General features: G+C 33.7%; 1 non-coding gene across 1 annotated transcript; it reads left to right on the top strand.

Annotated features, from left to right (window-relative positions):
• The first annotated feature begins 39727 nt into the window (after positions 1 to 39727).
• On the top strand, positions 39728 to 39799 carry TRNAY-AUA (transfer RNA tyrosine (anticodon AUA)). The gene has a single exon. It is a non-coding gene; the product is annotated as a tRNA-Tyr (tRNA).
• The last annotated feature ends 32290 nt before the right edge of the window (positions 39800 to 72089 follow it).

Genomic DNA, 72089 nt, shown 5'->3' with positions numbered 1-72089 from the left:
TGATATAATTCTTTCCATATATTATTTGCGTTATACTGCTTGTATCGTTATTAAAAATACGGAAACAATTACATCAGTAGATATATCTAGCAAAGAGTTAATATTAGTTAAAATAAATATTTGTGTGTTCTATTACGTTTCGTGAAATTAAATAATAATTCATGCTTCAATTTGTTAATATTCTGGCGTGAGAGACGTGGCAATATGTTAAGCAGGCAGTACTCTGCACAAACCTGGGTAGACCAGCTGAGTTAAGCTCTCTGTCCACAGGTCTACTGCCGGGCGGATAGCAGTTTAGTACGGTATTTGATAAACGGCTTACAATATCATTCACAGTTCAGGAATATCATGATATGTTATTAAGTTATGGTGAAAGTCTTCGTAATTCAAGTACGGCAAGAAAGATGTACCGTTAAGGTTTTCCGAAAAGAAGAATACGTAATCGGCAAACTTTTGTAGTAATTTCTCAACGATTATTACAAACTGGGAGTCTCTTACCCCGTTTCGGAAGTCACACAACCAGAAATTTCTTTAAAAATGATACTGCTTTACGGATGCGGGAGAGATTAAAATTTTGCAGTAGAAAAAACGTTTGTGTTATTTTCTGCAGTAAACTATTATTGTTTATTTTTAGCTGTAAAATAAACAAATGGAGCAATATTTTAAACAAAATGTAAATTTCCATAATGCTGTATTAATGAGATTAAAAGTTTGTATTTGCTGCTCGTTTTATGTAAACAACAGTTGTTCTGGTCCTCCCCTGCATTAGAACAGATTGTCTGCTTTGTACCGGTATGTTTGTACCCGCTTGAGGTGTACCGTGTACTTGTAAATTCCTTCCTCCCCATTCAGCAACATTGTCAAAAGTCCAATATTGTAAACTTTAATAATTAGTTAAATATTGCAATTAGAGAAAAATCGTGAGAACAAGTTTTCTTGCTTATGACATAAATAATCATCAGTTAAAATAATAGCTCTTATACCCCTTACATCCTATATATTTGAACTTGTTTATGAGTTCAAAAATAGCCCTCCGTCTTCTTCACCACATAAAAATTGCTTTTAAAGATATAAAATGAAATGCAGAAACCCCACATCTAGGTATATAATTTGACCTGGTAATGGAAATTATTGGAAAACGGCTGAACGGATTTTAATAAATGGCCCATCATTTTGAAGCTTGGAACCCAACGTTTTTCGGAAAAATAGTAGTTTTCAGTGAAATGTCAATTTTCCTACATAAGTTTACTATTTTCCAAAATCCATCTGTCGTCAGTTTTGAGAACTAACTAATTGCATTCAGGAGAAGCGAAGCGAACATCAAGTCGGCCGTGTTGCATTTCAGAATAAAACAAAACACATACTACAGTAAACAATATTACACGAAGACCATGATCTGCAAGAATGCTGACATATTTAAGCTCAAATTAAATTGGTTATATTAAAAACTTAACTTACTAAAAATAATTTACATGTTCGATTCTGTGGTGTGTAATTTTCCGGGTACAGCTGTGTATTGCATATTAAAAACTACAAAACTTGAGATGGTTTGATGATATTATTACCATTAGAAATGAAATATTATTGTAGTTAATGCCGTGATGCGACTATTTTTCATTAATTATACATATTAATGCTGTATTGATGATATGAAAGTGAAACGTTTTGGGGTTATATAAGTAGATGTAGAGAATAACTTAAATTAGATTTTGATTTCTATATTTTACTGAGTGGCGGCTATATAGTATATATAGTATATGTTACTGAAAGCTATAAAACTTACGTAAGATAATATTATTAAAAATCAAATATTTTTATAGTTATTTATCAAGTGGGGTTGGGTCTTTTTCATATATTTAATGGCTGTGTGGTGTAGATATTTATATGCGTGGTTCTCTTCAGTACTGGCTCGAGAGAGAGTATGTTTCATTATTATGGAAGCAAATAACTTTGAGAATGTCTGGTATTCTTCATTGAAAATAAATCTGAAAAATGTTTATTTGAACGTCTAATGAACTTAGTTTGCAGCATTTGCTGCACAAGCCACTAGTGTCCATATAATTCAGATTTTTTCCAGAAAATACTAAAGAGAAATATTAATGTTCACTTATGTCACTCACTAGAATTTATTATTAATTCATTTATAGTGTTCTGCCCAAGGGCAGGTCTTTCACTGCAAACCGAGCATTCTCCAGTCTTTCCTATTTTCCGCCTTTCTCTTTGTCTCCTCATATGATCGATATATCTTAATGTCGTCTATCATTTCATATCTTCTTCTGTCCCGAACCCTTCTCCCATTCACCATTCCTACCATTTCATCCTTTAATAGGCAGTTTCTTCTCAGTCATTGACCCAGCCAATTCCTTTTCCTCTTTCTGATCAGTTTGAGCATCATTCTTTCTTCACCCACTGTTTCCAACACAGGTTCGTTTCTTATTCTGTCTGTTCATTTCACACGTTCCATTCTTCTCCATATCTACATTTCAAATGCCTCTAGTCAATTCTCTTCACTTCGTCGTAATGTAAATGTTTCTGCCCCATATAATGCTACACTCCATACGAAGCACTTCACTAGTCTCTTCCTTAGTTCTTTCTCCAGAGGTCCGCAGAATATGTTCCTTTTTCTATTATTAGCTTCGGAGAAACTACACCTAATGTCCCGCAAGAAATTTTTAAAGTAGAATGATGTGATACTGCGCATGCGCAACACACAGATAAGTAAAGGAGCTACCATCCCATGAATAATGCTAGTGACTAACATTGTCATGTACTTACTCCACTTTACAACGTATATTTCGCAGTAGCTGAACATACCAAATGGCGGCAGTTATGATGCAAACGTTTATTGTTTTATCTATGGAATCTTTGACGACGCAGCCTGACCAGATTTCGAGAGGGGAATGAGACAGTATTTCCTGAGTTCGAGCACAGTAATTTTATTATTCTTTATAATAATGGCGAAGGAATTCCTTGTAAAATTCTAGTGAAATGGGTTCAAACTGTGTATTGATTTAACAGAGAAGGTTCATTATGTATACAAGTTTTTAGATATTTCCTTTTTTATACCTATAATGATGAATTATATATTTTCGGTGCTCGAACTCGGCGTTATTAGGTTCCTATGTTGGCGGTTCCATAGATTAACTTTCCCTACATCAAACACAATCTTTCGAATAGGACAGTAGTCTTTTATACTCTTCGTGCGTTTTGTACTCTTTGTTGGACCTGAAGTGGATTTTTATCGAGAGGAAAATTGGCATAAGTAATAACTTTTGACACAGTGGGGGCAAATGACTTAAGGTTGGTAGCGCAAAATGCGGAAGAAGTATGTTGGCACTCCTTCCTGCAGTTGAGCCGAAGATTCCTTTGCCATTCCTATTCTCCTTTGAAATTTATTATGTTTAAAATAATAGCCACTTCAAAATACCAAATGCTGTTGCCTTAAATAAACTTTTATTCCATATGGATAAATTCACAAACGCCGTCATCCCCTCGGACTCAAAAGCAGCCATTTTGTCCATAAATAAAACTGACCACCCCTACACAGAACAAATCAATAATTGTCAAAAAAGACTTGCAACTTTAAAAGAACGTGGCAAAACAGTTGTGTTACAGTGGATCCCAGGACGTTGTAATCTACATGGGAATGAACAGGCTGACACATTAGCTAAGAAGGGTGTCAATCTCAAAGTAAACCCACGGAAACATTTGTCATTTAGCTCAGTAAAACAATATATCAAGCAACTACAAAAAATAATCACCAACAAGAACAGGACATAAACATTTCGCAACAACGTAGGAAATTACTGAAGACTAGCAGTTGCAAGCTTTCGTATTAACACTGAACATGACATCCTGGTTAAACACCTCAATCTTCTTGGCATCCTTCCATCAGCATCCTGCATTTTGTGCCATCAACAGGAAGACATGGATAGACAACATCTTGCAAAATGTCCTGCTCTTTAATCCTCCAAGGAAGTCGGCCGCTACTGGGAAGCCAGAGCCCGGATGTATTTAATTACTTAATTCGTAGTTTTGTCCACGACTTTCTTCTTTTTCCCTCAGTCAATGATAGTAAATATTGTGCCGTTTTGTTTCGGCACACTTGGTTAATTTCTTTTCTTTTCCTTTCTTTATTTCTTTCTTTCTTTCTTTTCTATTCGTATTATATCCTTTTTAGTATTAGTTTACTTCATCTTTTCATAGATGGCTTTATTTCTCCTTCATTTTTAGTCTTTCTTTCTCCTTTAGATAGCTTGTTTCATTTCTTCCATTCTTGCTCTATTATTCCTCACGTACAAGGAGCGAACATTGTGATCACGTGACTTGAGATTGGTATGTCATTGGCCATTTTGCTTTTGGCGTCGGTTTTGGGGAGCATTACCATACAGTTTGAGTTTTGGGGAGAATTCCGATTTGAGTTTAGTGTGAGGGAGACACTCAAGGAGGAAGGTTGGACGACAGCTGTGGAGAGCTGTGCGTGTGGCATCTATCTGCGATGTAATCGCATATAACCCAGCGAGGGCAGGGGCGTGAACTGGTGTAGCCGGGTCGCGAACGGGGTTCGCGACTCACTATAGGCAGTAACGTAGTCGAGCTGGGATGCAGTGTGTTGTGTTATTTGGGAAGGCGTGAAAGTTGAATAGAGACCATTGTTATGTTGGTTTCGAGACTGGCCTACCAGGAACCATTACTGGTTTTTATATGTCAGTTATGTTAAGTTTGGTTGTGATTAGTAGAAAGATTTTGATTTCATATGGAATATGAAAGAATAAGCTGGCATTCGTCAAAGGTTTAAACATTGGTTGTGTTTGGTTGTGTAAAAGTGATTGCTAACATATCAGACAAGTTGGGACTTGTCTAGCAAGCTACTAATGATTACAAACTATGAGTACAGATGGCATTACTAGTCGGTGTAATGGCGAATGCCAGTTCAGTGAACTGCAATAACAATCCAAGTTAGTTGGAGTGGTGAATTATCAGTGATTTTACTTTATTGGAGACCTTGGTTCATTTTCTTTTTTGAGAGTGTGATTAATAAATGTGAACAGAGTGAGTTGATGATTTACATGAAGTATTTTCTTTGTACCACCTTACTAAAGAGACAGTCGACCCTATCATAGCTTTCTACGGCAGGGTAATACTTTATTGTTGTAATATTGTTTACTCAATACTTTTATCAACTATATAAAATACAGAGAGCCCGACCGTTGCAATATCATGTACTAGTCATTAGACAAATAAATAATAAATACCAAATGCTTTTGAAGAATATCAGATTTTTGTGCCTCCTGAAAAATTTTCTCAAGTGCACATGTGGGGATTTTGCAATTCACGATTCGCCTAGCTCCGCCTTAACTATCTTTTTACACGAGAATAAAATGACTTTGATTAAAGAAGAATATTTACATCCGCGATTGCTGTATTACATCCCTATCATAAAGTCATGCTCCCTAACGAGTCTTTGTATTTGAAAAAGGAAGCTTAAAAAATATACAGCTTGAACATATATAAAATAGCCTTCATGCAATTGAAACATATGCAGGCAGACTCGCCTTATGGCGTTCAATTTGCTGTGCGGTGACCGTAAAGCAATGAGTGCATATACAGTCGTTCGGGCTCCTGCAGTGATTTGCGGCAAATTAACGAAGCCTCGTTCCGGGGAAGAGGAGAATGTAATCGGGGGCTCTCGAATGCACAGCGGGGCACATCCACTACGCAATGACAATGTCCCACACTGGAGGAGATTGTTCAGTTCGTCGCACGAATTGAGTTGGTTGTTAGTATTACATTACGCGGCTTGCTTAGAACTAATGGAGAACGGAGTGTAGGCGCATGTCAACGTGTATACCACAAATATGAGCAGCTAATAATAATAGTGACAATGATGATAGTGATGATGACAAACATAAAAATAATACAGTACAGAAGAGCGTCTCATTTAGGCACAGTGAAAACGTAAACAAAGTGCAGTAGCGTGCGGGGGGAGAACGAGCCGTACGATAAACAAGAGGGATGTGCAAGGCTTTAGTTACAACATTAATATAATATGGGGGAGTATTAATTAATTTATTAATTTATTTATTTATTTTGCTAGTAATTGTAACATAAAATATAATATAAACAGAAAAGCTTTAGCTCACCCCTGAAAGAGTGCAACTCGTGCTCAGTGGCGGATTGCTGAATTGAAATTAAGAAGTATATAATACAATTTGTCTTATGTCTACTACGCAATATGAATATATACATTTAAATTTCTATATTTTAAATATTTTCTTCTGTAATAAATAATTTACTTGAAGCAAGTAAAGCGGTCGGTTTGGAAGTAAATCCCGAAAAGACAAAGTATATGATTATGTCTCGTGACCAGAATATTGTACGAAATGGAAATATAAAAATTGGAGATTTATCCTTTGAAGAGGTGGAAAAATTCAGATATCTTGGAGCAACAGTAACAAATATAAATGGCACTCGGGAGGAAATTAAACGCAGAATAAATATGGGAAATGCGTGTTATTATTCGGTTGAGAAGCTCTTATCATCCAGTCTGCTGTCCAAAAATCTGAAAGCTAGAATTTATAAAACAGTTATATTACCGGTTCTTCTGTATGGTTGTGAAACTTGGACTCTCACTCTGAGAGAGGAACATAGGTTAAGGGTGTTTGAGAATAAGGTGCTTAGGAAAATATTTGGGGCTAAGCGGGATGAAGTTACAGGAGAATGGAGAAAGTTACACAACACAGAACTGCACGCATTGTATTGTTCACCTGACATAATTAGGAACATTAAATCCAGACGTTTGAGATGGGCAGGGCATGTAGTACGTATGGGCGAATCCAGAAATGCATATAGAGTATTAGTTGGGAGACCGGAGGGAAAAAGACCTTTAGGGAGGCCGAGACGTAGATGGGAGAATAATATTAAAATGGATTTGAGTGAGGTGGGATAAGATGATAGAGACTGGATTAATCTTGTACAGGATAGAGACCGCTCGCGGGCTTATGTGAGGGAGGCAATGAACCTTCGGGTTCCTTAAACGCCATTTGTAAGTAAGTAAGGAAGTAATAAATAAAGTGCAATAAATTGGATTTAAATAAGTTACTCCATCCTCTAATTTAATACATAATTACCGATTTAAATACAGTTAAGTATATTGTGCGTAATAATTGAAATTATATTTTCCAAAAACACACAAAACAAAAGAACACAAATTGCATAACGTTGTCATATACACATTTTAACAAACAAGAAATTGTAACGTTGAAATAATTCAATATAAAAAATCAAATTTTGCTACTTATATGATGTTGCTTTCAAGCAGCATTTTTTACGGTCATGAATTTCATTCTCTGTATGACTAATATAATATTACAGTCTTCTATGGCCGAATTAACAAAACTACAGTAGGCCTATATTGGTCTGTAGTGACAACACTGTTTCCTAAACGTAATTATCCCTTCTCAAATTCAATTTATTCAGGCACTGTACCTGATCACTGTACTATCATTGAAGGAGTTCAGATTTGTAAGAATCCAACAATTTTTATTTTGAATATTTTCATCAAAATTCTCTCGAAAATCTCTTTTTAAGGGAAGTAATTCATATTCTGTAAGTGTGAAACATTATTTGTCTCTGGTTGCGTTTTCTCTTCCGAAGATACATTTTCCTGCTTTTAAGGGGTTAAGTACAGCTTACAGCAGTAAAATTTTGGAAATATTCAACATTTTTTCTCTCCATTACTGTGTCGTGTACAATAATGAAAATTGGTATGTGTAAAACACTGTCCTTCTCCTCTATAAAAATATTTTACGGTTAAAAAAATATATGTACATTTTTTTAAATTCAGTTCACTGTGTAGTGATGAAGCGTTTACCACATAACTCAAAAACTATCCAACATTCTGTGATGAAATTTTTATGTGTATTTATGTATGTCAAGATTACTTCTCTACTTTTGATAGATTGTTTGATAAAAATAAATTCATTTTTAAAAATGGTCAAATACCATTATTTTCTTCTAACAAAAAATAAAAATATATATATTATTTATTAAGGAATGTAAACATGAGTTTTAGCAATAAAATAAAAGAGGTACGACATGAAAAAGTTTCAAGTTTATGAGTTATGAGGGAAACGCTTCACCACTTCACAGTAAACTGCCATAATTTTGAATTTTGAAAAAAAAGATTTCTTTTAAATCGTAAAAATATTTTTTTCATAAAGCAGAAGGATCGAGGATACGGCCTCCAGATATGGAGGGTAGCTGTGAATATACTGAATAAACAGTCGCGGACAGCCGATGAGGGGTGGTCCTCCAGCTTGGGGGTTGGGCGAAGGGCTAAGAACCCATCACCGTAAAAAACAGCTTGTTACGAAACCTTCAAATAAGCTTAGGAATTGAACTGATTCTCTGGCACGAGCACAGCAAAGGAATAAAGTTTTGAGATTTAGTATTTGGAATTTACAAATAGGTTAAGGGTGTTTGAGAATAAGGTGCTTAGGAAAATATTTGGGGCTAAGAGGGATGAAGTTACAGGAGAATGGAGAAAGTTACTCAACACAGAACTTTATTCATTGTATTCTTCACCTGACACAATAACAATAAGTAAAGAGATAGGTTTGGAAGTAAATTCCCGAAAAGACAGAGTATGTGATTTTGCTTCGTGACCAGAATATTTTACGAAATGGAAATATAAAAATTGTAAGTTTATCCTTTCAAGAGTTGGAAAAATTCAAACACCTGGGAGCAACAGTAACAAATATAAATTATACTCGGAAGAAAACTAAACATAGACTACATATGGGAAATGCGTGTTATTATTCGGTTGAGAAGCTTTTGTCATTTAGTCTGCTTTCAAAATCTGAAAGTTAGAATTTATAAAACAGTAAATATTACCGGTTGTTCTTTATGGTTGTGAAACTTGGACTCTTATTTTGAGAGAGGAACAGAGATTAACAGTGTTTGAGTATAAGGTGCTTAGGAAAATATTTGGGGCCAAGATGGATGAAGTTACAGGTGAATGGAGAAAGTTGCACAACGCAGAACTGCACGCATTGTATTCTTCACCTGATACAATTATGAACATTAAATCCAGACGTTTGAGATGGGCAGGGCATGTAGCACGTATGGGCGAATCCAGAAATGCATATAGAGTGTTAGTCGGGAGGCCGGAGGGAAAAGGACCTTTGGGGATGCCGAGACGTAGATGGGAAGATAATGTTAAAATGGATTTGAGGGAGGTGGGATACGATGATAGAGACTGGATTAGTCTTTCTGAGGATAGGGACCAATGGCGGGCTTATGTGAGGGCGGCAATGGACCTCCGGGTTCCTTAAGAGCTAGTAAGTAAGTAAGTAAGTAAATGAGTAAATAGTAATTAAGTAAGCAAAAGGACAGTTTTTATACCAATTTTCATTATTGTACAAGATACAGTAATGGGGGGAAAAATGTTGAAAATTTCCAAACATTTTACTGCAGTAAGCTGTACCTAACCCCTTAATATCATGAGAGGAGAAATCTGCACTCACTTTCTCGCCTATATCGAATTATGCACACTTCATCCCCCTATCATTTATTCGCTCGATTTCATACTCTCTCTCGCTATCATAATATTAATACTCGATCACAACGCGATAACAAGCTAGAAATTCCACTTCACACATCATCTCTGTATTCCTCATCTTCCACTGTTGCTACCTCTCGTCACTGGAACTCCCTGCCGCCTGAAGTCAAGGGCTGCCGAACATTGAAATCTTTCAAATCCAAGTTAGAAAATTATCTTATGACGAGTTGCCAAACTAACTTACTATTATGACAAGTGTTGTATTGCATGTTTCCACGTATTCACATTTTTTTTTATGTTCTAGTGACATTTAACTTATTTTATATTTTTGTTTTCATATTTTCCGATAATGGTATATCTCTAATGTGATAAGTTGAGCTATATATAAACATAATTTTCCTTACTGTGTATACTTAAAAATATTGTATTCATTGTATGCTTTGTACTGCACTATTTTATTACTACTATTAGTATTATTATTACTATTAGGCCTGTTATTATTATTATTTTATTATTAATTATTATTATTATCATTACTATTCTTATTTATTATTATTATTATTATTATTATTATTATTATTATCATCATCATCATCATCAATAATTGTCTTATTTTTTTATACTATGTAGGCCTCATTTATTTTTGACCTGCTGTTCACATTTTATTATGATTTTTTCTTTCCTTCTCTATGTTATATATTATGTCTGATTTCTTCTTACTTGTTGTTTACATTTTATTATTATTATCTTATTCAGTTTTGTGTGTACTTTGTAAATTTGTAGTGTTTCTGTAAAGCAGTTTTTATTCCTGGTTGAGTGTTAGAGAAGGCCGTATGGCCTTAACTCTGCCAGGTTAAATAAATCATTATTATTATTATTATTATTATTATTATTATTATTAATATCCATAGTCTTGTGGCCGGTTTGAATCCACGATCATCAGATCAAATTCAAGAACAGTAACAACTAGATTACCTAAGAAGACTGGTGGTACTTTGAGGAAAGCTTCGATTCCCTTGGAGAGAAGACATCAGGTTGCTAACAGATTTGTGATTAGGACGGGAAGCGAAGTCTCAACTGCTGCTTACTTAAAGGAGTTTCCGGTATGACTAAGTAAGGCTTTGGGGAGCGCATGAGATTTCCGAATTAACCAGATCCGCGCCGACCTGACATGCTGCCAGGAGTCGAGAGGACAGATGGACAGGCACTTAATAACAGCAGTTATCGCCCTGACAGCCTGACAGCCGTACAAAGAAGCCGTGGATAGCAAAGCAAATAGCTAGAGCAAGCAAAGTATTTATGAGAGAGCCCGTTCACTGCGTGGGGAGGGAAGAATGTAATCCAGTAGCTGTTATACAACTTACGTAACACGCAGACACGTGACCCATATTCAGACATGTGATTTCGGGAGCATGATTACTGTCACATAAATCAAGTGATTCACGCCACGTTGAAATCGCTGCTTCCTCGTTGTTCTCTTCTTATTTCCTATACCAGGCATGGGCACTATGTTCCCTCAGGGCACTGTATACACCACCCCTTCATTCCTCCCTCCTCAAATATTCTACCTGTCTGCGTGTACGTACACCAAGCAGAGGTTGAACTCAGACTATAGTATTCTAATCAGGGGTGTGCAAGATCTGTGGCGCCAGCTTTTGGAAAACATTGGGTGGGCTCAAACACGAGTTATGAGTTAAAATAAATATATCTCATAAATAATAATACTAATAATAATAATAATAATAATAATAATAATAATAATAATAATGACTGCCTCCATGGTCTGTTGGTCAGCATGCTGGGTTCGATTCCCGGGTTCAGCTCTCGGTGAATTTTTTTTGAAGAATAATAATTCCCTGGGTGTCTAGAGTCTGGAAATTTGTATGATTGTGAGTGTGCCGGGTTAATATTAATTAACCAATCATCACAAATATAAAATAATACATCAGGACTGTCGCTGGGCAGTAACCTGAACACACGTTTCAGCGTCACATTGTTGACAAAGTAACTCAATCTGTTAGCACAACCATAAAGCATCAAATAGATGCTATAGAGTTACCAACAACGAAAAAAAATAATAATGGTTTAATTATACCGGAAATCTCTTGCAATCATAAACAGACACTGACAAATACAAAGTCTAAAGTTAAGTTTATGGGGGAAATTTCAGGACCTTTGGAAGTAAGAACAGGAGTAAAACAGGAAGATGGACTCTCGCCATAAATTTTCAACAATGTACTAGAATAAAATAATACAAGAGTGGCGTAAACAAATTATAAACTTAAGCTTATGGGGGAAATTTTAGAATCTTTGGAAGTATAAACAGGAGCAAGAAAAGAAGATGGACTCTTTTCATTAGGGGAGAGTCGGGTAGTATCGGACATCGGGTAGTATCGGTCAGTGCGTTTCTTTCATCTACCACTATATGGTAGTACCCGAATAACATGGTTACGTTTCTCTATGCGACATCACAGAAACGTAACCATGTCAGTCAGGTACTATCATCGTGTGGTAGATGAAAGAAGCTCACTGTCCGATATTACCCGATGTCCGATACTACCCGACTCTCCCCTACATTTCAACAATGTAGGCTACTTGAAAACGTAATACAGGAGTGGCGTAAACAAAGTCTAAAGTTAGGCTTATGGGAGACATTTCAGAACCTCTCGAAGTAAAAAGAGGAGTAAGACAAGAAGATGGACTCTTTTCATTACATTTGAACAACGTACTTGAAAACTTAATACAGGAGTGGCGTAAACGAATTATAAAGTTAAGCTTATGGGGGAAATTACAAGACCTTTAGAAGTAAAAATGGCAGTAATACAAGAAGATGGACTCTTTTCATTACATTTCAACAATGTACTTGTAAACGTAATACAGGAGTGGCGTAAACGAAGTCTAAGATTAAGCTTATGGGGGAAATTACAGAACCTTTGGAAGTAAAAACAGGAGTAAGACAAGAAGATGGACTTCTTTCATTACTTTTCAACAATGTACTTGAAAAAGTAATACAGGAGTGGCGTAAACAAAGTCTAAAGTTAAGCTTATGGGGCAAAATTCAGAACCATTCAAAGCAAAAACCGGAGTAAGACAAGAAGATGGACTCTTTTCATTACTTTTCAACAATGTACTTGAAAACGTAATACGGGAGTGACGTAAACAAAGTCTAAAGTTAAGTTTATGGGGGAAATTTCAGAACATTTGAAAGTAAAAACAGCAGTAAGACAAGAAGATGGACTCTTTTCATTATTTTTCAACAATTACTTGAAAAAGTAATACAAGATTGGCGTAAACGAAGTCTAAAGTTAAGTTTATGGGGAAAATTTTAGAATCTTTGGAAGTAAAAACAGGAGTAAGACAAGAAGATGGACTCTTTTCATTACTTTTCAACAATGTACTTGAAAAAATAATACAAGAGTGGCGTAAACAAATTCTAAAGTTAAGCTTATGGGGAAAATTTTAGAACCTTTGAAAGTAAAAACAGGAGTAAGACAAGAAGATGGACTCTCTTCATTACTTTTCAACAATGTACTTGAAAGCGTAATACAGGAGTGGCGTAAACGATGTCTAAAGTTAAGCTTATGGGGGAAATTTCAGGACCTTTGTAAGTAAAAATAGGAGGAAGACAAGAAGATGGACTCTTTTCATTACTTTTCAACAATGTACTTGAAAACGTAATACAAGAGTGGCGTAAACAAAAAATAATCCTCAAAATTAACGAATCAATCACATTAGACAGAGGAAAATGAAAGATAAATTGCCTAGCATTTGCAGATGTTTAGCAATTTCACCTCATGAGTTAATAATAGCTGAAAAACAGATTGAGCTGTTAAATGAAAAAAAAAGTAAAAAAGAAAAAAAGAAAATGCCAAAAAAGTAATCGCGGAGAAAATCGGTCTCCAGATATCCTTCGAAAAAAAAAACAGAATACGTTACCTGAAAGCACCAAAGTATATGGTAACCAAATATGGTAAAATTAAACGAGTCGAACAATGTAAATATCTTGGCGAAATGATTAGGAAAATGGAGTTGAAACAAAAGCGAAAGAAATTATATTCCGAAAAATTGGAGACAACATTTAGGCTCACTGAAAATATTTACAATAAAACGTGCATATCAAAACATACAAAATTAAGACATCATAAACACGTTATGAAACCTTAATGTCTCTTGAAACGTTAATGTTGAATAGAAAAGCAGATGTCGAAAACATTGAGAAAAAAGAATGTAAAATCTGAAGGAAAATTTTTGGGCCCAAAAGTCATAGCTGAACAATACAGACTGAAAAGTAAACAAGAGAAAGAAACACAGATTCATAGCGACATGTGAAAAAAAAGGTTAAAATTTTACGGACATGTGAAAAGAATGAACCGGGACAAACTCACAAAACAAATAGTTGAATGTTATGAAAATAAGAGTGAAGCACAAACAGATACTATAAAATGGATTGCCGAAATAAAAAAATGACTTAAAATAGCAGGAATTATACAAGAAGACATCTTAAAAAGAGAGATCTTTGGAATCAAAGTTCATAAAATGGCAAGTTTACAAAGACGAAAAACCGACGAAAAAGACTGGAACAACGTGGACTGAAGACAGAAAAGAAGCCCACAGCCAAAGACTGAGAGAACTACAGTATGGGCAAAGAAACGCCTGTAAGTACTTTGCGTAGTGCTAAATGGGTTTATTTGTAACTAAAATAATAATAATAATAATAATAATAATAATAATACGACAAATTATTATTATAAATAGTGTGATGAAACTATCCTTCGTTCAAAAACACACCCGCATACGACTCTACAACACATTGGCACAACCGATGCTCAGCTATGGCAGCGAAGTATGGACACTGAGGAAAGCAGATAAAAGCAGAATAACGGCTTGTGAAATGCGATTCATGCGAAGAACAGCGGGCTATTCTAAATGGAATCTGAAAAGAATTTGTGGAATTTTAAAGGAAGTAAAAACTCAACCAGTTTCAGATTACATTGTTCAATATTAGTCTAATTGGAAACATCATTAGGAAAGAATGAGTAATAGTAGACTCCCAAAGGCAATTTGTAACTATGTACCACATGGCCAAAGATCTGTGGGTCGTCCTGGTAAGAGATGGCGTGAAAATTTTATGTGAGACCGTAACAGGCCTTGTGGCCTAATACTTATCAGGCAGAAGAAGAAGAAGAAGAAGATTATTGGGTGGGCTTGGCCCTCGGGCCCATATAAGTTGGCGCCACTGTGTAACATAGTGGAATATGGCAAATAAATTTTTGGTTTCGTTTTAATTTCCAAGAAACATAGAAACTAGATTATTTTGTTATTATGAATAAAGGTATAATAATTCAACGTCTCAATGTTCCGTTGAGATTTATATAAAACATTATATCAGAGAGCATTTCGATCTTGAACGTAAGAAGGATTTTGGCGAACATAAACTTATAGACATTAATTTAAAATATAATTGTTAAAATGGTTTATATTAATAAAATAGTTGTTACATACGATAAACCAATGTGTTATTTTTAATTTAATTTGTTGAGGAGATTGAAATAGTGAGAAAGTTTTCAAGAATCTACAAGAATAATTTGTTAATGGAAAAACCAACTCAGAGTCATTACTATAGTGACATCAAAAACTTTTTCCTTGCATTTTTAACTATGTTCTTGTAGCGAATTTAGTTTATAGACATATCTGTAGTCCCCTAAAATGTTTAGCAAATACGAACAAAGATGGTTAATTAAAATTCAGATTCCAATAGACAAGAATGCCTCTCATAATACTTTAATTCAAATGTTGGCATTAATTTTCGAGTGACCTATATATCACAAAATAAATTGTATTTAGTATTTATTTATTTAACCTGGTAGAGACAAGGCCATCAGGCCTTCTCTGCCCCTCTACCAGGGGATTACAACTGTAATATGAAGAATAAAATTACAATTGTGTGAAATAATATTTTAACAAGGATTAATTTAAATCCGTTCTAAAAAGATATTAACAAAATCAGTTGTCAAATAGCTGCATAATTATAATACGTAGATCATCGACTTTCGCTCCTTTCTTCGTATGACATCACCACGAAAATTGAACATGTCATCGACTTGAAATCTATTATTAGGTCTGAGATAAATGGTCTGTTGCTCAAGGAGTTGTGCAAATAATATAATTCTAAAATTGTTCTTTACATTAAGCAGCATTATGCATTTTTTCTGCACTAGAAATAGAAAGGCAATAACATTTTTGGACTTATAAAACAGTGAAATGTAATGGGTTAGTTCACAGTGCTAATATCTCACATTATTTTCAGACTCGCAGATACAAGACTCAATACAAGTAGTCCAACAAGATAAAGGGAATTTATAAACAGTTCACATGATGCGTTAATGATCGATGATATTTATGACAATCATGCAATATTTATAAACTAAAATTTGCACGAGGAAGCGAACTCATACCTAAAACAAACTTGCTCATCTTAGATCTCACATAAGCACAGCTACTCCATCATGTGTCATGTCTGACTCCTGTGAACTACAGAGTTGGCAACTTGCTTTACAATAACGTCGGAGAAGTTGCCGCATAAGAAAGGCTTTCCAGGTAGTTTAATGCCAACATGGGACAAAGTAATATTCTGCAGTATGGTTACTATATTATAATGGGTTTTATATCTGAAATTTTCAACATTTATGTATGGTTCATTATGACTATTCGAAAGTCCCTCCGTTGTTGGTGACAAGATAAGTGTAATACCTAATATCAGTTTTCAGGTGTACGATAAAATATAATTTTGTCTGTTTCTTCAATACAGATTCCGTTCAGATTCATATTTCGTTTGGTCATGTTTTTTTTTTCCTATGATCTCATACTTTGGTCGGCGGAAAAAGGCACATAAGTAAAAAAAAAATAATTTTTCAGGACAGACTTTCTTTTTAATTTACTCTTAACTGAATATAAGTATAATAATGAAATTCATGTATGTTGGTTAAAGTGCGACCCTTTTCAATTTAAAATACAAGAAATTTTATTATTTCAAACATTAGAAAAAATATTAGACTTATGTGATTAGGTGCAACAGGAAAATCAACTTTTTTGACTTAGGTGCCTTTTCCCGCCGACCAAAATATTCCTGGGAACATTCTTTTCCATCTCCCCTTTTACACTTATATCTAACCTTATTTTCTTTCTCCTCCTTCACCGTCAGCTTTTCGTCACATTTTATCCTCTTTCTTTCGTTTCGTCTTTTCTTAATTTCTACCCCATCCATTCATTTTACTTTCTTCTCTTCCATCTTCTAGCATTCTACGTTATTTGCCTCTGTATTCTTTCACATTTTTGTCCCTTTGCTTTCCCTTTTAATTTCTTTCAACTATGTGATTTTTCCTCTCATGTCCCTCTTAATTCATCTTCTTTTCTTACCACATTTCTTCTACGTCTCGTTCTTTGAATTCAATTAATTTTTCTTTTGGATATCCGTACCTTTTTCTCTACCTTTCCCTTTTGTCTATAATTTCACTTTCCATTTCTTCTCTCTTCCCTTCCCTCATTTTTCAATTCCTTGACCACAACTCTTTCTGTTACTTCTCTTTTTATCGTCCTCTTTGATCTTGTAGTCCTCTGCTCTCCTCTCCTCTCCTCTCCTCTCCTCTCCTCTCCTCTCCTCTCCTCTCCTCTCCTCTCCTCTCCTCTCCTCTCCTCTCCTCTCCTCTCCTCTCCTCTCCTCTCCTCTCCTCTCCTCTCCACTCCCCTACTCTCCTTTCACTTCTCTTTTTCCTCCTTGTTCTCGACATACTTTACTTCCTTCTTTTCCTTTGTCTTTCTTTCCAAATTTTCCTCTTCTGCCTTTTTTTTTCCTTTTCTCCGCGTAACCCGTTTCTTTGTCCTTCTTACTACTCTCTCTCTCTCTCTCTCTCTCTCTATCTCTCCATTGAGGGCATTTGATTATCATGTTTACTTACCATATCGATTAATTATTGACGATATTCTGCAACGGCATCTAAATCATTTCTTCTTCATGACTACACTTGGGATTTACAGAGTTCGCGAAAGGAAGGAATACGATAAGGGAAGCATAAAGCGCCGTTCGTGCTGCAACAGTGAATTAACACATTACATACTATTAACATAACCGTCCAGAAAAATCTTTATCGCATCACAATGGTTATTGACCGTCAGTGAGAAACTCTCGCCGCCGCTTAAAGTTTAACTGATTAGTAGCGTATGGTAACCACGAGACCTTGAGCCAAGTTTTTATCTCTTCCTGCAGGTACGACTTATACGTTCCTTTGCCGCTGGCAAACTTTCCAGATTCCGACAGTATAAAGTTTGAATATCGTAATCATATGCATGTCATTTCTTTTTTTCTCTCTTTCTCTTTCCTTCTTTCTTTTTTATTTATTTCTTGGTTTATTTAAAATCCTTTCCTACCGACTAACAATCCAATACAGCGTAGAGAAAGGTAGGCTATATAATTATGGACCAACACTGGACATGCACACATTGCGGGCCTCCCTGAGTGTGTGGTCAGCACGATACAGGACAACCACTGAGAAAATACAGACCAGTACATGACAAGAGACAAACATTAAGGTATGTGGACGGAAGATAAACATCATCCATTTTCCACGCTGGAAACTGTTGCACGAACTGCTTGATTGAGAAGCGAATACTCCCTTTACATATCACAACGTGTACAGCTCATGCATTTTGTCAAGACACTCACGATATGCAGTACTGGAACAACGTTTTCTGTGGAGGGGGTTGAAGTAGAAGGGGAGGTCGGGCGTTTGTCTACAGAGTTCAAGGCAAAAACTAACCCATTCCCCTATAATTCGTAGGTAGATTCATCCGATCTCGTGCGCAGCTCTGTAGCAAGAGTGGGGAAGTGTCTTGAATAAATGTATGAGCTGTATATGCAGATAATTTGAAGTCTATAAAAAATCTCAATATTATCTTAATTAAATATTTAGACTACATATTTCTATCTACATCAATTCATATAAGCCTACTACAGTTATTTAAGATATTCCATGTTTGTTTCTTTCTGAAAGTAGCATGTCACGGTGATCATAGAACATTATAAAATGCATACAAGTGCGAATACATTATTTAATAAAAACTAACCTACAATAAACATATTGACACATCAATCTTTCCTGAGTTCCGTGCGGAAGTACTTTTTAATCTTAAAACCAAAGAGGGGAACACACTAAATGTAAATAGTTGCAGGAAATGGGACCTGAAGTCGGATTTCTCATTTTTTTGTTTTGTTTTGTGTGGTTTCAAAAAGAGGATGAAATACTGAGCACTAAAAAAATTCGTGGTTCTAGGTACTATAATTTTTAATATATTACGTATTGAATGTTGATATTACATTATGGGCTTTTCGAGAAAAATTCAATTAAAGTTTTCACTTGTTTTCTTAGCAACTATAAGAAAGATTTAAGTATTTAAGAAGCACTGTGTAAAACTACGTCCTAGTTTAGTATGTAAAAAAAGAGCCTACAGGTAGCGCAAGATGTCAAAACATAGAAATGCAGTTTCTACACCGAAAATTCGTTATTTTATTGTCCTGTAAAATTTACTTTCACGAATTTTGGTCTCTTTTCGCGCAACGGGTCAGAAATACAGATATGTAACTTTCCAGAAAATAAAATAACAGAATGCATATTCTTGGAAGAGAAGAAAAAGAACAATATTATAAGAACTGATAGTAAGCTCGAGTATTTGTAAAATCTAGAAAAATTATTTATAACGTTTATTCATAATGAACGAAACCGGATTGCCTACGATAATGAAACATAAATCAAATGGGATATCTAAGAAAAAGAAATAAATTTGAAATTTCTACTGCATAATTATATCTAATAAGTCTATGATATTCTACTGATTGACTAAGATATTAGTGACGATGCCGAATAAGTCTTGAAATGTTATTTATAGCTTCTGCTTTACAGGAATGTTATATTTTATAATTTTTTTATTTTAGTAGGTTATTTTACGACACTGTATCAACATCTTAGGTTATTTAGCGTCTAAATGAGATGAAGGTGATAATGCCGGTGAAATAAGTCCGGGGTCCAGTACCAATAGTTACCCAGCATTTGCTCGTATTGGGTTGAGGGAAAATTCCGGAAAAACCTCAACAAGATAACTTGCTCCAACCGGAATTAAAACCCGGGCCACCTGGTTTCGCGGTCAGACGCACTAACCGTTACTTCACAGGTGTGAACTGGAATGTTATAGAATATCTAAGAAATTATATAGGAAAAGCTTCAATGATTGCTTTCTGAATACAATGTTAGCAGGCATATCGCAGTGGAACAATTGTCCTACAAGCTTGCATTTCACAGTTATTGCAATTTGATCCACAACTCTAAGGACGAATAACTCTTAAAATTTTTTAGATTTAATTTATATTACCTTCAAATTTAATTCATTGATTCATCAATCACCCATTGATATGAAATGAATAAATGTTCATAACTTTTTTTAATAAAATATTTTTAACTTCATTTTCGAGAGAAATATACAGAATAAAGAATAAGGGATATAATTACAAAACAAACAAGAGAAATGGAAATAAAATAATACAAGCAATATAAAAAGAAGATACAGTAGTATTAACAAAATTAATTACTAAGATGGAAAAAGTGAGGGAATTCTCTTATGCATGGAAATTGCAGTGAAATAAATAGACTAATCTTGTCAATTCTAATAGTTCTAGTATTAAATTTAAAAGGTTATGTATGGATTTTATAAATAATGAAAAATTGTAATTTTAAATTTATATATTCTTACTGAGTAGTAGACATAAGATAAATTCTATTATATATTTCTTAATTTCAATTCAGGAATCCGCCTCTGACCACGAGTTCTACTCTTTCAGGGGTGAGCTGAAGTTTTTTCTGCTTATATTATATTTTATGCTACAATTATTAGCAAAATAAGTAAATAAATAAATTAATTACTTAATTAATTAACACTTGTAATAATATTATAAGAAACTAAGCATAAAAACTAGCAAAGATTTATCGTTTTGATAGAAATAATAATAGTTCAAAGAAGAGAAAACGCGGACCATATAAGGGCCGCGAACCTCAAGCTTGTACCACGACGATAAATTCAGTGTACGTTACATGAAATTGCAAGGGGAAATTGTGTAAAGTTAGTCATGTGACAAAACATTTATATAGAGGCCAGCTCCACTCATGCACTCATGTGCAAAGAGTTTGCTTGTGAGTTCACAGTCGAGTAGATACTACGAAAAATGAAAACAAACCATACAGAATATACATTTGTTTGCGGTATACTGTACTATAATATCAAAATTAAAATGAACTTTTATAAAACAAGTTAGAAAAGTCGTCTATTTATTGACGAAAAGTATTTCAGAAATTTTTTGTTTCACAATATTTTGAGGAAATAAGTAATAAATATGATAATTTTATGAAACATTATTCAAGGGATGCAACAAATAATTTATTGCTGTCACATGTATATTGTTATCTGAGATGCATGGAAAAGACATTTTTATACTTTCCAAAAGGTAAGATATCTAATGTAATTTCTAAGTTACACAATTTAAGTAATTTACACGTGAAGGGGAGAGGATGGTATTTTTTAAAACTTTTTTCCTATTTGGTGTAAATTATTAATTTTTGGAATGTAGACAGCTCGTAGCTGTGGCAACTCAACCAAATAAAAATTGAAAAAAAAATATTTGGGGGCCCAAATTTGAAAAACATAATATACCCAATGCAGGATTATACTAAAACCGATATATCTAAACCGTTTTTTTTAATAAATTCAAACAGTTTTTTGCAATGTATTTGCAAAAGTATATTCTACAAACTGTCTGTAACAGAATTTTGATATTAGTCCCTACGTTTGTAAAATAAACAATTAAAATTTAGTAACAATATTCTGATTTCTTTTCTTGCAAACAAACGGACGTATTTTTTAAATGAAATCAATTAACAAAATTCTGTTACAGAGAAAAGTTTCCTAATAGTCTAAAGAATGTGTGTTCTAAATTTGATGCATGTATCTTTAATAGTTCAGAAATTATATTCGTTTTGTCTGGCAATGTAGCAAAGAAAATGAAGTTACTGGAAACCGATAAAAGCGGGCGTGTGATTTAAAAATCCATAGCGCAGGAAGTTTAAAAATGACGTCTCAACATTCGATAAGGGCACAAATACCCACAAAATGTTATGCAATGCATTCCACACATATCAAAGGGTATTTTAAAGAAAAAACAATTTTTTGAAAATTTGATTCACCGGAAACAACAATAAAAGTGGGCGAGTGATTTAAAAATCCATAATGCAGGAAGTTTAAAAATGGCGATCCACACATATCACAGAATATTTTAAAGATTTTTTTTAAATTTAGTCATTTTTCATTAAAAATACCATCCTCTCCCCTTAACTACACACAATACTTACAGAACAAAAGGTATACTAAGAGTGATAACAGAAAAGAGAAAAAAGTACATTTTACCTAGAGATAGAGAAGATTTATCGGATTTTACGAAATAGTGATATTACATTTCAATATATCGATATATCGGTATCGAAATTTTGTTTGATTGTATCGTGCAATATATCAGTTTTCTAGTAAGTTTATAAAAGGTACACGTACCAAATAACGCCACCTTAAGACTTAAATCACTGTTGCTCTGGAACTAAGTTACGTACAAATATAAAAATTATGACAAAGGAACTTTAATTTTATCTTTAGAAAACAGCAAAATGAAAATGGTGATATTCTATACTGGAGAATAATAATTATTAGAACTCAAATTGGAAAACTTTCCATATTGGCGTTATTAGGAACAGCTTAACCAATTAACGCCACCTATTTTCTAGTAACCTAAACATTTATGATTATTAATTAACTATTTTTCCTAAGCAACACAAATTGAACTAAGCAACTAAATTTGAGTTTCTGTTAATAAAAGGTACAAAATCACTAATGAAAGATTCTTCATCTGAAGCGGAAACACCAGATGGATTAGGAAAATATGTTTTCCGGTAACTCCTTACTTAAAAAAAAGAGACAACGAGACACAGTAGAATGTTATAAACACAAAAGCATTAACCTTAGTTAAATATGAATGTTCTTCACAAGTAAAATAAAAAATAAGTGTTTGATAAACAATTAAATCAATATCATCACTGTGTACATTCTGGACATTTGTAAGTTGAAAGGTCAGTGTTTTTCCTTATGTTTCCACATTTACCACGTAAATACCTCATACAATATGAATATAAAAGCAATGAAAATCTCATTAAATACCGAGGACTATCGTTAAACAAATGAGTATCGTACGAACATAACTTAAAATTTTATCTGTACTGAGTACTTGATAACATTACACGCCTGTTTGTCTAACATTTTCAAATTTTAGAGATAGCAAATACTTTCTCTCCATAGAAGAAATATCACAAAAACATGTAGTTTAGTATCGTCATTATTTGCTCAACACACACAAAAAAATATTGCATCTTATCCTGATATAAGAACAGCCTTTCACTATCAACACACAACAGCAAAATGGTGGAATACCATGTCGCTGGTAAACGTCAGCGGACAGCTAGTAACTCGTTTCATCGCTACATGGCAAGCGAATGCATGCTACAGTAGTGCAGTATCGAAATCAGATGTCGTTAACAAGAATTAATAGGGTGGCGTTAAAGATATAAATGGCGTTATTTATCTCAGGGACCTTGGTTTTTGTAGCATTATTATTATGATTATTATTATTGTTGTTATTATTATTATTTTCAACAACAATAAAAAAATCCACACTAGACAACTTCGATAATTACCTGAGAGATTGCGCTAATGAAGGTGGACAGTTGCGTAATTGTGCAAACTTGAAATATCTAATCCAATCTATATGTTGCTCTGATTGACTGGGTTGGAATTCGAATTCAAACTGTTTAATATACAGTACCAAATTCAAAAGGCAACGTGTGCGAACTTGAGACTGAGACGGGAGGTTTAAATACTTTTGTTTTAGTGTTAATTTTCTCCAAGCAGTAGCAACTACCACTCCGAAAACAGTAGAAGCAATATGGTCAAGGACAGTAACGCACCGGGAAGACTGGCGGAAGAAGTGGCTTCAAACCAAAACAATATAAGTTTGAAGGAAGGAGCAAACGACTAAAAAGGAAGTAGGGGAGAAGTGGGTACAATAAGACAGGGAGAACAGTGAGACATTTTTTATTAGATAGTAAATTTTGATGTTGAGATGTTGGTAACAGTGCAGTTGTATGTTGCATGAGTAAAGTAACAGTATTTTTATACTCGATTTGATTCTAGATATAAAGGTGAGTGATGAAAAAATAATTCGTAATTTTTCACTGTAGAAGTAAAATTTTGGCTTGTGTTTAATGAAGGATATATTGGATATACGAATGAGACATAAATATAAATGTTTTTTTACCTAATACTATGGTATTTGAGATTGTGTTTGGCAAAGTTTCGTCTTTCTTGTTTTAATTTTGAAGTGATGGCGTCATTTTAAATGAACTATGCGTAAAGAGAACAGTGAGACATGCTATTGAAGGGTACACTGAGACGTCTCACTGTTCCCATGTACCAATTATTTGCAAAAACAAACTGTAATTATATTATATTTACCAGTAACTAACATTAAAAATGAACATACTAGTAACCAATTTAGGAACTATAGCTTAAAATAATGGATACATTACATTTTAATGATTTCATAAATAAAAAATTATTCACAAAATTTAAGAAAATATTAAAAAGTAATAAAGAATCACATTAAATTCTTATAATTGTAAGCTTTGTTTTCACCAAAAATTCATTTCATTTTTTCGCAAAAGTTTGAAATATCATGAAAAATTCACTTTTCCAAATGTTCCAGATATTTCAATGGCTTCGAAGTCACACATCAAAATGGTTCTAAATAAGCATACAGAACATGTCAAGATAAAGAAACGGCAAGTTTTCCTTTCTTTTGAAATAAATGTAAATTATTCCAATACCCGTTAAAAGACACTGTGGTGTCTCACTGTACCCTCCTGAATGGTAACAGTGAGACATTTGTATTTTTTTGACAAACACGTATTGTATATTATGTCCTTTATCTATTAACATTTTTGTTTATGTATTATTATACTCTATGTTTTAATGTCTATTTCTATTGCACTTGAGTTTAAAAATACTTGAATTATCGCTTGAATACATATGTCTTAATATTTTGTGTCTCACTGTACCCACTACTCCCCTACTCCAATTCGAGTTGCTCATAACTTGGATTTGAGCTATACTTCATACGGATAAAGCATGAGAATAGTAGGCTATATCTATGTATAACGTATATAAAAGTTGTTTTTTAACTTAATGTTCTCAGTGAAGAAAAACAGCCCGATAATGTTATTGTCTCACCACATATTAATTTGAGCGTATTCCGAATCTCAGCGCTGAGCAATCTGATGGCATCACGGTGTTCCGTATTTCACCGATGGAGTCACTGATGCTCCACCGGTGTCGCACCGGTGCCATCAGCTTGCAGAGGTGGTGGCAGTCTCCATCATCCGCCATCAGTGAATCTGACTGGTTCTTGTATAGGGCGGGAATTAGCAGACGAATAACATCGTGCACTGTTGTGTAATGGCGGTGTGTTCTGCTTTAGTTCTGCTGTATTGTTTGTAATGAGCACAACGTAAAAACAATATGTTAATGGCTTATGAGCGAACATGTCAACGGACCAGTTATTACTACCGGTTCAAGAAATAAATTGTTTATGCTCTCTTTTCTTTGAACGAGATGGCAGTACGAAAATTTCGCAAAATTTTGCTAGCGTAGCACAGACAACAACTTATACAGTCGCCATGACAGCCATCGATCCTTCCAGCAGTTTTGTTCCTTATTTCGCTGCAACGTGACGTCATTGATGCCACCGGACCGGTGAGATTCGGAATACGCTATTTCTGTGTGAGTTTAACAATATTCATTCTTTTCTTTCAACTGTATGTGGTTAAAATGTTGCGAATTTTTAAATGAAGTGCCCATGTTTTGCTAATATAGAGGATTGTGGTCGAATTAGCAGAAATTCTCAGTTGTTTGTCTGGAAGTCTTATAATTGGGTACATAATTCTGTACATAATCGTTACTTTACCTCTACTGATTTATTAACCATCTTCATTTCCAATACTACGTCCTGATTTAATTTATTCATAATGAATTTGTATATAGGCTACATATATGATCTGAACTTACTAACACAAACTCTGTTTTAAGCAGTTATGTCCGTTTTAAAGGTTTGTTTAAAACTTTTCAGACATAACTAATTTTTACAATCATATTTCAATCCTAATGGACCAATATGAGAAATAACTTTAAAACCTGTGCTCCCTTTTGGAACATAAAATATATACATTATCTCATTTTATACATTATAAGAAGAAAAGTAAGGGAAAGTAGCCATCAATGCAGCTAACGATTTCTTACTTTATTTTAGCAATTCTTTAAAATTCCGTTCATAAGCTTGAACAGTTATTATATTTCTAATAAGGAATGATAAAATGAAGTTTCAGGGATACATCCTATTACAGCCTATATGTTTAAAGATTAGCTCATTTAAAATTCGGCTATTGGTTCAATGAGGGCGACAGGATTCTATGAATGGACCACCATGTTCCCATCAAAAAGAAGAAGCCTACATAGAAACACAGCAGGTTATAAATGAAATGACTACAAAACAAATGTAGAAATTTTCAAAGAACTGAGAATGACATCAGCCTTTGAACAAATTTTAAATTATAATACACCATGTCAATAGAATGCCCCGCAAAAAAATCCCACATTACTAAAAAATTACACCTCGGCGGACACAAGAAACCCTGGCACACCACTGAAGATACTTCTCGACCTCAAATAAGACACCTGAACGCGCCAATCTGTGGCCCATCTTCTTGGAAGCTATATAATGATGATTATAATTTTCTTCCGAATGCTATATAGTGTCTAAGAAAGAGGCTGTTAAAAATGAAGAACAAAATTATGAAAATAACACGATTCTATCTCTATTAAGAGGTTTTCACAACAATAAACACCGTTCAATTCTAAATTAAAAGACACACCATTATATATTTTTATTTAAACCTTATTTTAAAGATAAAAAAGACAAATATATTAGTTTCAAGCTAGGTATATACTGTCTATGCAGAAAGGTAAATACCAACAAGAGTATATGCTTTAACCTTGATTTCGAAAGTAGATATACGAATACGGATCAAAAGAAAAAAGAGAATGAGAAATGCAACCAAAAAGATGAAGAAACCAATTCGATTAGACCTTAAATAGTAAAAGATCACTCGACCTAAGTCTTGAAGTTCATAACGATGATGATGAGGATGATGACGACGACGGCCTTAATTGAAAGAAATTATCAATGATTTCAAATACGTTACGACTTTTTAATAAATAACTTCGTATTTTAAACACATTTATGAGTTAATTGGCTCGTTATGTATTAATGCCCAACTAAGTGCTGGATAATATTATGTTGCACTAGTGGCTGACAAGGCCGGATGTTTCCTCAGGGGTGATAATGGACTGATGATTGACAATTGGTGACATGACCGGGGGAAATCTGATACAACACCGTGTTTTTGTTCGTTATGGCCTCCACTTCGTCTCCCAAATATAAATTTTAAATTCAGTCTAAAGTTACCACGACGCAAAGAGGTATTTATATTTAACAAATGTCGATTATCGAAGGAAGATTTACAAACAAGGTTGTCAGAATATATTTCTTAATGGATTTAGTACGCAAAAAATTTTTAACTTATTAAATGTTTCGTCTCGTTAATAATAAAATTATATTCAAATAATAATAATAATAATAATAATAGTAATAATAACAATAATAATAATAATAATAATAATTTATTTAATATGGCAAGCTAAGGCCAGTAGGCCTTCTCCTCCTCTCGACCAGACTTTAATTCTAATTTAATACAATAACCTTGTTGTACAGATTACTTTAATATTTAGATCATGAAACAATATGAAAGTGAATAATAAAATAAAATAAATAATGAAAGTTATATAAGTAATGTTAGTGAGACAATAATAAACATTGATAAAAATAGTAATAATAATAATAATAATAATAATAATAATAATAATAATAATAATAATAATAATAATAATGGTAATAATAATTTAATAATTTATTTAATAATTTAGTGGATTTATTTCTACTGGCAGAGTTAAGGCCATAAAGCCTTCTCTTTCACTCGACCAGTATAAGAACAATAGCAAATATAAAAATGGCAAAAATACAGGAACAATATACGTTTAATAGTAATAATAATAATAATAATAATAATAATGATGATAATAATAATATATTATAATAACAACAACAACAATAATATCAGCACCTTCCTCACAAGTACTAGAGCCTAAAATATGTTACCATCTTACATAAAATGTTCAATCCATTGCTTTGTATTTATTATTATCATTATTATTATTATTATTATTACTATTACAATCTCATTTTCATCCTTGTTGAATAATCTTATCTCTACTTAGAATTCGAAAACATTATCTCCAGCAAATCGAATGACCAAAGAGACAAACTAACATATTCCAGAAAACGGCATTTGAAGTGAACAGGAATTTCAAATTATGGATATGAAATAAAAGTCATTATGTTTTTCGAATATACTTAGAAGAAAAAGTCACGCACTAAATAGACATAATCGGTCGAATATGGTTCAGTTAGTTGTAATGAGTTTACATATTTTTATAATAATAATAATAATAATAATAATAATAATAATAATAATAATAATAATAACGATAATAATAATAATAACTTATAAATTAATTTTGTGTATAGATAGGCGAAATTCTCAAATCTACACGTTTTATTTATTGATTTCCTTTTATCTGTGCCCAGAAAGTGTTTACAGAAGTGTTAGTTTACGTAGACGTAGGTATTCCTACAATGTCAACTGAATACTGAGAATGTTGAGATTTCTTAGAATTTTGCTTAATAATGATAATAATGATAATAATAATAATAATAATAATAATAATAATAATAATAATAATAATAATAATAATGCAATGAAAGTAATATTGGAAAAATTGATACAATTAAAAAGAATTTTATTATTTTCCACAATAGGCGGCATTCTTTGTGAGTATAAAAAATATGTCCTATCATATAGAACGGAACTTTTATATGAACTAAGGGAAACCTATACAGAAATATAAAAGGACGGACTGACGAACAAATAGATGACATAATGTCAAAAATTTATTCCGTTTCAGTAAAATTATCGAAACATGTTTTATTTAAACGATATACTGCCGGCATACTTCGTACAATGGGAATGTATAAAGGGAGAACATTCTCCAGTAACATGTTTCGGAAGTTTCAAGAAGATTTACAAACAAAAGTCACACATCACACTTAAAACTCTGTACCTGTGAGATAGCTTGACTGGAAGGAGGTCGTCGATGACTGAGGGGGACAAAAAGTCCAAGTGAGAAAAAAAAAATCAAAGTTTCTGAATTTCAAGGTCAACTCTTACCCAAGACACTAGGTAAACAATGAACTTTTTGAACGAGTTGGAGCAACGCGCGAAGTACCTGGTATTTAAGAGTAGAGGGAGGACAGAAAAAAAACAGGATCACATCGCGACGTGCACCGGATACTTGCCGTCGGGTGGACGCGTCGCACGCCGCCTGACCCGCTACTGAGCGACGCTGGGCGCCACGACGCGTCGGCCGGCAGGCTGGGCGAGCAGCCGCTCCGCGCAGAGCTGTGCACGGGACCAGGGGGGGGGGGAGATAAAGCGCGGGAGAACAACCAAGGCTTCCCAGGTCTGAGGCGCGACAACCCTGATGGAAAGTCTTCTACAAAATTGCTGTGGAATGTGGCACAAATTACTGAATTTGTTGTGCCTAATATATTTACAACGAATAAGGCGCAGATTTAACCTAAATCTGAACAGTAATCCAGGGTTCGAATCCCGTCTAACATACAGTACTTTGTCTTTTTCAATGTGATATAGCAGTAGTGTTATTAGTAGTTGTTGTAGTTGTAGTAGTAGTATTTGTAGTTGTAGTAGCAGTAGTTGTTGTGGCTGTAGTAGCAGTTGTAATAATAGTAGTAGTAGTAGTTGTAATAGTAGTTGTTGTAGCTGTAGTAGTAGTTGTTGCAGCTGTAGTAGTAGTTGTAATAGTAGTTGTAGCTATAGTAGTAGTTGTAATAGCAGTTGCTGCAGCTGTAGTAGTAGTTGTAATAGTAGGTGTTGTAGCTGTAGTAGTAGTTGTAATAGTAGTTGTTGCAGCTGTAGTAGTTGTAATAGTAGTTGTTGTAATAGTAGTTGTAGCTGTAGTAGTAGTTGTAATAGTAGTTGTTGTAGCTGTAGTAGTAGTTGTAATAGTAGTTGTTGCAGCTGTAGTAGTTGTAATAGTAGGTGTTGTACCTGTAGTAGTAGTTGTAATAGTAGTTGTTGCAGCTGTAGTAGTTCTAATAGTAGGTGTTGTAGCTGTAATAGTAGTTGTAATAGTAGTTGTTGCAGCTGTAGTAGTAGTCGTAATAGTAGTTGCTTTAGTTGTAATAGTGGTTGTAGCTGTAGTAGTATTGTAATAGTAGTTGTTGCAGCTGTAGCAGTTTTAATAGTAGTAGTTGTTATAGTAGGTATTGTAGCTGTAGTAGTAGTTGTAATAGTAGTTGTTGCAGCTGTAGTAGTAGTCGTAATAGTAGTTGCTGTAATAGTAGTTGTTGTAGCTGCAATAGTGGTTGTAGCTGTAGTAATTGTAATAGTAGTTGTTGCAGCTGTAGTAGTTGTAATAGTAGGTGTTGTAGCTGTAATAGTAGTTGTAATAGTAGTTGTTGCAGCTGTAGTAGTTGTAATAGTAGGTGTTGTAGTTGTAGTAGTAGTTGTAATAGTAGTTGTTGCAGCTGTAGTAGTTGTAATAGTAGGTGTTGTAGCTGTAGTAATAGTTGTAATAGTAGTTGTTGCAGCTGTAGTAGTTTAATAGTAGTAGTTGTAATAGTAGGTGTTGTAGTTGTAGTAGTAGTTGTAATAGTAGTTGTTGCTGCTGTAGTAGTTGTAATAGTAGTTGTTGCAGCTGTAGTAGTAGTCGTAATAGTAGTTGTTGTAGCTGTAGTAGTAGTTGTAATAGTAGTTGTTGCAGCTGTAGTAGTAGTTATAATAGTAGTTGTTGCACCTGTAGTAGTTGTTGTAATAGTAGTTGTTGCAGCTGTAGTAGTAGTCGTAATAGTAGTAGTTGTAATAGTAGTTGTTGCAGCTATAGTAGTAGTTGTAATAGTAGTTGTTGCACCTGTAGTAGTAGTTGTAATAGTAGTAGTTGTAGCTGTAGTAGCATTGTAATAGTAGCTGTTGTAGCTGTAGTAGTTGTTGCTGTGGTAGTAGTTGTAATAGTAGTTGTTGCAGCTGTAGTAGTAGTAGTAGTAGTAGTAGTAGTAGTAGTAGTAGTAGTAGTAACAGTTATGTTTTGCGTGACATTTAAAGACATAAGGCCTTCGCTTTTTACTCGACCAGGTTTGAATTATATACATGAAATACATAAACAAAATTCAAACCAACACAAATGTAGACATCTGAGACAAGAGATTATATAAAATGAAGCATATAATTGCATATGAGGAGTCTGAAAACAGAAAGTATCACGTACAAAATCGTGTTTTCCGAGAAAATGCAAAAACGTTCTACGACTTTGTGTTTAAATACAGGGTCCGGCAGAAAGTTCTCCCCGGTTTGAATTGCTCGCCATATTGGTTTATTGAAAGTTGAGCTTGAGTGACATATATCTTTGAGCAGCACATGCCATACCATTTCAGTTATCATCATAGCGTGGACAGGTGAACAATGATTACTGTGACTGCAACTCTGTGGAAATTTCGTACCCATTTTAGAGTAGATCGACAATAAAAGAATTTCTGATATGAAAACACTACTGATATGGATGATAAATGTCAGACAAAAGGTTCAACTTTCAAACAGAAGTCATCCGGTAGATGTCGGGCTCCTGAAAATATCGCAGCAGTGAGGCATCCTTTTACTACATCTCCACGACATTCAACCACTAAACATGCTCTGATATTGGGAATATCTTATCGGAATGTCAGACGAATCTTACACCTCAACGTCAAGTTCCATCCCTACAAAGTTACGGTGGTTCAGAAACTTCGCCAACGTGACTGGCTCAACCGCAAAGATGCTTGCGAGACCATATTGGAAAATGTTTCAGGCGATGCGGTTGTGCTCAGTAATGACTAAGTTCATTTTCATTTGTCGGACTGCGTCAACAAACAAAACATTCCATATTGGACCCCAGAAAACCCTCGAGAAATGCATCAGCGACCTCTCCACAGCGAGCGCGTGACTGTTTGGTGTGCTGTTGTACAATTTGGAATAACAGAGCCATACTTTTTGAGGAAGAAGGACGCACAGTCAATGTTTGAGGAGTGTAAAGCTCGTGAGTACAAGCATTTGGACTATATTATCTTTAAAACAAAGTGATGTCCAAACTGGCAAACATTCTTCTGCAAATTGGTAAAATATAATTTTCCATAGGATCTATGTTTGATATAGAATAACTCTCAGCCAGGTGAGTTGGAGATTAGCTTCCAAGTTTTCGACGGCTAGATCTGCCATCTTCTTCAGGGATGAAGATCTATGTTGCTCTTGTTATCCAGTTTCTAATAAGGGAAATCATTCTGCCAGACCCTATATTATCATTTGTTTCATGTTAATAGATTTCAGGGATATGAATGATATATAATTAATTTTAAAAATAATTTTTTTACATAAATATTTTCATATAAGGTCTTCTCATTGATGGACAAAAAAATGTTCTAAATCGGTATATGATGCAATTCTCTCTAGAAAAAACAGGAGCTATATCTATCCCATCCACCCAGGAAGCTATTCCGTGAAAGTAGTAGTGGACGTAAAGAAGGGAAATTCAACCTCTTGTCTATACACACTCGCAACAAAAACATAGTTCAATTTATTGTTTGAAAGGGAAACTACCGAACTGACGAGAAGGTAAGTTAGTATAATTGAAAGCCAAATCACGTATATATATATACTGTATGCTACTTATAATTCCTATACAAGTTTTCAAGAATATCTGTTAGACAGGATGAAAGTTATTAATTTTGTCCAAAACCATCACTTATGAAGTGATAGTTCCTCCCACACAAACGTAATGAGGATTTGTACACAAAAAATTATGATACATGTAACTCCTGTACAAAATTTCATAAATATCTGTTACTTTGGAGAAAAGTTATTAATGTTCTCTATAACCACTCCTCTAATGTGCTAGTTCCTCTAACACAAATATAATGAGAGTTTGTACAATATACACTCCCTGTAATTTCTGTATAAATTGTCATGAAAATCTGATAGGTATGAGAAAAGTCATTAATTTAATCTACAACCTCTTATACTAACATAATGAGAGTTTGACACAAAAAGTATATGCTACCTGTAACTCCTGTACAAAGTTTCATGAAAATTTGTTAGGTACGAGAAAAGTCATTAATTTTGTCTAGAACCACCCCCTATAAAGGGGTAGTTCCTCTTACACAACAAAATGAGAGTTCGTACACAAATATATATGCCAACTGTAACTCCTGTGTAAAATTTCCTGAAACCTGTTAGATAGAATACAAGTTGTTAATTTTGTCCATTTGGATTTGAGTTCTTATCAAATTTGCATCGGTAACGCAAAATAAGATCACCGTAGTAGTGAGTCATTGTCTCTCATTCAGTCCTTGTGTTAGCAAAAATGCCATTTTAGTTTTCCAATATCAATCAAGTATGCAGATAATATTTATATGTATGCATAGCTTTTGTGACGGAAATGCTAGAAATGCTGTGCTGTTCTTTGCAAAATCGTTAAATTATAATGTAAGTTTCTATACTGTACAATTTCCAAAGCCGACTAATCTTATTTTTAAGCCAAACTTTGCACCATTTATTTGTACACAGTTTAGATATAGGCCTATTGCCATTTTTTCTCATAAATTTGTCTTTCATAAACTTCGGTCTTTGTTTAAACAGTTACTTCACATATTTATTTGTGACGGAAAGTTTAAAATCCATCTTCATCAACTGAAACAACATTACCACAGTTTAGTATATACAGCTGCGAAGCTCAATACTTACTAAATATGCAAACATAGACAGTTGAACTATGCATCCATAGATAGTTGCTAACCACCAGGATCGCTACTATCGCCTCATCACAGAGTCTTTCCCTAGCAAACATAAAATGTATTGCACTTTTGATATCGTGTTCTTTCGAAAAATTAACACCTTCCTTCCACTATTGAAATACGAAATACATAAGGTTTATATATTATTTTCATAAAGTATATATTATATTTTATAAATTCACCTTCCTGGATCTTTCGGAAGGATAACTCTGACCTCTTTTTCTTGCAATATTTATAGCACCACAAACGTCTCCTTGTCCCAATTTATTATTCAAATTATTGTATTTTAGCCATTTACAGTTATTACAACCGATAACGAACATTTCACAGTTTACACAACTTTTCACAACAATGCGAAATACGGCACAGTCAATGCCTTTTCGATCTAGACCAGGCCGTAATATATTTTCGGGTTTTCTATTTCAGTGTATGGAGCTCAGTGAATTATTATATTATAACTTAATTGCGTATCATAGCTAAGTTTTATTTAGTGTAATATGTCCATAAGTTCCCTTTACTTCTTGTTGCATAATATGTTGCAGAAATAATTACAAAAACTGTGTTATTTTAATGTGAAGAGAATTTAACATGTTAACATAATCTTTTCGCATCAACATTTTAAGTTTAGAATGGAAGCTACTGTATTTTGAGGTTTAATAAAAAAGAATTTAGATTGTGATTTTAATATAGCATAACTACCTTCCTTGATAAAGACAGAAAAGTTATCATACCACACTCTTATGAAATTAGTGTACGTACGATTGTTACTTCGTCTCTTAGGTAGTAGATAAGTGTAATAATTCAATACTAAATTGCAGTATTAAAATACAGACAAATTGAATGTGCGGAGTATCATATATGACATTATGCTTAATTTTAATGTAGGATTGCGAATTTAGGAATATAAGATATAGTCAACATAACCTATAATATTTCCATATGAATGGCAGGGCATTGGAGACCACTAAAATTAGACAGAAAGGGGCAACTGGGACAGTAAACATAACCTATAATTTCAACATATCTAAATATTCGTGCGGTGCAATTGAAAATTATTGAATCGTGCATAAATGAATGTACAATAATTTCGCAATATTTAATCGAAATAAAGGCAGGTAGGTCTATTACACATACGAATAACGTAATTTTCACACCAAAAATAATAGCTATTACACCTTAACTCGCAAGGAATTATGTCTGAAGTGTCTCCTTATCATTGTTTTAAATGTTATTAATGCAATTACACTACATTTTACAGAAATATATGTTACTTTTTATGCATTCCAATTAATTTATATGGTTGAAACGCCGCCCTTCGTGATCGGGTTAAGCGAGTCAAATGGCCTGCATTACGGCCTGTATTAGATCACGATGGCAGTGACACAGTCTATTGTTCCTAGTACACACAGCGCTCCAAGCGGCTAGCGACTATCGCGAGAAATGCAAAAAATCACCCCAAGGTTCGCGACTGTATATACTAGACTGTAACATTACGTTTATGAAAACAATTCATTTGACTGCGATGTCCATATGAGACTGAACAAGGAAAACAACGGCACTGTCTACCGGAATACAGCTGAATTAGATTGTGAAGTTCATTGCATTACTGCACATAGATAACAGCTCTCTCTATCGGGGAAACAGCTGAATTAGATTCTAGTTCACTTGATTACTGTACACGGAAAACAACAGCCCGATCTATCACGCTAGCGGAACACGATGAATTAGGTTGAGATGTTCATTTCATTACTGCATGGGGGAAACAACTCCGCTGAAATGATATACTACGATGTAAAATTGATTCCTGCACAGTAAATTTGAGTTCTGTAATTCCTTACAATTTGTTGCATTATTAATTTTTAAGGCTTTTAAACGCAACATCTACAACCGCAAACTTTAGTAACTGTAGTTTACGACTGGTAAGAACGAATTTTTCCATCTCTTATGGGTAGGTACAAGGTGGCAAAATAAAACTGGCCCGGGAAATCTGTAATATTTACATCTATTATGAGTCTGTAACAATGAATATTCTTTCAAGAATATTAACTAATATCTAATAACCCATTGTTGCATCGAAATCACTGTTTTCTACATTGTCAGGATCATTTACCCGTCAGTCTTATACAATTATAAATGCATATATTTCATATATATTTTCCGCGTGCCAGTATTATTTTGCCCACTCCGTATATTGTAGAGTATTTTCGAGCATCTGTCCAGTACTAGGATGATATGGGATTAGTGACATTAGTTTTAGTTGCTGCAAAACTCGGAAAATCTTTTCTACATGGAAGTGGGAGACCCGGAAATTTAAGTTTGAAATTTTCACTTGTTCTGCCACACGATTATTATTATTATTATTATTATTATTATTATTATTATTATTATTATTATTATTATTATTATTATTATTATTATTGTTGTTGGAGGGGGGATTGACTTATTCATAGCTTATATTTTCATATCGTTCATTAGACACAGTTAAATCTTACAAGTTGTATTTATTTATCAACAGTAATCTCACTAGAGATTTTGATTTATCTAGAGAATATGAAAACTCGAGTGGGATTTAACTGACTATTACACGATTAGAAGAAAGTGTATGAAGATTAAAAGAGTACTCTAATACAAAAAAATTAGCTTATTTACTAAAATTCTACTTCACTAAATTAGCTTTACCAAAACGTTTGAACGGAGCCGCAATTTTCAGTTTACTGTCTATGCGGTAAACAAATGACGACTGCAAAGCATGTTTATAGTATCGTAAAGAATTTTCAGTTTGAAATGTTGTCAAACAAAGACACAAATGGTTGGGAGGTGAAAAGAACAGAAATACGTATATAAAGATTAGAATAAATAAAGTACTATAATACAATAAAATAGATATTAATTGACTTACTAAAATTCTATTTCACTAATGTTACCTTCACCAAAACCTTTGGACGGAGCCGCCTTTGTCAGTCGACCATCTATGCGTGAAAAAAATGACGATCGCGAAGCATATTTTATAGTAGACTACTGTAAAAGAATTTGCAGTTTGAAATATTGGTAAACAAAGAAACAAATGCTGGGGAAGTGATAAAAATAAACAAATGCTAGGGAAGTGATAAAATTGTGCGATAAACAGCCATGATTGGTTGAGACGTACTTTCGTACTGTTTTATTGCTCAAAAGTAGTATGACGTAGTAAAAGTATAATAGTCATTATAACATCCTAATCCTGTATAGATGTAACACGCAAACAAAAGGATTTCCTCAAATCTCCTTTCACTTTTTCACTTAAAGAAGGAGGTAGATCTAACTTTCGAAACGTTATTATCTTTTACCTATCTCACTAGAAATAAAAAGTTCATGTTTTCCTTCTCGAGAAAAGCAAAATTTCGTATATTTCTGTATATTAATTTTATGGAATTTATTACGATTTTATGACATTTCAAAGAAGATTAAACAGACAGTTGATGTATTCTTTCATAAATTTAGATGCTCATACATGACACTGAGTGAGACGTATCTTCTGGCAGTCGGAGCTCTTAAACTTATAATCATAATATTTTTTTGTGTTTTTCTCTCTCTATTATCAGTGTTACAGAAGCGTTGCTTCGTAAAGTATCTGTACGTTTTACGCCTAGCCGTGTAATGTTTATACAAGCTCAGAACAGAGAAAATATAGAAATGATCTTAGGGTTTAGAGAGGTTTTAAGGACATGAGATCTACATTTCGAAGTGTATTCTGAACAGCGAAAGAAACGAGAATTCGTGTAAGAAGCAATAAAAGGAAGCGTTACATATAATGTCTTCTTCCAAGCCACAGATTTAACCCCTTTCACTCCCTACACGGCGAATAAACCAACACAGTAAAAAAAATAGAAATTACATTCTCATAAATTTTATATTACAACGAATCTTCCATCTTAAAAGCGTCTTTACTTGAAACTGGAAGAAAGTTAAGCTCTGTGGTTTAAAAGATGCGAGGGAATGGGTGGAGAAAAAGGCGAAGGAGTAAATCGGGAGTAACAAGGGAAGAAGTGAGACAGAAAATGCCTGGAGAGATAAGAATGGAATCTATGAGGAGCGGAATGGAGAGAGGAGAGAGATGGAGCTTTGGTCCCCGGGCCAAAACCAGGGATTGGCACTTGCTGTTCCATGCACGTCGGTCGTATATCTGGATACACACAGCCCCGTTGCCGGACAGGTAGGCGGGGAGGAGGTGCACGGCTTGTACGAGGAGCTATCAAGCAGCCAGCATTGCGAGAACCGAGAGAGAGAGAGGTAGATAGAGAGAGAGAGAGAGACGCAAATTAAGAGCACCAAGGAATAGTAATAAATCTATGTATCTATGCCGTACCACTTTCGGAGCTCTATTTTATGCTTTTTTCTCTTCACTCCGAGATATATTACTTCAAAATTTAATATCTTTATCCTGAGCCGCTGTTCAACCGGTAACGTTTCGCCAGAAATTCACAGGCACCGAGTTCGGTTCTGAAGCGCTACCCACTATTTCACCGATTCATTGGAACCTTTAATAAATTCAGAATATGAAATTTGTATCCAGTTTCTTTCTCAACACATTTTCCCTTTAAACATTATAACCTTTATAACCTTTAGTTAAACAACCTCTCAATATTTGAAAACAATTAAACAAACAAAGAATACTCAATTATATCTTTGAACAACATTTAAAACTGACAACAGTATATTGGATTTAAACAATGACTTTTCAATTAGAATTCAATCTTTTAGGATTTCCTTTATCTCATATCTCAACACAATTTATTCACACATGATCCTTTAAACTCCCTCAATCAATCATAATATATACGAACCATTACATCATAGAGACTTCCGACATAGCTTCATTCCAACCTAGCAGAATTCTGTATACCAGTCATGTCAATTGATTCCCATAGGCGCAAGCGCGCGCTTTAGAGCTCAGGAGAGCCTGAACGCTTTAGCGGAAAGGAAAGAGACAGACGAAAGACGTAGTATAAGCCGCTTGGTCGAGCTATATACAGGGATGGCCAGCACTGATTCAATAGGTAAAGGGAGGAGAACTTACTAAAACTGTATCGATGTTAATTTTTAGATTTGTCTGAGAAGTATAAGTTCATTATAAGAATGTAAAGTTTTAATTTTAATGCTCATTTTTCACAAGTTTGTTTTTTTTTTATTCATAAGGAATATTTTCTCAATCTTTTTTTATAGAAAAGTGGTCAGAGCGCTTCGTACAAAGAACCAAGGACCCGGGTTCGATCTCCGACGCCGCGAGAATTTTTCTATTCAAATATTAATTGTCTAGATATTAATGTAATAACTATGTAACCAATTGTATTCAATTAGAATTAGAGTCTGGCTGGGCGGAAGAGAAGACCTACTGGCCTTTGCTCTGAATAATTAAATAAATTATTATTATTATTATTATTATTATTATTATTATTATTATTATTATGACCAGGGCATGTAGCAGGTATAGGTGTATTCAGAATTGCGTATAGAGTGTTAGGTGGAAGACCTGAGGGGGAAAAAGTCCTTTGGGGGGGGGGGGCCCGACATGTATAGATAATATTGACATGGATTTGAGGAAGGTGTAATATTCTTGTATGACTGAATTTCGGAATGTATGCCTTTACCTGGATTTCCTTATATATATTTTGATGTACCGAAGTACATATGATATTTCCATGCAGATATTCTGCGTCATCATATGATGAAAGAGTGATTTAAGACGGCGCCTATACCGTCGGATCCCGGCCAATCAGTCACTCATCTGAGTGCACCTCAACACATGTATGGACTTCGGTCCTGCGTTCATAGACATCTATGACGTAGTGCAGAGGGCGGCCACTAGAGGGAACCCAAGAGATGGAGCTTAATCTGAGACGATTCTAACCGGCGTCGGGGTTGTATCCGGCGTGGCTTAGTGGATAAAGCATCAGCACATAGAGCTGAAAACCCGGGTTCAAATCCCGGCGCCGGAGAGAATTTTTCTCCGTTCCATCGCTATTTCATCATGGATTTCCTTAGTTTTGATAGCAACTCTTTCTGAAATTCCTCCAACAGTAGATTATTTTGATTGCAAGTCAGATTTTAATTCATTTTTGACCCATAGATAATATTTCATTACGTCATGATAGGTAATTGTGATGGGTTCAGCCCCTCTGGTATTGCGAATACAGGGTAGAAGGTCAGATTTCTTGTATTAATTAGAGATATTCTGATTTAAATACCCTGCAACATAAGAAGAATGAATTTACATTAATTTTATTATGTTGTTTATTTATTGCATTTCTTCCTGTAACCACTAGAGGTTGCCATTGACAAAGAGTACCATTATACAATAGAGTAAATGCCTTGAGGCTTAGTCGTATATTGTTGTTAGCGTGAAAAATAACAATTTGAATTATATTGAAACACATGATATTAAACGAAGTAACGTCAAGGAGATGCGAATTAGTCATAGTCCACATGTATGATGCCTGAAAATAGCGATTGAGCCTTTGAGTACTGCAATTGTTAGATCTCTTAAAATACTTTTATGCAGGCCAAAAGATTTATAGAAGTCGACTAGGAACCGGAGTATGGTCCCACGGGCTCCTATCATTAGTCCCGTAATGACGATGGATTCCAGATGGTATTTGTCCTTATAAAAACTGATGGGAGGTTCATATATATTCCTCTTTTCCTCGTGTACCTCTTCTGGCTGTTGTTCGTGCGATTCGAATCTCACAGTAGGGTCTATGATGTAACATTCAAGAGAGGGAGGTTTAAATGCAATTATGTCGATTCTTCGATTACTGCCCTCACTGGATATGCCGTGTACTTCTTCATTTACTGAATAACCTTTGTTCCTTAAGGCAGTTGCTATTATAGATCTTACTGTATGATGCCGCATATTTCGTAGAAGTTCACCGTGTGGACAGGACCCTAGGACATAGGCAAGGGTTTCAACCTCCCTTAAGAGTTTTGTAATTACTCTCAATTTTCTTACAAATTGAGGTTTCTGTGACACTTCAAGTTGTAACAACAGGGGATCAAAAAAAATGCAGACTCTTTTAACATGTATTTTTTTAACATGTTCCTGGTATTCTGTTCAGTTTAAATCACAGGAGAATGGTCTCTCGCTAAAAAACTGAACCTTAAAATGTTGTAAAAATTTCAAAATATGATGCTCTTGGGTCACCTCTAAATATTAATCTAGAGAAAATATAATTTGGATTGTTCTTTATGATATCACCCTACAACATTTCCCTGGTATTACATTTTGATTTCATAAACTTCATATTTTCATTCCAGCCTAGTGTAGGGCCTATGTTTTAAAATATGGATTATAAGTAACCTAACACTGTGGTTATTTGTTGGCCTAAATATCAGCACATTGTGTTTATTAACAGTCGTAATTTAATATTTTTACGATTCCATAATATTATTTGTAGTTTTCCTGCAAGAATTCCAACAACTTTAACAAATCACGTCGTTCACAATTGCCAAGAACAAGGCAATAGAATAATTATGAAATGTGAAAAGAACAGAGGAAGATTAGAATGACCAAAGTACTAAAAAAAAACCCTAATCCACGTGTGCGTCTCCGTTACAAATCTCGCGTTACTTTTAAGGATAGAGCCTTGTCGACTTTGGAACAACGAAGCACTCGAGAAGGTCTAGCTCACAATATTTTTCTATGCACCTTAAATTTCTCACAATCTGTATCAACCATTGGTTTCCTCCATAAGAAACCGTCAGATATTTCGGCATCACAATTCTTAGTTTCCCCACAGTCTATTATATACAGTCACGAAGCTTGGGGTTATTTTTTGCATTTCTCACGATACTTGCTAGCCGCTTGGAGCGCTATGAGTACTAGGAACAATAGACTGTGTCACTGCCATCGTGATCTAATACAGGCCGTAAAACAGACCATGTGACTCGCTTAAGCCGATCACGAAGGGCGGCGTTTCAACCATATAAATTAATTGGAATGCATAAAGAGTAACATATATTTCTTTAAAATGTAGTATAATTGCATTAATAAAATTTAAAACAATGATAAGGAGACACTTCAGACATAATTCCTTGCGAGTTAAGGTGTAATAGCTATTATTTTTGGTGTGAAAATTACGTTGTTCGTATGTGTAGGGGAGAGTCGGGTAGTATCGGACAGCGGGTAATATCGGACAGTGAGTTTCTTTCATCTACCACACGATGATAGTACCTAATTGACATAGTTACGTTTCTGTGATGTTGCGTAGAGAAACGTAACCATGTCATTCAGGTACTACCATATGGTGGTAGATGAAAGAAACTCACTGTCCGATACTACCCGATGTCCGATACTACCCGACTCTCCCCTAATACCTGCCCTTATTTCGAAATATTGCGAAATTCTTGTACATTCATTTATGCACGATTCAATAATTTTCAGTTGAACCGCACGGATATTTAGATATGTTGAAATTATAGGTTATGTTTACTGCACCAGTTGCCATTTCTGTCTAATTTTAGTGGTCTCCAATGCCCTGCCTCTACAAATGTATGTTATGTCATATGGAAAGTATAGGTTATGTTTACTATATTTAACTTATATTCCTATATTCGCAATTATACAATATAATTAAACATAATGTCATGTATGACACCCGTCACATTCTATTTGTCTGTATTTTAATACTACAATTGAGTACTGAATTATTGTATTTATCTGCTACCTAAAAGACGAAGTAACACAATCGTGCGTGCACTAATTTCATAGGAGTGATATGGTAAATTTTCTGTCTACAATAAATTAAGGAAGGTAGATGTGCTAAATCAAAATAGCTTCCATTCTAAACTTAAAGGAAGGTGAGTTTATAAAATATAATATAGGTATACTTTATGAAAATAATATATAAACCGTAGGTATTTCACATTTCAATAGTGGAAGGAAGGTGTTAATTTTTTCAAAACAATACGATATCGAAAGTACAATACATTTTATCGTCTGCTGGGGAAAGGGTCTGTGATGAGGCGATAGTAGCGATCCTGGTACTTAGCAACTATCTATGGATGCATATTTCAACTGTCTATATTTGCAAATTTAGTAAGTATTGAGCTTCGTGACTGTATATACTAGACTGTGGTTTCCCTGTAAAGTGATTACACTGCAGTAATGCTGCATCACCTAATACCTTCTCAGATTAACGTGTACACAATTTTAGATGCGTCACGCGCTTCTGATCACAATCTGGCGCCTTGTTTTAACGTTAGTTCTTCCACATGGTTACGTCAATGCCACACATCACACACCCTGGAGCTTGTATCTCAAATTAGAATTAACACTACTTGAGTCGTCTTATATTTTATCATATTACTATACCGAGTGTTACAATCTTACAAATATAGCTCACTACAATCTATTCTTTAGTCAATCTATTAAGCTATGAACTCATTCGTTAAATCATTCGTCTTCCACACTTCATTATTTTATTTACTCGTTTTTCATCCATTAAGTAGTTAATTTTCGGTCTTTTATTCAATCGTCTTTTAGTAATTCTTTCGTCTTTCATTCACTATTTCATAAACCCCCCTTACGTTTTTAATTATTTCAGTCACTGTTCTTCCATTTTGTTATTATTTCATTATTAGTTCATTTATTTTTTTGTTCCCTTCTTCCTTGATTAATTAATTAAGTCATTCATTCATACACAGTCAATCATTCACTCATTCATTAATTCATTTGCGTTTCGTTCACCAATTCACTCACTCATCCATATTTTTATTCTCTCTTCATTTATTTAATAGACTTCCATTCATTTGTATTCCATTCGTTTATACAGAGCGTTCACCTACGGGTGGGGCCAGGAAAGCGGCATGTGCTGATACGCCGCTTTGTGCGCGCAGTTGTTCAGACACGCTCGACAATAAAGGACATCAAGGTCAACAAGTTATCAGTTGTGAGCCAGATGTTGCAGTATTTAACACGTAGAGTGCAGTTTCTTGACACAGTTGCTTAAATATACAGCGTTGTGTAAAATTTGTTAGCAATGCAAAACGCAAAATTCACGCTTGAATGGAGAGTTATTATGTATGATGCATATGTGAAAACGGATTCATGTAGAGAGGTGCGTAGGCAATTTGAAGTGAAATATTCGGGTGCTCCAATTCAAGGTAGAGAAACAGTTAGATGTCTTGTTAACAAATTAAGGACAACAGGGTCGATAAATGCTACAATTCCTAAGCGAAAACAAAGAGTATTGACGGGAGAAAAAATTGATGAAATCAGTGCACAATTTACACGCTCTCCTAATAAATCTCTAAGAAGTGTTTCACAGGAAGTTAGTGTTTCAAAAACATCAGTCTTTACTGCTGCTAAACTTTTAAAATTAAAACCCTACAGAGTTCAGTATAGAAAGCGGAAGCTTACGGATAGACGATTCCCGCAAGCGACACCGCAGGCAGGCCGCTTTCCTGGCCCCACCCGTAGGCGAACGCTCTGTATATTCCTCTTTTATGCATTATTTCATTCCTACGCCTTTTATTATGAAATATGAAAAGCCTGAATAAGGACAACGGCATCCTACAGTAGTGTAGGGTGAGCTGAAGGTTTACAACACTTGGGGAGCCAGTCCAAGAGAAGCCCACACTATACACTTACAAACTAAACACATAAACAAACTATACAAACTAAACACGAAAATCTATACAGACCAAACACATAAATTATACTGACTAAACACCCACAAAAAATATTATACAAACTTAACTCATAAATTATAGGTACAGTCTAAACATACACACAAACTATCCAAAGCAAACACACAAAAAATTATACAAGCTGAACACATAAACTATCCAAACTAAAGTCACAAGAAAAAACTATACAAATTGAACACCTAATTTATGCAGTCTTAACACACAAAAACTATACGAACTGAACACATGAATTATACAGTCTAAACACACAAACTATACAAACTAAACGCACAAAAACTATACCAAATAAACACTTAAATTGTGCCAACTAAACATACAAACAAACTATTCAAACTAAATATACAAAAACTATACCAACCAAAGACACAAAAAAACTATAGAAACTAAACACAAAAAAATTACACAATTAAACACATAATTTATACCAACTATTCGTAAATACATAAATTATACCATCCAAACACGGAAACAAACTATCCAAACTAATACACACAAAAAGAACTATATAAACAATACCAATTATACACAGTTTACATAGTGTTCGTAATTTTTTCCAGTGTTTACCATGCCTGCCTGTCCATCGCTGTTGTCCACTACGCTCCAGTCTCTCTCCGGAAAGCAACGTAGTTATCAAAGAGAAAGATTTGAATTTAAATTTATCGTTTGCCAATTCCTTTCCTTACAATACTTACCTTATGCTGATAATATAAATCAGAACATGGTAGTTAACATTTTGCTGCAAGGAGTTAGTGTGTTAACCTATATCGCCACTCGAATGAACAGGTTACCAGATAATTCCAGCTTCTGTCCAATTAGTTACAGCCGGCGTTTCAAAGCAGAGCTACAAAACAAATGGATGTGCTAATTCCCAGATTCTCCGCTAAGATTCCCCTGTTAAGACACAGCGGTTGAAGGAGTCGGTTGTTAAACGTCTGCTACAGCTTTGCGTATAAAGACAAAGGCGATGCCCTTCAAGTGCTCAAAACCTCTGACTTCAACGATCCATTTAGACAGAAATGGGACACAAAAGTTGAATATTATGCTTCCTAGTGTAAATATTATTAACTAAATTAATTTAAACTATTGTAATAGTAGATGCACATCACCTGTACTTTAACTTTGCTCTAGAATGTCATTAGGAAAGTCCAGGAAAAGGTAGTGTTTGCAATTGAACGGGTTGCATCAGTTGCTTGTTTATGCGGATGACGTGAATACTTAGAAGAAAATCCTAAAACTATTGGAAAAAATATGGGAATTTTACTTGAAGCAAGCAAGGAGATAGGTTTGGAAGTAAATCCCGAAAATAAAAAGTATATGATTATGTCTCGTGACCTGAATATAGTATGAAATGGAAATATAAAAGTTGGAAATTTATCCTTTCAAGAGGTGGAGAAATGCAAATATATTGCAACAACAGTAACAAATGACACTCGAGAGGAAATTAAACACAGAATAAATATGGGAAATGCCTGTTATTATTCGGCTGAGAACCTTTTGTCATTCAGTCTGCTGTAAGAAAAACTGAAATATATATCTTGATTACACAACTTTTAACATTTTATCACTTCGGAATATGCATTATGTCTTTCTCGTGTTAAAATTTAACACGAAAAAGACATATAATACATATTTCGAAAAAACTGAAAGTTAGAATTTATGAAACAGTTGTATTACCGGTTACTCTGTATGGTTGTGAAACTTGGACTCTCACTTTGATAGAGGAACAGAGGTTAAAGCTGTTCGAGAATAAGATGCTTAGGAAAATATTTGGTGCTAAAAGGGATGAAGTTACAGGAGAATGGAGAAAGTTACACAACGCAGAACTGCACGCATTGTATTCTTCACGTAACATAGGAGCGTGAAATCCAGATGTCTGAGATGTCAGAGACTGTCAGACATCAAACCAATTTAAGAATAGACAAACGAAATATTTTTCTAACAATTCTTGTTAACAATAATAGCTGTTTCAAGTTTCTCAATGTTTAACGGTTTATATATATATATATATATATATATATATATATATATATATATATCACAGAATAAATATTTAAATTATCCCATTATTATTATTATTATTATTATTATTATTATTGTTATTAATATTAATATTATTATTATTGTTTTATTATTACTATTAATATCACTATTTCTTATCAATGTTTATTATTGTCACACTAACATTACTTATCCAATTTTCATTATTTACTTTCATGTTGTTTTATGGCCTAGATCAGAGGTCTCCAAAATGCGTATCGTCATTCGTGCTCTCGATGCTGCCCGCCGAACACAGTGTGCTGTAAGGCTAGAGAAGGGGAAGAGACTCGTACCTCAACAGATGGGAGCGGTCAGTGGGGGATCGCGGCAACGGTCTGCTTATGTTTACAAATAATAACATCAAAAGAATAAGAAATATCATACGTTTGTATATTATTTTGACATACTATGAAGCTGGATCCCCGTCTGTTGCTATTGACACAAGCCATTGTAAATTCAAACTCTTCTGTTCAATGGTGCCTTTCAGTGCCTGAGAAAGATCTTCTCCATTTGTATTTTGTAATTATATCTAGGAGACATTCAGACGCAGTAAAATGTTCTTTAACTCCTCGGATGAAAATGGCTAGGTGAGCTTTGTCATTTCTATCTGTCCAATTCAAGTGAGTAAGCTACATACTGGTTAATTGTGGTTTCGACTTCAGATTCAATTACATTTACAATCTTGAAATTTCTTCTCTGAACTGTAATTGGAAACAATTTAATTATCTTAAATTTTGACTTTGTTCTGGACACAATATTTTATTAACGTCCTGTATGCACGATTTTATAAATGATGCTTCTGTAAAGGGCTTCATTGATTTTCCAATATTTCAAGCTAGAACATAAGTAGCAAGAAGCTTTTTTTGTTTAAGACTGAGGATACGTGTGTGATTTGTATTTTCTTGTTTTATATTTATGAAAATATTTGTAGGTCTACGCATTTCACCTAAAATTAAACGAAAAACTATTTGTTTGTCATGCGGAACTGAGTGTAAACGTATAGTAATATTCTTGATTATTATGTATAACCAACAGTTATACAGATAGCCCCAAAATAAATTATTTTCACATGTCCCACATACCTGTAATTGTATGATATTTTTTGTGAAGAGTCGAGTAGTGTCGTCGCATGTTGAATTTTAACACAACCTACAGAATTTTCTAACAAATTACGCATTTCACATTCTCCCCACTAACAAAAAAAATTTCTCTTCCTATTCATCCTTGAATGTACTACGTCCATGATTAGGACATTGTAAAACGGTGGAACACTCCGACCAACACAATGATAATGGCAGTCCACCACTGCTCTTCGTTTGCGCATAAACATTGAGTGCATTATAGGCGGGGATGGGTGAAGCGGAGCGCGCTCATTACGTACTGGCTTCGGTTCCGTTCAGGGGCTTACTCACGAGTACGCTTTTGGAGACGTCTGGCTAGATATTAATATTATAGATTTATTAATTTGTCCTACAAAATAATATAGGTAATATTGACAATTAATATTTGTGGAGAAAAATTCGACCCGAAGCCGGGGATTGAACCCGTGTCCTTGGTTCTACGTACCAAGCGCTCTGTCCACTGAGCTACGTAGAATTCAATCCACAGTACTGGACCGAACCCTCCTCCTTCAATGTTTCCCTTTGTGGCCTGACTCCACTCGCGGGAATGTGTTAGTTTGTAGTTAGAAACTGAACTGTTGAAACGTTTGTCATTGCGTTTTCGAGGAAAGTCAAAATTTTGGCGGCAAGTTCTTTTCTTGAATATAAATTGTTATTCCTCAATTTTATAGGCCTACAGCTGGCAAAACTCCGTTATAGGAGGTTACTGAACCTTACCTCTGTACTGGAGGCGGAGTCTGGAGTTTCCCTCCATTAATCTGAACCATTGTCGCTACAGATTGACAAATCATCTGATGCAACACTGTTATCAATACGCGCTACTATTGGTCGACAATTGGGAAGGAGAAGGTCAATAGCATGTTGTGTCACTCTTTAAGATTGACGCATGCGAAGACCAACGGAGTTTTGTAAGTTGTTCGCCTATAGAAGTATTAATTATATATTATACTCTTAAAGAGAAATAATCTACTTTTATAGCAATGTATGTTTAATTTATTTCGTTTTTAAACTATTACATGTTTTGAGGTTATGACATAACATCAGTGTGTCACAAATATCAAATACTGGTATTATTAGTATTCCATCTTTACACTCTGGATTTCTGTTTCGTTACTAGTGTTGGCACCTGTAGGAGGAGAAGGGAAAACCTCACCTTCCAACAAACAATGGAATGAAAAGACAACGCAAGAAGCCATAAAACATTTCGAGAAAAGAAGTAAGAGACGATCCATCTGGATTCAGAATAAAATTACGGTTGGGAAAACACCTTCTAATGAAGATGCTGAATCAATGCTTGTTCTGTGCTTTTCTTAGTAGAGGCCATTTTGACTTTGCAATTCTGTTAATCTTGTAACTTGTTATTTGTATTCCACATTTGTACTTCCATTTTTATGTAGGCAATATGTTAGATTTTGAGGAAATTATTTTTTTCAAACATTTTATAACTACGAACTTCTAAGTCCGATTTAGGCCTACCATTCACAGGGACATTCAACAATAAAAAGGAAGATACTTTAAGTTCAGTATTCAAAATATGTAGGTTCCAAAATGAAAAAAAAAAAAACTAAATTGTATTCCATATTATTGTAACACTTCCTCTTTATAGAAAGATCCAACAGTTCACAACTACATGTTCCATCATCTAGGCGAGGAAAATGAGATAAAGTTGAACCAATATTTTATAAGTTATAACCTTTACCGAATATTGTTCTCTAAGACTGGACTTCAAATTCAATATGGGCTGAAGAGGAGGTGTGAGACGGTGAACAGAAGAATCGCTATCGACTACTTTCGGTTATACCAACGAAGTCCATCAAGCTCTTAAGAGCTACTCATCCTGCTCCACAGCTCACCCTACCTCTTACACTTGATGGATAAGGCTCTCTTCGCTTGCTGAGGATCGCGTATTCAAAACAATCCGCGTTCAGTGACGGACTACAGTAACTGACACAATATCGAATATTAAGAATCATTTTCACAACGTATGGTTGATAAAATATTTCTATGTCAAAGATGTAGAGCTTAAAAGAAATAATAAATAATCGGAAAAAAACAACTTTTCACAATCCTTTGAAGTTTATATGAAATAACACACCGCACGAGCTGCAAGTTTTACAGCTGACGCCAGCGATTTTGGCGTGTATCCTGGATATATAGTGCTCAGTTTATGAGCATGTTGCTAGTGCAGCTGAGAATGGTACCACTTCCTATACACGTCACATCAGCCATTTGCCAAACACAGTTGTCAGACTGACTGCTGCAAATGTAAAACACTCGCACTTAACGTCCCCATTACTTATTCCACACGCCAAAAACGGTGACGCCGACTGTACAAAATTCTTAGCTCTTAACACTTATTTTTCTTAAGATTAGTTTTTCTATACTGAATGTGAACATCTCCTGAGCTAATTAACCTGGAAAGCTGCAATTTTCAGAAATTGTTTATGTGTATGTTTTATATATAGTGAAACAATTTTTTCTCGAAATTTGTGAAGTTTTGGAAAAGTTACAGGGGATAATATGCTGATATTAGTTTAAAAAATATACGTACAGCGGTTAAAATATTTCTCAGGAAGGAATTAATGAAACAAAAACTACTTTTTCCGCATGAAGTCAAGTTATGTGTTTCTGAGCTGTAGAAAATCACCTGTCTGGTTTCAATTAATAGCGTTAATAGTGTTGTAATCTTGCAGAAAAAAGCATTACATATTATTACTAATTCATCTTTTAATGATCATTGTCGACCTTTATTTCGTAAATCTAATATTCTTACTGTAATTAATCAAATCAATATATTTATTACTATTTAGTCTATACCAAGATTAATTTAAATGTTCATGCTTCTCAATTCCAGCTTCACAAATATTGTACTAGAAATAATCATTATATTGTAGCACCTACGGTCAGGTTGACAAAGACCAAGAATTGGTTTAGTGTTATTTCTTTAGATATGTTTAATAGATTGCCTAAGAATGCCCATTCTGTTAGCTTATTTAGATTTAAAGACGTTTTAAAAATGGCTTTTAGATAATCCTTTTTATCATGTTAATGATTTTTTTGACAACCATATTAACATGGAATTTTAATCTGTTTGTTTTATTGAATATTGTCTATAATTATACTACTATAATTCTGAAAAATAAACATGATTGACTCATTGATTGATTGATTGATTGATTAATCAACAGTTTTTTACATAAAGATTCTTACATAAGACACAATTAACATTGACAAGATAGGAAATTCCGTGTACTGTACTCTTAAGTAAATTCGTTACTATGACAACTGAGTGCATACACTATTAACTTACCTCTATTCAGTAAATAGCGTAATAATGCCAGAAGCAATATTCTGGAAAGAAGATAAAACATTTGGGTTAATAGCAGAACAAAAAAAAATTCACATTATTATTAGGATTAATCTCAAGACCAAGTTCGGACTCAAGATGAATGATTTTCTGTAGATCACAAAGAACATCATTGGAATCTCCAGCTAAAGTCCCATCATCCAAATAAAAGAGATTTAATTCAATAGTTAATTTTTGGATGAGGGAGTGGACTGTAAGACAGAAGAGTAAAGGCCCTAAAGGGTCTCCCTGCTGACAGCCTGTTTGTGATAAAATAATTTTGGAATTAAAAAATAGATTGGACGAATATCTATAAGACTGCCAAACAAAAGGGTAAAAGCTGGGGAACTTTTCTAAAAATGAGTTTAACATATCACGTTCAAAGCTGTTAAATGCGTTCATAAAATCTATCTTGAGTATAATTTTATCTGAGTTATCATATGTAAGAAGGATCGTACAGAGTGGATAACAGATTCACAAACTTTAGGAGAACCAAATCCTAGTTGATGAGGTCGAAAAATATGATCACTTTCAATCTTAATAGCGTTACAAATAATTTTAGAAACAAGACGCCTGAAAGTATTACCTATTGCGATTGGGCGTATGCCACCGCCAGGTTTATTAACTGTAACTAGTGACTCTGGTAAAAAGCTCCTTTCATCCATAACTAATATCTGCAATTTCTTGTCTCAAGGTAAATTAAATTATAAAGTACGTACAAATTTCTTTGGTGCTTCTTTGCGTAATAATTAATATCTAAAGTATGCACGGTTTAAATCGACACCTACTTTGAAGAAGCACATCTCGCTACCAAGGAAAATATCCTCTCTCGTATCCATGGTTAAGTTACATGTGTGGGATGTAACGGTAGGTGAAGCGAAAATTCAGCGTAAGTAGTCAGTACACAGACTTGTATCATTCGTCCTATCGCACATAGGATATGTATATCGCGACAATGCACAGTCGGGACATTGCACATCTAAATACAAACAATAGCGACATAACTGTTCTGCATATCCATTCTAAATGCAGTTTCATGTACCTACAGAGGATATCCGTGTAGCTGAATTACAGCTTTAAAGGGAAAACTCAATGAGGGCTTATTATTCTAAAATAAATTCCTTCCACTTCGTCACATACAGAGTCTTTCTATGTCAAAGTTGTTGAGTCTGAGTCCAAAATCAATATACACAAAAACTCAAGCTTTGGAAATGTAATGGCATAGCGTAATACTAGTGTAAAAATTGAACCATTGCACATGTCACTGGTTGCAACGTGAGATTTACCGAGGGTTATACAGGGTGGAAGTCCATATGTAGATGAAATCAGTGGGATTTTAGGCGTAATAGATCGATTATTGATCAGATTTTTTTGTATTCGACAGATATTGGAGAAAAAAATGGGAGTATAAGAGTACAGTACATCAGTTATTCATAGATTTCAAAAAGGCATATGACTCACTTAAAAGAGAAGTTTTATGTAATATTCTTATTGAATTTGGTATTCCCAAGAAACTAGTTCATTAATTAAATGTGTCTCAGTGAAACTTACCGCAGAGTCCGATAGGCCAATTTCTATCAGATGCTTTTCCAATCCACTGCGGGCTAAAGCAAGAAGATGCACTATCATCTTTACTTTTTAACTTCGCTCTAGAATATGTCATTAGGAATGTTCAGGATAACAGGTTTGGAAATGAACGGGTTACATCAGCTTCTTGTCTATGCGGATAATGTGAATATGGTAGGAGAAAATTCACAAATGATTAGGAAAAAACACGGAAATTTTATTTGAAGCAAGTAAAGCGATAGGTTTGGAAGTAAATCTCGAAAAGAAAAAATATATCATTATGTCTCGTGACCAGAATATTGTACCAAATGGAAATATAAAAATTTGTGATTTATCTTTCGAAGAAATGGAAACATTCAAATACCTTGGAGCAACAATAACAAATATAAATGACACTCGGGAGAAAATTAAACGCAGAATCTATATGGAAAATGCCTGTTATTATTCGGTTGAGAAGCCTTTATCATCTAGTCTGCTGTCAAAAAATCTCAAAGTTAGAATTTATAAAACAGTTATATTATCGGTTGTTCTATATGGTTGTGAAACTTGGCCTCTCACTTTAAGAGAGGAACAGAGATTGAGTATTTGAAAATAAGGTGCCTAGGAAAATATTTGGGGCTAAGAGGGATGAAGTTACAGGAGAATGGAGAAAGTTACACAACGAAGAACTGCACGCATTGTATTCTTCGCCCAGCATTATTAGGAATATTAAATCCTGACGTTTGAGATGGGCAGGGCATGTAGCACGTATGCATATGTATAAGGTGAACAGTGAGAAATGTCATTAATTTCAGAGGGTAATTCTTTGAGATATTTCAAACGAAAAACATGATGCAATTTTGCTTGCGTTTTGTTTCCTTTTCGAGATAAAAATTATTTTGTATGAAACATTCCATAGGTGTTCTTGGGAACGCCACTGATTTAGTTCCCAATATGCTCAGTCAATTTAGGAGAATTGAATTGAATTGAATTGAAAGAGGAGAATTGGGAGGACAAAACGCGTCCTTGCAAGGGGTTCGGGGCTGAAAGAAACTAAATATGTGAGCTCGAAGCCTGTTGGTCACTTGGCTCACTCCGGGTTACGTTGCTCCACTGAAAGAGCTGTAGAAAATTTTGAAGGGGAAAGCCGAAAATGGACGTAACCTCTTAGGTACCGCATACGCGAGGGGACGAAAATGAGACCAATGTGATCACAGGGCAGGACGTGGAGGAAATAGCTGGTGTAAATCTCCACATTTGAAATGAACTGTGTCATATCGCAGTGCAGGTAGAGTCGAGAAGACTCGTTTGCCGTTAGGATGGCAGGTGTTGTCTTGCACATTGAAAGGGCCTTTGCCATTTCGCAGTGCAAGCGGAGTCGAGAAGAGTATTTCATCTGCTGTTCGATGACAAGGCAGGTGAAGGCCGTCAGAAGAAACGCCGTGAATTCTGAATCTGCAAATTGAAAGGTTCCCTGTCCTTTCGCATTGCGACTAAATGAGTGACCTCGTACATTTAATTTGCAATTTATAGGTTAGGAGAACAGTTTATTGTGATAATAAATGATTGAAAGAAATGTAGTTTTGTCCTTTAAGTGCGCAGAAATTTGACCCGAACTAATGTAACTTTGCTTTCTCCAAATGAGTTTCACAATGTTACATTTGTTCGGAGACCGAGATGTAGATGGGAAGATAATATTAAAATTGATTTGAGGGAGGTGGAATATGATGCAAGGGACTGGATTATTCTTGCTCAGGATAGGGATCTATGGTAAGTAAGAGAGAAAGTAATTCTCTTACTAGAACTTTCAATTAAAACACGTACTAGTAATTTTAAAACTGTTGTACAGAGCACTTATTGACACATAGCGCGTTGTTACGCACATGTTTGACTATCGAACGGGCTGGACGTGTCTTAAACATGTGAATATTGCATTCACCTGTCCCGGAGACCTAGTAATTTCTGTGCTAGAGCATTACAAGACGCTGAAGCTCGCAGCGATGCTTTTAGATAAATGAAATGGACTTCTAAGGAAGATGTCACGTGTCTCTTTATGGTAGAGGCATCGGTAAGTTCGCATCACACTGTTGTTAACCTAGTTGTTGGTTCTGATGTTTTAGTCTTGTGATTCTGACAAGGGTCAGATGAAGATGTTAAATTATATTTTTTATCGGGACTTCCTTCAATATCTGTACAAGATGCTTTAGCGTCATAAGGTCAGTATTTTGAAACACATTGGGATTGAGTACCAAATATCTGTTATTGAAAATCGATTTTATTAACTACCAATTTCTATACATACCGTTCGGTCCAATATAGCAAATGACAAAATACAGAAACACTTACCTGAGATTAATATAAGGACTCTAAAGGGAACATTTATTGAATCATCACTTTTGTTTTAAGTGTCTTTTTGAGAGGCGTGTAAAAATAATTAGGCTATGAATTAGCTACGAGTCTGGGCCAGCTGGTAACAGTAAAAAGAACGGAGACAAAGAGATACAGTACATAGACGGATTGCTTAAGCATGAAGAAAATTCCACAGTCTGAATTTTATCCATCAAGACAATTCTAGAACCAAGAGCAAGATCAAAGATGAAAGAAAGGAAAATCAGGAGCAAGAGCTAAAGTGGAAATGGGGAGTCATGCTGCTAGATTGCGACAGGATAGATGGGCTTACGCTACAAGTGTGGGACATCCGAACTGGGAAAAGGAGAAGAGGTCGTTCTAAATATAAAAGGGCGGATGACTTCCAGACAGCAGTCAGAGCACAGTTCCAAAAATGTGTTTGTTAGTATGTCAACGTTGAAACTTGGTGTACTAGATGCTGTACTCTCATTTAATGAAGGATACACTGCAAGAATACAGGTGTTGAAGGATCTAGGTATTCAAATAGGGTATAATACCTCGAAAAACATGACAAACTTGGACACACTGTGAATGAGATCGTGGTAACAAACACAACCAAAGGGCAAGATCCAAGAGAAGGAGGGCAGGATGAGAAGAAGATGAGGACCACCAACCATGAGGATTTTAAACATTGTTTTATGTATTAGGTGAATTTTTGTGCAAATTTTTACTTAAAATGTGATTTACTTAAAACTACTGTACATTTTTCAAAATAAATCACCCGTTTTCTCAGAAACTAATTTAATTCTAGCTTGTTTACATCATGCAACAGTGTACCCTATCCGAGACCAAACAAGTACTTGGGGTGTGATTACACCCCACACAGTGCTCCCAGTTTGCTTTTATGACACCCGGACAGGAAGGTTAAGAAAAATTGCTCTTATAAAAAGGTAGGCAGGCAGAGGGCATATTCACGAAACACTTACTCGTTATCAGAAAATTTGTAGGCCTACATACATGAAAATCTTGAAATCGATTTTTATATAATTAAAATATTTCCTCGACTGAGAAAGTAAACAGGGAAGAAAATCAGAACAACGCAAACCATAGGAGAAATTATTAGCACGTATACTCGTATGAAAGAACAAAATGAAATATCTAATAAATTGGAGTGACGGAACTGGGTTCTCGTCGTCGCTGTCGTAATATAACTAAGACTGACAGAGTAAGAATGTTAAGATTAGAGGCGGAATGGGATTGAATTTTCACATAATGGAGACCGCAAAGACTAAAAGGTTACCGTGGTATGGACATGTGCTTGTAATGGGAGAAGAAAGGTGGCGAAACAAGATTGTGAACATGGAGCGGATATCTACTCAAGAACAAAAACAGGGAGATCAGAAAAACTAGGCAGGACGTCGAGAAAGACATACAGAGAAGCGATTTAGAGAAAAACTGGAAAGATAATCGATTGAAACGGACGATTGGAATGAGAGATACAGTAGTATAAAATATCGCATAAGCAGGCAAGTATGAATATTAGCGCATGAATTGATAGATGGATGGATAAGCAGGGGAATGAATGCAGGAAATAGACAGAATGCGGGATGGACGGACGGGAGATAAAGCAAGGTAGACCAATTAAAGAACAGAATATTGAGAAATTTATTTCTGTGATTTTAAATAGTCTAATTCTTATTTTATTAGATTCATAACAAGTAGTCTGTTGAATTTTGTGCTCCTAATCTTTAGTCGAAGTTACTAAAGGTACTAATTACTAATTGTGTGTCTCATGAAAATTTGCATTATAAATGTTGAAACATTTATTCACTCCATAAGATGCACTCTTAGAATATTTTCCAAAAAGTCACGTGACTTGAAAACACTTCTGAACTCCAACCTAAATTCCGTTTATTACTGTGAAGCATTTTTCATGCGAAATATATTTGAATCGGCTTTTTATGAAAGGGTGTAAGTCAGGAAAAGTAAATTTGTGAAAAAATTGGTAAAAAGTTTATAGGAAAACTATCTCGAAATGTATAATTCCGGACATGTGGTCTCATAGTCTAGGTTACATTTCTTGGTTCTTAAAGTAATTATACGACTGTCTCCTCAGTTACACAGCGTTTGGCATGTTTACCAGTCTGTGGTAGCAAATATTCTGTTTCTCGGTGTGTTGTGTCCCACTTGACTTGAGAATTGCTTTATGCCCAGGTGGATCTACATTCCATGTACGACGAACACGGCGTTGTACTCACGTAACAGATTTTTCTTCTGCTAGCCATAGCACGCACTGAACTTTCTGTTGTGGTGTCCACATGTTACATAGCGTGTTCTCCTACAAAATGGCGCCAAGGTTGTTTCAGTGTCCTAGCAATAAAGAAACGAAAGTTACCCTTGCATAATCTTGTTGTATAAACTTGGACGTTTTCTGTATCTTGTCAGATGTAAATCACAACGAAACCTTTATCTGATTTTAAGTAGTGAACATTTATTTCTCGGTCCCTCTAAGAGGGACACGGCGTACAAAGATAGGCAACTGTGTCGCGTGAAAAACAAAGAAAGGCCTACTCGGCTAGAGGGAAAGCTTTAACATTTTTAGCGCGGTGAAGTAATCCAAGTTAGAAGTAGCACTCTATTATATGCTGAACTTCCAATGCATTTTTAGTTCTCAGTAATGGTACTTAATAATTATTACAATTATTATTTTTATTATCACCATTATCTTCATTATCTTGAAAAGGGAGGGCACACCCTAACTTTTTATTGTAATTGTAATTGTAAATTTAATATTGATTGTAATTTTATTCTTCATATTACAGTTGTAATCCCCTGGTAGAGGGGTAGAGAAAGCCTGACTGCCTTATCTCTACCAGGTTAAATAAATAAATACTACTAACTTCACTTTCATCTGAGAGAAATTTTACACTTACTCTAAGCTAGAATCCATCCCACTCCATACCTGCCGCCTGCCTAAGTTTCACCGAGTATTCAGGTTTCGAACAGGCAATCTCACTTGTGCCTAGATCAGCCATCGTATGCCGTAATTCATTGATGTTTATGTCTTAGAATTTTAGCTGCACTGATTGTTCATGGTGTTAATAAAACCCTATGATATATAGGTCTACGTATTACTTTTTTTTGTGAGATTCCTTTTGACAGAATGTTTTTAGACAATATCGCCTTGAGGCTGTATATCAGGGATGAGTCGATATTAGCTCCCAATCATGGTAGAAGAGCTCGACCTTGATCGCAAGCGCATAGCGCATCCACTGTAACGTAGACAACAGAGATGTACATGCACATGCAGCGAATAAAGGCAGCAATTATTACAATAACTTGCGTTACTAAATTTCTGGCTATGTAATAGGGCTAATTACTCAGTTATATAATATACATGTACATATATAAACAAATCGCAAAGGGAAAGGTTTTTAGGAACAAAAAGAGAAATATGAAAAGTTAATTGTATGTAAACTATTTTATTGTTAAAAGCAATTACTTATTATGTAAATACTTCACTTCATTGGTTAGGAGAAAATAATAGGGTCTACCTGCTCGACGTGTGTGATCTCTAAGTACTTTTGAGTATTTTTTGAAAAAAATAATAATGACAATATTGATTGAAATAGAGTATATTGATTGTGTGATTGTGAAAATGTAGTCCTTACTCGCCAGTCGTGAGTATGTAATGAGTTTTCTTAGAGTGATTTGTGAGATGCACGTAACACAAAAAAAAAAAAATGGATTAAATTGATTAAGAGCCATCGTAATTTTTGGGGTCAGTCATTTAAGGGGATATGTATGACTTTTAAAACTTCCACAATTTCGGCCAAAATTTGTGAAATTTAAACAGATATAGGCTATAATAATATCTGTACAAAATTTGGTGCAATTAGGTCTAATAGTTTTGAAATTATATTTTTAAGAATATTTTATATTGACGTTACTAAAAAAAGCTCCTTGCATCAAAGTTTTCAAAATCTTTAGTTCATATTTGCTAAAAATCCTGAAAATAATTATTGGAATAAAAGTGAATTAGCATTTTGAGTTTAGTAATAGTATAAGTTAAAGTGCAATCAGAGATAAAATATTATTTCTAAATTAAAGAAACACGTAGTCTAATAAAAGTAAATATCCAGAAACAAGCAACAAATAAAACATCAACAATACATTTAAAATAAAGAAATAAAAGGAATCTAGATACTATCTACTGACCCAAATGTAAATTAATTTACCTTCGAAGCATAAATATTGTATCTTCCACCCTTCCTTGAAAGCTTTAAGCGCTTCCGTTCCTTTATGATGCTCTGTGTTCTAAGATCTGTACATCCATTTGCAATCAGCGTATTCCGAATCTCACTGGTCCGGTGGCATCAATGACGTCACGTTGCAGCGAAATAAGGAACAAAACTGCTGGAATGATCGATGGCTGTCATGACGACTGCACAAGTTGTTGTCTGTGCTACGCTAGCAAAATTTTGCGAAATTTTCGTACTCCCATCTCGTTCAAAGAAAAGAGAGCATAAACAATTTATTTCTTGAACCGGTAGTAAGTTAATAACTGGTCCGTTGACATGTTCGCTCATAAGCCCTTAACATATTGTTTTTACGTTGTGCTCATTACAAACAATACAGCAGAACTAAAGCAGAACACACCGCTATGACACAACAGTGCACGATGTTATCCGTCTGCTAATTCCCGCCCTATACAAGAACCAATGAGATTCACTGATGGCGGCTGATGGAGACTGCCACCACCTCTGCAAGTTGTTGGCACCGGTGCGACAGCGGTGGAGCATCAATGACGCCATCGGTGGAATTCGGAACACCGTGATGCCATCGGATTGCTCACCGGTGAGATTCGGAATACGCTCAATGTTTACAGGTAAAAGAGCTCTCGCTCGCAATTATTAGTCCCCATCGCAAGACTGCTGTATATGATATTATACATGTTTTAGATATGTATATCTTCAAGAGTGTGAGAAAAGTTATGATTCTTCCTCTCGAAACTATAAATTGTAATAAATATATTACTGTCAAACTTTACATGGTTCATAACGATAGACAATGCTTGCATTCATCTCTTAACTTTTCTTAATAAGTACTGAAAACTGATAAAATTCACAGCTCGTTATATCTTCGCTCCAGTACAGTTTCTAATTTTTATTCAAATCGGATATTCAGAAAAGTTCAACTTTTAATCCCTCTCAGTTTTAAAACAAAAGCAACGAGTTTCGTAAAACCTAGTGAACAAATGAAACTTTTATAATAATTTATCTCCTGAGTTCTAGCTAACAGACATCTAAGACGATGGATAGAAACAAAAGACAAAATTCCTACAAATAGTCTGTAAAGAAACTTCATGACTGTGTTAACGTGGTAATGAAGAACAAAGACAAAATAATAGATAGTAATTTCTCATTCCACGCTTCTCTTAAGTTACAAATAAACTTCCGATTTCAGAAAGCATTCAATCATGCGGTGCCCAACAAAATTACTTTGTTCGTGGTTTCTCCCATTCTTAGCTACCAATATACTGTCCTACTAAACTCCTTTCACTCCTTAAATTTCACTATTCTTGTATCATAATAAATTGAGCAAAAGCGGTACTTAAAGGGAAACGGCCAAAAGAGTGGGCAGATAATTATTATTATTATTATTGTTATTATTATTATTATTATTATTATTATTATTATTATTATTATTTATATAAAAGTTAATTATACAATGTATAATGAACCATTACAACGAATATATTGCGTAAACGATGTAATTTTTAACTATTTTAATCGTAATTTGACTTTTCCCAATCACGTATTTAATAGCTACAACAAATAATGCTTAAAAATCGGGACTTATTATTACAAAACATTTCCATTTTTACCCTTCGTTATAGTTGTTTTGTACACACTAAACTGGAGTATACCCCAGTAATTTGGTCTTCCACTTCTAAATCACAGACTAATCATATTGCAAAAAATAAAAAATTATTATCATTATACCTACACTTAAAAAAATTATTCATTTTTAATATTTCTTGCCAATTGCATAATACTTGCTGAGCAACTTTTATTTTATAAAATATTCAGCGGCCTACTGGATAATAGCGAAATATTGTCACAAATCCAGCTTAATGCTGGAACATCAAATTTCAGAAATCAACAATAATTACACTACAAAATAATCAAACCCATCGTCACATAAAAATTTACCACTTTTAAAAATATGTTCTACATTGAACGAATTATGTAGAATATGGGATCTCGATTTCAGCATTTTTGACGTAAAATACAAACATTTTCTCATTAAAATACTGAAAGTACCGGTAGTTGATTTGAAATAATATTGCTACCCCTTTGTCACTCTCTAATCTTCATATATATATATATATATATATATATATATATATATATATATATATATATATATATATATACATATATTACATATTTTATTTTTATTTTTATATGTATTTATCTATTTTTCCTTTTTAATTTGTATTTATATCTGCTGTATTTATTTTCTTTTTCATTCGTGTTTGTCATTTGTATTTATATTTACATTTATGTAATATGTATTTATCTTTTTCTACTTCTTTAATTTTTCCGTATTTATGGCGTAATTAAATAAAATGTTGTACTGTCTATTATGATTAGGACATTATCTTGTTATAGACAGACAGACATATAAACAGAGAAGCAGGGAGGCAGATAGATAAAGAAATAAATAAATAAAAGCAACACATAAGTGAATAACTATATAAATAAATAAGTAATTAAAGAATTAAATGAATAATTAAGTAAATAAATAATCAATTAAGTAAATAAATGCATAAATAAATAAATAAATAAATGCATCAATAAAACTAAATAAATAAATAAATAAACATATAAATAAATAAAAATTACATAAATGTGTTTTGAGACAATGGTAATCGATTTTCTTCGAACGTCTTCGTATATAAATCATAATCGATCAGACTTTCTTAGTACCGTTTCATATTTTTAACACATTATTACTTCGACGTCATACGAAGCCATCTTCAGTTCCTTCGACCCTGTAGGATGGCAATAATTACATATCTAAATATTCTATTTTCGTTCACATTTAGTCAGCAGTCGAAAATAATTGAACAGATTACCGAGCCTTAAAGTATTCCTTATTTCATTCGATTTGAAAGGGTTTAACAGGAAATCAAATACGAAGACCTCTGAATCATTCAGCAATACGGTATACAAACGGTTCTCATTCACTCTGAGCCCGTTTGAAAGAATTGACTACCCGAACAGACGTAGCGTGGTGGTGGTGATGATGGTGATGTTAGTATTTAGTGATGATAATGGTAGACTAGCAGCAGTAGACCTATTTTAGATCATTCTATCGTGATATTTATTATATTTCCAAATTCAACGTGGGCGACAAATTTTTCCTGGAGATTTTTTTTTATCAGATATAAGAATTATTTTATATGCAACTATGGAACACATGTTCTCTAGTAGTGATTAAATGAATGAATGAATAAATGAATCAATGAATCAATGAATAAATCAATAAATCAATAAATGAATAAATCAATAATTCAATAAATGAATAAATCAATAAATGAATAAATCAATAAATGAATAAATCAATAAATGAATAAATCAATAAATGAATAAATAAATAAATCAATCAATAAATCAATCAATAAATCAATAAATCAATAACTAAATAACTAAATAAATAAATAACTAAATAACAAAATAAATAACTAAATAAATAAATAAATATAAATAAATAAATAAATAAATAAATGAAGAAATAAATAAATAAATAAATCAATCAAAACTAAATAACTAAATAAATAAATAACTAAATAACCAAATAAATAAATAATCAAATAAATAACCAAATAAATAAATAACTAAATAAATAAATAACTAAATAAATAACCAAATAAATAAATAACTAAATAAATAAATAACCAAATAAATAAATAACCAAATAAATAAATAACCAAATAAATAAATAACTAAATAAATAATAAATAAATAAATAAATAACTAAATAAACACATAACTAAATAAATAAATAAATAAATAAATCAAAACTAAATAACAAAATAAATAAATAAATAACTAAGTAACAAAATAAATAAATAACAAAATAAATAAATAACAAAATAAATAAATAACCAAATAAATAAATAACCAAATAAATAAATAACTAAATAAATAAATAACTAAATAAATAAATAACCAAATAAATAAATAACCAAATAAATTAATAACTAAATAAATAACTAAATAAATAAATAACTAAATAAATAAATAACCAAATAAATAAATAACTAAATAAATAAATAAATAACCAAATAAATAAATAAATAACCAAATAAATAAATAACGAAATAAATAACTAAATAAGTAAATATAAATTAAATAAATAAATAAAACAATTAAGAAGTTTGCTGCCTTATAGTAGCTCTACTTTCGTTGCACTAAGCCGCGTGTGAACCGTAGAAGTTCGGATGCAAATGCATGTTAAGCTGAGGACGAATTGGCTTACCATTCCTGACTACTAAGCTGTACATCCGACTTTGGGTTCCTATGTCAATATATTCATATACATATAAAACTACATCGTGTTCATACAGTACTGGTATCATTAGAATCAAACATTGCTCAAAAACTTCATGACATTCAACAATTCAGACATAGCCCTATAATACATATCGGCTCCATCTTAAATAAAGACAAGGAAAAAAAGAGGACACTTCTTTTGGATATGTTACAGAATTTGTCCAGGCCTGGCGTATAGTTCTTGGCGATGACGTAATATACAGACTCGCTCCCCTTGCTTTTAATGATCAAGTATTTTGGATATTTTGTATCTTTCTCCATTAAGTGCAAAACCCATAAATCTCTCATAAACTTCTGTTACAGTTATAATCGTCTGGACATCAGCGAACAACATCTATCCATTTCCAAATTTCCTGTACAAAACGACGAAATTTTTTAATCTAGTTTTACTTGACACTAGGAATTAAAAATATATAGCAATGTTGTGTTTATCCTTGAACGTGACTGTACCAGGGAAATATCTTGAATCGCAGCTTCGTATTTCATTCGAAAAGGTTACGGGGAACTAGGGAGGGATGACATTAATTTCCCCCGCAGCGCTTTTCCCAATTAATAAAAGTCTCGGTCAAGCAGAGGTTGCTCAGTGTGATCTTTAAAGCAATGTTCAAATGTTCCAACTATATATTTTATTCTTGGTCCCTTCTCGTTTCCAGAGACTCTTCAAAGAGAACGGGTAATGTTATATCGATACCGCAGCGATAATTAAATATAAATATAAAACTGAATCGTACTAATTCAATATCATTTCTTCCACTCCTGTCTAATCCTGGAAAAGATATTATAAAACGAAACCTTTGGAAACGTAATTGTAATAAAATCAACCACTAGAAATCTGTATACACTGACCGTCGATATAGGAGAAAGCCAATGCTTACCTACTTAGATATAACACGCGGCAGGCATCATGTTTAGGTAGAGCATGAAAGTTAAGGTCTATTATGGACAATAAAAAATGTATCATACGCGAATGGTCATTTAAAAGTTTTTAATTATTTATAAAAAGTGAATCTCATAAAACGATAAAACAAAATAATTTTATAATAATATATCTCCTCATATGGCATTTTGATTGGAATTTTTATAATATAATCATGAAGATCATGCTCATGGCAGTGACTTATCCCTTTCATTTTGCGCAAAATACATACATTTTATTACTTTATTGCAAGTAGAACGACGCGATATCCGAAATTTTATTTATTTAAAAACAACTGAACATTTCAAGTTATAGCAACATAAAGAATCGGCATTAATCAATATCAGAATGCATGTTTTCTCTACCGTAATTGAATGAACCAGAGATGGTAGGAATAAAACAAATGAATTATTAAAGAAAACTAAACATTTGAGGTTATACAGATATGCATGAGTATAAGTTTTTAACAATAAACGTAAGGTTATACGCCTAATAATATTATTAACTCTTTCTCCATAAACTCTTATCTGTAATAATTAATGGTACAGTTGTTATAATTAATAACTGTGCCACGTTGAGAGTTACAGTAGATGTTAGCGTTTAATTGCTGATATTTTCTTGGAATGAATATGCGTGAGTATAGGCTTGCTATCGAAACAGAGATGATTGTAAAAAAATGAACGTAGGATAAACAAATGAACGTAAGAGAAACAAATTATCGGTTATTAATTTTAGAGTATCATGCTATTTACTATCAATACCTATAATCAGATTATCATAGGTAAGTGAAGTGTCAATGAACTGAATGATTGGCTGTATGGCGCTCTCTTGAAATTATTATTATTATTATTATTATTATTATTATTATTATCATTACTAGCCGTACCCGTGCGCTCCGCTGCACCCATTAGAAATAAATATAAAATAATTACATAATTAAAATAGGACACTTGATCCAGGGAAGATTCGTGTTTGATAGAAGGATAAATCGTTTAATATGTTATTTAATTTAAATTGTATTTAAATAAATAAAATGCGATCACTTTGGTCCAGAGACAACTCATATGGTGCAATGAGAATTCCTTTAACATGTTTCTTAATTTTTATTACATGCATCCATACTTTAATGAAGACTGACATATCATTTAGATTTAATGTGTATACTTTATTTTACTTGCTATATGTTTCCATTGAATTATGATAATAACTTAATTTTAACCCTTGTTTTCTACGTATTCAGTAAATGGCGCTTGGGCCACTATGGTTCTGAACCCTTCAAATAACTTAAATTATATTATATTATATTGTATTGTATTGTATTGTATTGTATTGTATTGTATTGTATTGTATTGTATTGTATTGTATTGTATTGTATTGTATTGTATTGTATTGTGTTGTATTGTATTATATTTATATTATATTATATTATATTATATTATATTATATTATATTATATTATATTATATTATATTATATTATATAAAAATGTGTTGATAACGGATGTACACCGATAAGTAAGTTTTTAATTTGTTATGGGGGATCTTGAATCTCAGGAGGAACAAATTTTATTTTACAACAGCGCAACATAATCTGCTTGGCTCATTACCCAATTTTTGCATTGCATTTAATGCATATGTATTTTATGTATTTTAACACGATTCAATTGAGCATAGTTAATATTTGGATTATAAAATAATGGAATGCTAAGCTAACATATTATTACTGCATACTACATCAATACACTCTTGTTGTTCGTTAATTCTCTGAGATGAACATTATTTTAAGAAATACAGGAAACGAATACACAGAATAGCCTATCAAGTTGTTTGTGCATAAGAAGCTGTTTTAATCTTACCTGTCCTCAATTCACTCCGAAGTTACTGTAATAACATTATAGCATTATGTCCATATAGAGAAACTACACTTTCCAATGGTGAAATAATAATTAATTACACAAATCGGTTAATTTAGCTTCCGATATTACTTCATACAAACAGAAACATTCTCTGTAGGCTATGATTCATAGCTTTCGATTGTTGTTGACCAAGGCCCCTTATAGAAGAAATTCATTTGTTTATTTCATTACACCGCCTTAGATGGCAGTTATTTTAATTTTGAAACTCATTTATCTCATTAAATAACAGTCCTATCAAACTTTTTGAAAGAATAAAACTTATCGGAAATGATTTTAAAGAGATTTTTGTCATGTAACATTTTTCACAAAATCAATAATAAGCGAAATATTTCGATTTATTTAATTCAGACCCCCTTATAACCCCCTTTTATATAATGTACTTTGAATGCCATATAGCCTAAAATCTAAGTTACAACGAACTTAATTTATATTCCAATTTTCATCGAAATCGGTTCAGCCATTATCGCGTGGAAAGGTAACAAACATACAGACAGACAGACAGACAGACATGCATCCAAAAATTTCGAAAAAGCGATTTTCGGTTTCAGGGTGGTTAATTATATATGTTAGGACCAATTATTTTTGGAAAATCGAAAATTAGCAGAAAAATTTCGGCTACAGGTTTATTATTAGTATAGATATGGACTCTAATTCAGTGTATGGAAAAAAATTGACGCACCATTATCATTTTTCTTTTTCCTTCTTAGCTTTCATCGATTCTTTACTTCAAATTTTTTTTTCTTCTGTAAACTGCCATTGTTTGTTTGTGTATTTGTTTGTCGTTTTCTTACTCTTTTAGCTCTCATCTTCTATTTTGTTCTTGTATTGTTTTGTATGCTTTGTCTAATGGCAGCCTCTAATTTGAGGAAGCTCTGATAAATAAAAATATTATTATTATTAGTATTATTATTATTATTATTATTATTATTAGTAGTAGTAGTAATAGTAGTAGTAGTAGTATTATTAATATTATTATTATTTCATACTATTATGAAGTTTAATAACACTGGAAACATTGTGTCGCTCCCTGAAACGATATCGCACGAACGCAAAAAACTTTGTATAAAAATTTCTAAGTCCCAAGTATTATTATTTCGGTATTTTCCTCAAGTCCTTTACACACAACAGATCCCATAAAATTGGTGCCGGTGAATGAAACTTATAATAAATATCTCCTGTACAAGAGAAGAAAGAGAATCATTTTCTTACTTCTATCATACAATCTTGCAACTCGATTCAAGTTTAATGAACGTAAAGTCCATTTCTTAGCCTGGGAATCGTATTTCATTACCGAAATGCTCTCGATTTCATTATCTGATAAATAGAGAGATTCTGTATCTAATTCCGGAAAGTACTTATTTCTTTTTTTCCGTAGAGAAATGGTAAAAATAAGGAGATAGAGATGGAAATAAAGCAACGTTGAGAGACTTGGTGGCAAACGCAGAAATTGGTATTAAAAATGAAGTTTGGAAGTTCGATATTCGCTATGCTAAATGGAAGGAAATGAAAAATGTGACGGCAGGGGAAGGGATGTAAATCCGGTGGCAGGGCTTGAGATAACTTATAAGCTGATGGGATTTGGTGAGTAATTAATTACAGGCTTGAGAGTTTCTGCTCTCTACCCTGTAATACGAGCCCCCGACTCGCAGTCCCCACTGAACGGTAGCAGAAAAAGCATCAGTCAATTTTTTCTACTATCAGTCATTGCAATAAGTTTCTTTCTGAATTTGTGATTATTCGAAGTTCGAAAGAAAAGTAGCCTACTGTGACACTGGATAAAGCTTATTTCGACCTCCTCATGCATATAAATACCTCTTTTTGGTACTCACCATTCCCAGCATATGGTTTTACATACACCAACCGCCTTATTGTATAACTATACAGGATGACCCACTGAACTATTTCACCTCCGATTGCGTGTAAAATATTTCAGATACACACAAATTGACAATTACAAGTTAAATTTCTCTAGATTTACTTTGACCTATATTTTAATTGGTAATAAATATATCCTTATGGAGTGTAAGTTGGGAGGCCGGCGGGATGTAGATGGAAGATAATATTAAAATGGACTTGAGGGAGGTAGGATATGATGATAGAGACTGGATTAATCTTGCTCAGAATAGGGATCAATGGCGGGCTTATGTGAGGGCGTTATGAACCTCCGGGTTCCTTAAAAGCCAGTAAGTAAGTAAGTAAGTAAGTAAGTAAGTAAGTAAGTAAGTAAGTAAGTAAGTAAGTAAGTAAGTAAGTAAGTAAGTAAGTAAGTAAGTAAGTAAGTAATAAATATATCCTTCAATACTTCGATGAAAATGCACGTCATCAAACCTTATTCCGAAAAAGTGATGTTTGTCGTTCTCCCATCTGTCTACAATAATTTCTCCTGCACGGATTTCGTTTACATTCAGTACCTGAGTATTCTTTCATTTGATAATAATTTAATGTTATCAATAACTTGGGGATAGTGTCCAAAGAAAAAAAATAATGATGATAATAGTGATATTAATAATAATAACAATAATAATAATAATAATAGTAACAATAATCATAATAATAATAATAATAATAATAATAATAATAATAATAATAATGGCTTTAAAGCAGGCATGCCAAAGCCCTGCACATTGTGGAATAATATATAATGGCAAATTTTACAACTCACGTCACTATATTATAATAATATAGGCTACTCACATTAATAAATCTTTAAACCTGACATAAATAGAATATCGTTGCTTCACAGCTTGTGAACTACACTTTTAATTTCCTTCAGTAACGCTCTCAACTTGTCGATATTTGATCTCAACGTTTTTCAAATAAACTATATGTGAATTTAAATTCTAAGCTTAACTTATATTCTTTATTTATATTAATGTTAATATTTTATATTGATATACAGCAAGGAAATTATTTCTGTGTAAAAACTTCACATACTGCATGTAATTAATTGGGAGTATAATATTTTCTGCAACATTTGTTTACCAATTGTTCCAATAAATAATAATGCTCGACGAACAATGAAAGAGTAGGGTCTTTATTAATACCTACTTCGTAAAATGAAATATTTGTTCGTTTTTTGTTGTTTAGAAATTACTGCAATATTTTTTTTCTTCAAATACTATATAAAAATCGCATTAATAAAGTATGCTTTACAAACCACTACTTTGTGAAGTATAACTGAGTAAGCCTAAAGTTTCTTGTATTACAATTGTCAAGTATAGACACTGATAATAATCGTGTTTTTTTCCTTCTGCTAAGTGTATTTATAATGTCCAAATGCCTATTTAATCCAACCCTAGAAGCGCAGAATAGATTATTGTACACCCCTCCAGCTAAGAACGAGTAAGAGCTACATTGGAATGATGCATTCTGCACAGACCGGCGATCCGCGCACAAAACTGCACATTTAGAGTCTGATTTCTGACATGCCTGCTTTAAAGGAAACCGGAGGTTCATTGCCACCCTCACATAAGCTCGCCATTGGTCCCTACACTGAGCAAGATTAATCCAGTCTCTACCATCATATCCCACCTTCCCCAAATCCATTTTAATATTATCCTCCCATCTCGGCCTCTCCAAAGATCTTTTTTCTTCCGGCCTCCCAACTAACGCTCTATATGCATTTCTGGATTCGCCCATACGTGCTACATACCCTGCTCATCTCAAACGTCTGGATTTAATGCTCCTAATTATGTTAGGTGAATAATGCAATGCGTGCAGTTCTGTGTTGTGTAACTTTCTCCATTCTCTTGTAATTTCATCCATCTTAGCCCCAAATATTTTTGTAAGGACCTTATTCTCAAAACCCCTTAATCTCTGTTCCTCTCTCAAAGTGAGATTTCAAGTTTCACACCCATACAGAAAAACCGATAATATAACTGTTTTATAAATTCTTTCAGATTTTTTGACAGCAGACTAGGTGACAAAAGCTTCTCAACCGAATAATAACACGCATTTCCCATATTTATTCTGTGTTTAATTTCCTCCCGAGTATCATTTATATTTGTTACTGTTACTCACAGGTATTTGAATTTTTCCACCTCCTCAAAGGATAAATTTCCAATTTTTATATTTCCATTTCGTACAAAATTCTGATCACAAGACATAATCATATACTTCGTCTTTTCGAGATTTACTTCCAAACCTATCTCTTTACTTCCTAACATATTCACGTCATCCGCATAGACAAGCAGCTGATGTAAACCATTCAATTTCAAACCCTCTCTGTTGTCCTGGACTTTCCCAATATAATAATAATAGTAATAATAATAATAATAATAATAAAATAATAATAATAATAATAATAATAATAATAATAATAATAATAATAAATACTAGTTTTATTGAGACAATGATATAATTATAATTTACTGAAAATATAATAGCTACGAAACATTTTGTGTTTTTCGAACTCGTAATTGACCAGAAGCTTTTTCAAATAGCTACCGATAATGTATGAGACCGGTGCCCACACAGCATCGTGATGAATTCGGTAACCTACAATGAATAGCAAAATCCGGTTTCGTATGTCAGTTATAACGGATAAATCAATAGGAAGACTATTGTGCTGACCACTCGTTATTTGTTGCATGATCGTTCACCTCTGATAAGCCATGTGGACGTGAGACAAGCAGTTGGTTGATCTGCCTCGGTCGTCCATGGGCTGTTGCGCTACTGATTTCAGTAAATTTATTAGTTTTAAATAACGAAGTTGGTAACAATCGTATTTGTTACATACGAAATTTACAGTTACAGTTATTTTTAATCAGTCGCCTTATACGCAAATCGGTATACTTGTGTCGTCATCCCTGGACTCTGAAATTGCCGTCAAAAGACGGAATTGAATGAAAAGTATGTAGAGCGGAAAGAACGGACTACGAGTGGATAGAGGGAAAGAGAGAAGATATTTCAGTGGAAAGCAAACCGTAAATTGGTAACGCCTCCGTGATCTAAGATAATTTAATTTACGGACGTAAAATTAAAAACGGCCATTTCCTTTCAGGACGACTTTACTGAGTCGTATATGCAAATGAGTTCCAGATATGTATCTTACATTTCTTGCAGTCCTTTTGACGACTCTTCAACGCAAACAGGTAACACGACGACTTTGAAATGCAGAGCATCCCTCCCTGCTCTAATATAAGCTGCTGTGGAAACACAGCCAAAAATTCGTCGACAGTACGAAGTGCTAATTCCAAGAACTGAGGATGAATAAAAGGTACGAATGTAATAATATCTGGCAAACAGGCTACAACTAAAAACCAGTACGGAATTAGAAAGCTTTGCCAAGAGAAGATTATCAAATTTTGTTAATATTTTAGGAGAATTAGTAATTTTATATGGACTTTAGCTTACGGCAGTGCAGAGTACGACATGAAGAAATTATTAAAAATTCCACAGTATAAATCACTAGGCCTGCAATAACATAGAATGAATTCCTATCATATTTAGGAAAATTCTATGCAAATAAAACTTCATGTAAATGGTTTCTAAACCAGGCATGGACACTATGTTCCCGCACTGTATACATCAGATTTGAAATTTTTAATATTTCTGTGTTATTTTTTTCCCCTTTGTACTACTATAATTGAATTTTTTTTTGTGTCTATGTTTAGTGTAATTGAACGTTACTAATTAGTTTCTTCGTTTCTGTCCAAAAATGTTGTATGTGTACATATTTCTGGTCGTGTGGAAGAGTAGGCCTAATGACCTTAACTCCACCAGAATGA

This window comes from Periplaneta americana, chromosome 11 (assembly GCF_040183065.1).
Source record: "Periplaneta americana isolate PAMFEO1 chromosome 11, P.americana_PAMFEO1_priV1, whole genome shotgun sequence".
Taxonomy (NCBI): Eukaryota; Metazoa; Arthropoda; class Insecta; order Blattodea; family Blattidae; genus Periplaneta; species Periplaneta americana.
Note: the sequence above shows the minus strand (reverse complement) of the source record. Positions and strands in the feature narration are given on the sequence as shown.